Source organism: Tinamus guttatus, unplaced genomic scaffold, assembly GCF_059628265.1.
Source record: "Tinamus guttatus ecotype Peru unplaced genomic scaffold, ASM5962826v1 Tinamus_guttatus_pri_ptg000078l, whole genome shotgun sequence".
Classification (NCBI taxonomy): Eukaryota; Metazoa; Chordata; class Aves; order Tinamiformes; family Tinamidae; genus Tinamus; species Tinamus guttatus.
Window position 1 is genome coordinate 179,881 of NW_028288612.1, and position 72,089 is coordinate 251,969.

Genomic DNA, 72,089 nt, shown 5'->3' on the forward strand with positions numbered 1-72,089 from the left:
CCATGTAATATTAACGTTTAAATGCCCTCATGTGATTCTTGAGTGACTATAGTCACAGGATGGATAGTGAGAGAGAATTGCTCAAGAAGCAGCGGGGGAGGACTTGGAGAAAAATAGAGCCTAATAGAAGGTCTGGCATTGCAGAGGCTTGCTTGAGGTGAGAGACAGTTACCACTTCCAGGATGGTTGGTACATGTGGAATCTACTTCTTCACGATTCCCTAGGCAACACAATCTGTCCTCCTAGCACATACTAATAAGAGTGAATGGAGAGTGGAACGGAGTGAAGACACTGCGGCCAAACTCTCTTGTACTCCCTGCAGAGGTGGCAGCCTGGTGGTGCCACACAGCTGATGGGCCACACAGTGTGATGTCTGGAGCTGGGCCAACAATGATGGCAGATCAGTTCCATCTGTTAGGCTTTTCTCAGGCTTCTTGTCCTTCTAATCTCATTATAATACCAATACACGACCACTCCTCACTGAGCATGCTCTCTAGATTTTCGATTAACTTGGGAGCCTTTGTTTTTAAACCTATTAATAACAAAAGTAAATATGACTAGAGTCACTCAAGCTCCACCTGAATGTAAAAGAAAATATATAAAAGGCTGTGGGAGGATATCTAAATAACGGAGGCTTCCTGATGGAAGACAGATACGAAGAGCCGAACTAGGACCAAGGCGAAAAGATCGTGGGAAAGTCACCAGCTGGAAGAACAGAGAAGTAGGAGAGGAAGAAACTGTAAACAAGCTTATCAGTGCAGAATAGAGGACTGTGTGTGGGCCAATCATGTAAATGTGTGCCCCGATATCTACAACCAACCAAGTACGGTAGAAGACACGTGGACAGTAGTATGTAACCAATCGCAATGTAAGCATATGCGTGGCTAGATGACTTTGCAGAAATGTATTAGATAAATAGAGTGCTGTAATGCGGAATAAAGTAATTTCTGTTTGACTCATATTGAAGCCTTCAGGAGTCGTGTCGGACCTCCCGCAGATGGTGACCCTGATGTGATGTGATTTCAGCGCATTTGAAGAAGGACACCCCGACGGGAGCACCCGGCTGGGGAATGGCTTGGCAGGACCGAGGTCCAGGACGGATTGGGTGGCAATCCGTGAAGATTTGAAGATTCGTTGCAACGGTCACCTGGTGGAGGTGAGCAGCCGGGGCAGGAGATGGGGCAGTCAGTGACTAAGGAAGAAAGTGCAATTGTTAAGCTCCTCCTGCATATTCTCTCTAAGAGAGGAATTAAGTATGATGAACAGACCCTCTGCAAGCTTTTCACCTGGTGCAGAGAGAATGGGTTCAAAGCTGAGCCCCACCTAGCATTCGATGTGGAGACGTGGGAGGATGTAGGGCGACAGCTCTGGGATCATATCGCTGACGGGGATAAGCAGGCCAGGGACCTTGCTACTACATGGCAGCTGGTCCTAGCTACCTTATCTGATATGAAAGCAGAAAGGAAAGTGGCTGTCGGAGCCATGGCAGCCTTTGCGAGCACTTCAGGGATGGGACCGCCATGCCATCGAAAACCGCTGCTGTTTGGAGATCCATCACCAACCCCCCTGCCCGTGCCCCCGCCCGCGCCTGCCGCGTCTACGTCGTCTGTGCCCCCACTTCCAGACCCCGCCGTCGAGCCTGAGGAACGGCACGGCTGGGTCCAGGACTTGTTGGATCACCTCGAAGAATTAGAGAAGGGGGCCGAGGAAGGAAAGGCGAATGAGACCAAGGAGACTTATGTTGCTGAGGGTTTGACAAAATCTGGGGGGGTGGTGCAGGGAAAAGCAGATTGCGATCCCCAAAATCACTGGAGAGAGATAAGACTATCACTAGCGGAGCAAGGAGCGCTGTCAGCATTTCCTGTGATAGTGGGCCCCCTGGGACAGGCAAACCAGTGGGGACCTTTGCAGTTTGATTTAGTGAAAGAGGCGTGTAAATCGGTACAGCGGCACGGCTTACACGGTCCACAGACTGTTTGTGAATCCATCTTTTAAAGTGGGGGTTGGAGAACTGAAATGCTTTAAGTGAGGACAGAAACTGTTATTAGGGCTATTATTTCTATTTGCTATGTTCGTCTGTGTTATGTGTTGTATCCTTTGTATAATGATGCTGACACGAGGTATGGTTGAAACTGCTATGAAAACATTATCTGTTTGGGTCCTTCGCTACAATAGATTGACCTCTACAGTTCACAGGGTGGCATGTATTGGAGGTGGAAATTTGTATGATCTGTAGAGTCATAAAACTGTTGTGCGAAATAGAATCCAGACCTTGAGAAAGAAGATGTTTGCCCGCCTGGGCTGAGTGATAAGGAGCGCGGAGGCGGCTGCTCAGCCAGGTTCATAGTCGACCTCCTCCAAAAGCAGTTGAAGGTGGCTGCTCGACCAGGCTTGTAGCCAACTTAACTGCAAACATCCTCTAAACTAGTTTGAAGGTCACACACCCAAGAAGGAGGAAGATGAGAAAGGCAGGACCCTCAGACTGATGGCTGGGACCCCTTACTGGTATGCACACCTGTGCATCCAGGAGGGAAGGTTATGTGACTGAAGGTGGAGTTTGTCCGCCCCCCGGCCTGCCTGCTGGTACGTACTGGCCCTACCTGGCAGGATGCACCGGGCATAAAAAGACAGTGCAGAGAGAGGGGGGGCAAGGCTCCTAACATCGAGGCCTAAGTTGTCTCCGCGGGGACGCCCGCCGAGTTAGGAGCCTGTCAGCAACCCTCTAATCCGCCAACTCGAGAGGATGTTCAGTCTCAGTATCCTGCCAACAAGTATTACCTCAAGAGTAATTATTCATACTTCGCTTCTTTAATGTGCTTTCACCTGAATAGAGGCTCACCGTAGCCACCTTGTTTTGTGTGATTAATGCCGAATCCCAAGCCCATTCGCAACCTAATTGGCGACGAGGATGGACTTTGGCAATTGAAACAGTGGAACTCCCTAGTGGAGTACACAGCTATATGAGGTCGTGTCGAGGCAGGGGTCTCGGACACCACGGACATGATCAATGTGATCAAGCAGTGCCAGTTTATTCAGGGTTCCAATCACGCTTATATGCAAGACTTCCCCGTACACGCGAGCGCTTCTTTACAATGATTGGTTAAGACCCCGCGTCTATGCATCTAACTATACAGTGTGATAGGCTAACTAACAGTGTCCACATGTCCTTACATTTAATGACCGTCCCCCTCTTCCTGTTTGTCTCAACTCTTTGACTCCTTATCTGATTGTCGGCCCAATTCCTTATCTTTTATTCAACAGTCTTTTCATCCTTTTCAGCTAGGTCTGGCGCCCTGGTGCCCCTCTGTCGACGCGGGGGTCTCGGACACCGCTCACACGACCAATGTGATCAAGCAGTGCCAGTTTATTCAGGGTTCCAATCGCGCTTATATGCAAGATTTCCCCGTACACGCGAGCGCTTCTTTACAATGATTGGTCAAGACCCCACGTCCATGCGACTAACTATACAGTGTGATAGGCTAACTAACAGAGGCTAACTAACAGTGCCCACGTGTCCTCACATTTAACGACCGTCTCCCTCTACCTGTTTGTCTTCAATTCTTTGACTCCTTATCTGATTGCTCCTTATCTTTTATTCAACAGTCTTTTCATCCTTTTAGCTAGGTCCGGCACCCTGGTGCTCCTCTGGCGCCCATCTGCCCTTTTGTCTAGGCCCAACACCTATCTGCCCTTTTCTCTAGGTTTGGCGCCTACCTGGCTTGCTCACAGCATGACCACTGGCCTTCAGGAATCCCACACCCCTCTGGCGCCCATCTGCCCTTTTATCTAGGTCTGGCACCTATCTGGCTTGCTCACAGCATGACCACTGGCCTTCAGAAATCCCACAATTCCCCCTTCTTGTTTTTGAGAGAGCCAGAATTCTTGATGGTTCACTCAAAATATGTCTTTGATTGCCTTGTCCACTGTCTGTCTCAGACACTTAATCAGGCAGGGAATGACAACCAAAATGCATAAGAAAATTAGCAGAATCATCAAACCTGTTTTGATCAGTGATTGTAGCCAGCCCACAATGCCCCAACCTTTGAATCAGTTGTCCAGCCATGACAGACCCTCATCCTCTGTCAATATAGCTGCAACATTTCATTTACCAGAGTACACACTCCTCCAGCCTGTGCGGTTAGGATATCAAGGGACATTCTCCTGTGTACACTGGTATGACATATTGAGTAGGCTATACGGATTCAGGTCTGGCCAGTTGCCTAAGGGAATACCTAACAGCGGTGCATTGAATTGATCTGCTGTCCCACAAAGCCAACAACTCTTGATTTGGTTATAATTAACAATCTGCCTAAAAAGCATAACATATCCATTAGCACTAAAAGCAGCATTAACCCCTCTAATAGCGTTAAAAGCAATACTACCTCCTAAAAGCTACAATATACAGATAATAACAGGAACACTTCTTCCTCCCATGTTGTTGTTCTGCAGGCTCACACTTTCCAAGCTACAGTTGCTTGCCTGCTACGCCTGATGTATGCGAGTTTGTTTCCAGCCAAGGTCTCACCCATTTTGCTGGCACCCACCTGGTTCCAGTATCTGTAATGACACAAGCATACCCTTTTCCCCAGGTTATCAAGTCCAAAGGTCCCATCCATTTTCCCGTGTTCCAGTCTCTCAACATCACCTTACACGGACCCGACTTTGCTTCTGTCAGGACTCCCTTTAGCCCAGCCCCGTGTTTGATCATCGGAGGGACTAGGGTGTCCTGGGGTAATCTCAAAAAATTTAAAACATATACTGCTTTTGCCAATCTCTCTGCAGGCATAATTCCCAATTCTTCCCCTTTTTGTTTTTTTGTAGCTGGCATTTCAGCGTTTGGTTCATACGTTCCACTATGTCATGGTCCTCAGGATGCAATGGTATAGTGAAAAAACAATCTTTTAAATCGATTATTAAGATGTCCCAATCATTTTGGAAGCTTCTCTATTTCCATTTCTATTTATGTTTGCATAGCTTCAATTTGGTTTCCTCCCCAGAAATTGCTTGGGATTTCCATATATTAAGGAGGCTTCCGCTTCAGTAGCAATTGAGGCTTTTACAATTTTTAAGGTCTGTTGCAGGTCCTTCCGTGCCAGTCGCGCTGGAGCTTGGCAGTCACATTCTTGTTTCCCATGCTGAAGTATTTCCCTAGTCTCTTTCCAAGGATACAAGTCAGAGTACGGCTCCCAGTCCTCCACTGGTGGGGGGGGGGCGCCATAGTCTGAGTTATTCCTGGCTTTCCCACTTTCAAATTCTGCACTTTCTTGTTGTGCTTATTCAGCCCTCTCTGCTGATATATATTACACAATAAAGATCTAAAGACCACAGACACAAACAGCACAAACACAATTTCTATCCAGTGGCACGACCTCACGTAGCTGTGCACTCCACTAGTGAGTTCCACTGGTTATTGGCAGGACACTGAGACTGAACATTCTCTCGAGTTGGCAGATTAGAGGGTTGCTGACAGGCTCCCAACTCGGCGGGCGTCCCCGCGGAGACAACTTAGGCCTCGATGTTAGGAGTCTCGCCTCCCCCCTCTCTCTGCACTGTCTGTTTATTCTCAGTGCATCCTGCCAGGTAGGGCCAGTACGTGCCAGCAGGCAGAGCGGGGGGTGAACAAACTCCACCTTCAGTCACATAACCTTCCCTCCTGGGTGCGCAGGTGCATATACCAGTAAGTGGTCCCAGCCGTCAGTCTGAGGGTCTTGCCTTTCTCATCTTCCTCCCTCTCGGGTGTTTGACCTTCAAACTAGTTTAGAGGATGTTTGCAGTTAAGTTGGCTACAAGCCCGGTCGAGCGGCCACCTTCATCGCTCAGCCCAGGCAGGCAGACATCTTCTTTCTCAAGATCTGGTTATGACTCTACAGATCATACAAATTTCCACCTTTCAACCATACCTCGTGTCAGCATCAATATACAAAGGGTACAACACATAATAGAGATGAACATGGCAAATAGAAATAATAGCCCTAATAACGGTTTCTGCCCTCACTTAAAGCATCACAATTCTCCAACCTCCACTTTAAAAGACAGATCAAATCCCCCTGCACCTCCTCCCTGGCTGTTTTCAAGCCCTCAGCAACATAAGTCTCCTTGATCTCATTCGCCTTTTCTTCCCTGGCCCCCTTTTCTAATTTTTCAAGGCGATCCAGCAAGTCCTCAGGTTCGCCGGCGGGGTCCGGAAGCGGGGGCACAGACGGTGCAGGTGCTGCAGGCGCATGTGGGGGGGTTTTGGCGATGGATCTCCAAACACCAGCGGTTTTCGGTGGCATGGTGTTCCCGGTCCTGAAGTGCTCGCAAAGGCTGCCGTGGCTCCGGCGGCCACTTTCCTTTCTGCTTTCATATCGGAAGTAGGCGACTCCGGGAGAGGAGAGTACGACACAGTCGACCTCTCTTCCTCCCCCACTGGACCCAGCGCGGGGGCCACAGGACCTGTGGGTCCTACAGGTACACTGCTCGCAGGTTCGGCAGGCTCACGATCCGTCGGTGGCCCTGTGATGTCCTTTGGGCAACGGGGGGACTCAGAACTCCCTCGCTTTCGCGGCTTGTCGGATGGTAATACTGGGTCCATGAACACCTCCTGAGAGGAGGTAGCCGCTTTTGTCGGCCCTCTCTCTGAACTTGGTGACATGGTAGCCACAAGCACCGCCGTCGCAGCAGCGCATTCGGCCTTCATTTCCTTTAATACCTGTCGTACCAACTGCCACCCAGTGGCTAATTTGACAGCATCTTTTGACCCCTTACTCACTTCTTCCCACAACTCTGACCAGATCCGGTCCCACGTGGGCATCTCGAAGGCCGCATTTACCAATGGGATCAAATCCCGCTCACGGGCCCATGTCAATAGTTTCTTGAGTAAGGCCTTATCATATTTTAGTCCTCTCGTAGAAAGGATATGTTGGAGGAGCTTAACCACTGCTTCTTCCTCAGAACTTAGCGTGGACCCCATCTCCTCCCTAGCCGCTCACCTGTCCTGAGTGAGATGCCAAATTTGTCTTTACGCCGGCGATTTTCCAGGCACCGGGGCAGCGCCTGTTTCGGCTGGATCCTCCCGCACCCTCGGATACCACCGCTGGTAAGCGCTCCTGGAAGCCTTCGGTGTGAGGGTCCCTGTTCGGGCGCCACTTGTCGACGCGGGGGTCTCAGACACTACGAACACGATCAATCTGATCAAGCAGTGCCAGTTTATTCAGGGTTCCAATCGCGCTTATATGCAAGACTTCCCCATACACGCGAGCGCTTCTTTACAATGATTGGTTAAGACCCCGCGTCTATGCATCTAACTATACAGTGTGATAGGCTAACTAACAGTGTCCACGTGTCCTTACATTTAATGACCGTCCCCCTCTTCCTGTTTGTCTCAACTCTTTGACTCCTTATCTGATTGTCGGCCCAATTCCTTATCTTTTATTCAACAGTCTTTTCATCTTTTTCAGTTAGGTCTGGCACCCTGGTGCCCCTCTGGTGCCCATCTACCCTTTTATCTAGGTCTGGCACCTATCTGGCTTGCTCACAGCATGACCACTGGCCTTCAGAAATCCCACAAGGTCGTGCCACTGGATAGAAACTGTGTTTGTGCTGTTAGTGTCTGTGGTCTTTAGGTCTTTATTGTGTAATATATATCAGCAGAGAGGGCTGAATAAGCACAACAAGAAAGTGCAGAATTTGAAAGCGGGAAAGCCAGGAATAACTCAGACTATGGCGCCTCCCCACCCCCCACCACCAGTGGAGGACTGGGAGCCGTACTCTGACTTGTATCCTTGGAAAGAGACTAGGGAAATACTTCAGCATGGGAAACAAGAATGAAGCGACGGCCAAGCTCCAGTGCGACTGTCACGGAAGGACCGGCAAGGGTCCTTACAAATTGTAAAAGCCTCAAATGCTACTGGAGTGAAGGCCTCCTTAGTGTATGGAAATCCCAGGCAATTTCTGGGGAGGAAACCAAATTGAAGCTGTGCAAACATAAATAGAAATGGAAATAGAGAACCTCCCACAATGATTGGGACATCTTAATAATCGATTTAAAAGATTATTTCTTTACCATACCATTGCATCCTGAGGATCATAAAAAATTCACGTTTTCTGTACCCTCCGTTAACAAACAAGCCTCTATGCAGTGATATCATTCGGTAAGAAAAATTCGCCCACCATTCGCTTCCCCAGGATATGAAAAATTCGCCCACACTGTGCCAGCTCTATGTCTCGTGGGCATTAACTCCCATCCGTCAGATACGCCCTGAACTACTGATCTACCATTATATGGACGATATCTTAGTAGCCGGAAAGCATCTGGAGGCAGAAAGTCTGCTGGCAGAGACGGAAAAGATCCTAGGAGAGGGAGGTCTACAGATAGCGCCAGAGAAAGTACAACGGCAGCCATCTTGGTAGTACCTGGGCTGGGAGATTACCAGAACAGTTGTTAGGCCACAAAAGCTCTTTCCACAAATGGATGTCACTAGCCTAAACGATGTGCAGAAGCTCCTGGGCGATATTAATTGGGTACACTCGGTCTGCGGTATTTCCAATGCGGAAATAGAACCCCTCGTACAACTCCTTCGTGGGGGGGGGGGGGGGGGGGGGCAGGGCGTGAGCTTTGCCCTGAAGCAAAACTGACACTACAAAAGGTATCCGAAAGGATAACAACTGCATATGCCAGTCACTGGGACCCTGATAAACTGGTGGGTTTGCTCTTGATAAACCACAACCACTACCCACTGATGCTATTGATGCAATGGTTTGAGGATAGAGATCTCCTTCATACACTCTAGTGGATTTTTTTGCCTATTCAACCCAAGCATACGGTGACAATTCGTTTAGAAGCTTTTGCACAGCTGATAATGAAAGGACGATCTTGGGCAGTGGAAATAGCAGGATTTGAACCCAGTTTTATCGTTGTGCCATTAGCTGCAGAATACCTAGAGTGGGCTTTACAGAACTCTGTGCCACTTCAAGTTGCCCTCTTGGCCTATCCAGGGCAGGTTAGGGTCCACCTGTGTTCCAGATGGGCTCAGGATTCGGCAATAATCACGCCAGAATGAGGTGACTACATCAAGCATTTATTCAGGTGAAAGTACATAAAAGAAGCAAAGTATGGATAACTACTCATGAGGTGATACCTGCCGATCTGGGCCCGAAGATCCTCTCGAGCTGGCAGATCAGAGAGTTGCTGACTGGCTCCCAGGGAGACAGCGTAGGCCTCAAAGTCAGGAGTTTCTTCTCCCCCGCCCCGCTCTCTCCGCACTGTCCACTTTTATGCCCAGTGCATCCTGGCACGTAGGGTCAGTATGACCCAGAAGGCAGGCCGGGGGAGGTGGACAAACTCTGCCTCTAGTTGTGCCACTCTCCCCCCGGGGTGCGCAGGCGCTCATACCAGTCGGGGGTCCCAGCCCTCAATTCGAGGGTCCTGCCTTCCTCCTCTTCTTCCTCATTTCTGGGAGTTTGACCTCCAAAGCTAGTTTGGAGGACATCTGCGGTTAAGTTGGCTACAGGCCCAGCCGAGCAGCCGGCTTCAACAGGTTTTCGGAGGGGACTGCCTGTGAACTGGTCTGAGCAGCTGCATCCCTGCTCCTTATCGCTCAGCCTAGGCAGGCAAACATCTTCTTTCCCAAGGTCTGGCCTCTTCTTCTCACAGGAGATTTTTATGACTCTACAGATCACAGAAATTTCCATCTCCAATACAACCTGGCACCACATTGTTTTATGGCCGTGGTCAAACTTGGACAGTTCGAGGAGTGCCCTCCTCGGCGATCCCCAACGCTGGTTAAGGGAGCGACCGTGTTTACAAACGCCGGAGGGAGATCACAGAAGTCAGCATTCACCTGGAAAGAGGGAGACGTCTGAAAGGAGGTGGTGCTATCGGACTTTAGTGGTTCCACTCAATAACTAGAATTACGTGCTGTCTTCATGGCTTTTCAGCGCTGGCCGGATCAGGCCCTGAATGTGGTTTGTGACTCTGTGACTCCCTGTATGTAGTAGGTATTGTTCAACGCATGGAACGCGCAATTGTGAAAGAAGTTAGCGATGCAGCTCTGTTTGCCCTCTTTAAAACACTCTGGCTCACGCTCGACATACGAGAGGCACCATATTTTATTACACATATTCAGAGTCACACAAATTTGTCAGGTGATCTGTCCGAGGGAAACCAACGGGCAGATCGGCTGGTAGCTCCAGCATGGACAGGCTCCACGCCGGATAAGTTTCAACAGGCTCAGCATTCCCATCAATTTTTCCATCAGTCTGCCAAGGCGCTACGATGACAGTTTAACCTGACAGATGCTGCGGCATGAGGGATTATACAAACTTGCCCTGATTGTCAGCAATTCACGAGTGGCCGCCCGACTGGGGTGAATCCCAGAGGTACCGGTCCGTTGGAACTGTGGCAAATGGACGTTACCCATATACCAGAGTTCGGCAGACTAAAATATGTCCATGTGTCGGTTGACTGTTTTTCTATGGCCGTCTGGGCCACGGCACAGACGGGTGAATCCAGCAAATATATCCAACACTGCATGTGGGTGGCTATGGCAGCATTGGGGGTCCCACAAAGGGTAAAAACTCATAATGGGTCTGGCTATGTCACACGAGGGACACAAGAGTTTTTTCATCTTTGGGGCATAGAGGATGTTATGGGCATTCCACACTCCCCTACTGGGCAGGCCATAGTGGAACGTATGAACCAAATGCTGAAATGCCAGTTACAAAAAACAAAAAGGGGGAGAATTGGGAATTATGCCTGCAGAGAGATTGGCAAAAGCAGTATATGTTTTAATTTCTTTGAGATTACCCCAGGACAGCCTAGTCCCTCCGATGGTCAAACACAGGGCTGGGCTAAAGGGAGCCCTGACAGAAGTAAAATTGGGCCCGTGTAAGGTGATGCTGAGAGACTGGAACACGGGAAAATGGATGGGACCTTCGGACTTGATAACCTGGGGAAAAGGGTATGCTTGTGTCGTTACAGATACGGGAACCAGGTGGGTACCAGTGAAGTGGGCGAGACCTTGGCTGGAAGCAAACTCGGATACATCAGGTGTAGCAGGCAAGCAACCGGTACCCTAGCTGTGGAAAGTGTGAGCCTGCAGAACAACAACATGGGAGGAAGAGGTGTTACTGTTGTTATTAGCTGTATATTGTGGCTTTTAGGAGGTAATGTTGCTTTTAACGCTATTATAGGGGCTGATGCTGCTTTTAACACTAATGGATATGTTATGCTTCTTAAGCGGATTGTTAATTATACCCAAATTAAGAGTTGATGGTTTTGTGGGACAGCAGATCAATTTGATGCACTAGTGTTAGGTATTCCTTTAAGCAACTGGCCAGACCTGAATCCATATAGCTTACTCAATACGTCATATCAGTGTACACAGGAGAATGTCGCAATGGAAGGAACGCCTTGTACACTTCAATTGGTTAGTAACACGGTGCCTTATATATATTATAACTTATCAGGCCTGAACCTAGGCACCTTTCAAAACAAAACAGGCCATTGGACGACCATAAAGCTTAAATTGACCCATAGCGGGGATATAAATTCTGCAAGTAGCTATTCTGTGGGAGTAGGAGACCAACACTGGGCTGACTATTTATGGGGAAGAGCCACCACGAATACATATCTAAGAATAAATGCAACCTGCAACTTGCCAGGGGGTCACTGGTGGCTGTGCGGAGACCAAGTTGCCCGAAAACAGCTCCCAGGCAACTGGTCAGGAGAATGTACTATGGGAGTTTTAGCCCCTCCGCTAACAGTATTTAACCATTCAGACATGAGGGGAATAGTAAGGGGCCTTTGGGGAAAGTCTAGAACCAAACAAGAGATTGGTAATCCCCTAATAAGATACAATACCAGGTTCCATAGCTTTGTTAGGGCGCTTTTGCCAACCCTTGGTATTGTTCAATTAAAGAGGGCAATTCTGAATATTTCAGGTGAAATGGAAATCATTGCTAACAGAACAGCAGAAGCAATTTTTGGATTGCAAACAGAGGTGGATTTCCTGAGAAAAATAGTCTTACAAAATCGAAGGGCCCTTGACATCCTAACCGCGCTGGCTGGAGGAGTATGTACCCTGATAAATGAAACGTTGCAGCTATATTGATCAGTCTGGCAAAATACTCATGGATGTCCAAGACATTTGGGATCACGCAAAGATTTTGCATAAAGTTACAGAGGATGAGGGTCTGTCATGGTTGGACAATTTATTAAGTGGATGGGGAATTTCGGGATGGTTTCGCTCGTTAATCAGAAGTGTTGGGATGGTGTTGTTGATTCTATGTTGTATTCCACTAGTTGTGCCTTGTTTATTGAAATGTGTATCCAATATGATTGAGAATGCTGTAAAGAAGGTTTGGCTGGTTCAAGAACAAAAAGGGGGAATTGTGGGAGGATATCTAAGTAACAGAGGCTTCCTGGTGGAAGACAGATACGAAGAGCCGGACTAGGACCAAGGCGAAAAGATCATGGGAAAGTCACCACCTAGAAGAACAGAGAAGTAGGAGAGGAAGAAACTGTAAACAAGCTTATCAGTGCAGAATAGAGGACTGTGTGCGGGCCAATCATGTAAACGTGTGCCCCAATATCTACAACCAACCAAGTACGGTAGAAGACTCATGGACAGTAGTATGTAACCAATCGCAATGTAAGCATATGCGTGGCTAGATGACTTAGCAGAAATGTAGTAGATAAATAGAGTGCTGTAATGCAGAATAAAGCGATTTCTGTTTGACTCATATTGAAGCCTTCAGGAATCGTGTCCGGCCTCCCGCAAAAGGCAAACTAAGGAAGGAGGAAGGGGAGTAAGATCTAGAAAGGAAGAAGGAAGAGGAGAGAGGGAAGATTCCATCATAACTTCTGGATCAGTTGACAGGCTGAACCCCTTTCCTCCCCTTGGGTCAGGACACTGCCTGAGGAGACTCCTCAAGACTGAGAGCCCTCTCCCATCTTCTGGGTGAGTGATGATTGCACATTTGTACACTAGGCACTAGCTAAGGACCCCACGCTGTAGTAGAGAATTTCCTGTACTGACAACTGAAACCTGTTTTCCACATGTTGCATTTGAATAAATTGTGCTATTTGTGAACCCAACCACTTGTTTTGAAGGCAATCTGACCTACAGTCGACAGACTGTGGGTGAATCCTATACGGCCAGAGTCGAGCTTATAGTGGATCACACTATTGGGGAACCCGATTCGCTCCTAGGAAGGCAATGGGACCGACGGTCAGCAGGCTGTGGGTGAATCCGATACTGCCAGAGTTGGGCATGTAGCTAACACAGCATTTGATATCACTATTAAGAGATGAGTCCAGCTGCTCCCAGTCCCTCTAACCTTTGAGGATCGTCTGGAATGCAAGGGGATTCATCTCTTACCAAATTTGCCCCCCCCATCAAACTGCAACGCTTCCCTATAAAAAGTGAGAGATCTTTATTTTTGGCTAGCGAGTCATTAGGAGACCATGCAATCCTAGCACTGTTTGAAAGTTAGGAGAGTAAACATGTAATAGGGAATTTAAACACACCCCTTTATTTGAGTCATTTCTCTTTGATTTGAGCTAAGCTCAGAGATGTCTCCTTAGCACTTTTTTTTTTAACAGGACTCTACTGTAATATACCATTTTGTTAAGAAGTGTGACAAGATGAGGTAAGAAACTTTGCAGGAAGATTACTGATCCTTATATGCCCTTGAAAAGACATGAGAATTATAGGCTTACCATAAACAAATTAAATGTGAAAGCTACTTCAAAAAGAAGCTTAGCTAAATCACAAACATGAATATTGTTTCATAACAAGCAAAGAATTCCCCTACCATAGTTTCTTCACTACAGGAAACCCTGAATAGTCTAGGTATGAGCCATGCATCTCCTTATTCAGATACAAAATTGCAGCATGTAATGCAATTTGTATAGAAAGGGATTGTCTGATAGGAGACACAATTACTTTGGAATTATTCACATTAATAACCTAGGATAAGAAGAACATTATGTATCCTGGACAGATTAATGCTCAAATGTAGACAGAAATTTCTGCTAAAAGCCACAGTACTTATATACACTGTAAAGATGGAAGGTTTTCTCTGGAATGACAGCATAACTACAAATATATAAAATTTATAAGAATTTGGGTGATCTTCAGAAATGAAGTAATAGAAACGTTATAATACAAAGTGTGAAAGCATGCACATAAGGACTAAAAAAAGATGGTAGATATCAGTGATTGGAAATAAGAGGGGGAGAAAATATTTCACACTAGGTGACTAAGAAGCCATAGAAAAGTTAAATATAAACATTGAATAAACCAGGGAAGATACTTTCAAGTGAGATAAAAAAGTATGACTGTAATAAAAAGAGGCTTATGTATTCTCATGAATATTCTGAGATGGCCAAAATATCAATAGAGCTTTGGTCACTGATATGTTTGAAAAGGAAAGTGATACAGAAAATAATTAGGGGGTAGATCGGGAAAGGGACATACCATCTTTAAACTCCTCTTGACTAGAGGAAAAAGTTATTTTTAATAGCTCTAAATAACAAAATTCCTTCCACTTTCTTAGGAGACTGTTCCACAACTGACAGTATTGACAATATAATCCACAATATTTTATGGAATAGAAAATACTTCAGGAAGCATTTCTCCCCCAATATTGTTGGTTAAAATCTTCAGCTTCGGACATGATAAAATATACTAAAGCCAGCACCGAGTCACATTATTGGCCCATCTGACAAAGTATCCTGTCTCTACTGGCCACTGTTTCCAACACTGCAAAGGCAGGCACTATGGAAAGAGTATAAGAAACAGAACAACCAGCTGGTTACAGACTTAACAAATCACATTTATTTTGATGGATACCAGAGGATGATACCTGCAGTATCCTGGCCTCTCTGGATCTGCACTCAAACTAGAAGACAGCATCTGTATATACTAAAAAACCCCAAGCCTAAACCTCAAACAAACTTATCAAAAGCTCCCAATTCTTCCACTCACAAAGACATAGTTACAAATTCATATAATTTCTGAATAGTATTTCTCTTTGTCTCATAATTGTGCAGGCGTTACCAAGGATATTGAAATTTTTACATTGATTAGAACAAGTGAAATAAAGCTAAGCTATGCCAAAAAAGTTGCATATTACAACAAGCAATTAATAGTGGTGGCAAACTGCATACAAGAAGCATTCATTGTAAAATAGCTAGACAAAAATGATCAAGTCGAATAAAACAGTATATTTCAAAAACTGTCTTACAAGCACACTGATCTGTTACTTTTCTAATTCCCTTTTTACTGGCTGAACAATCTCTTCATTTACACACAAATTACAAACTGATATACATAAATATTTTAAATTATCTCTATATTCTGTCTGTATCAGTTGAATTAGCATTTATAAATCCACTCAGCCATCTTTCTAATGACATGGATGTCTTTTAAATTGCTTCAACAAAACATCTGTAGGTTGCATAATTCTGAGATCAAATTTGCACAAGATTCCAAACCAAGTACCAGAAAATAGAGAATTAATTTTAACTTCTGCTGGATACTGGAAACTTCACATGCACCCACAGAAAATCACCACCAGATCTTTAGTTCAGTCAGCAAAACTTTGTTTACACACTTCCCGAAATATGCAGTCCAATGCCTGCAAAATGCAAAAATTCATTGCCTCTGTACAGAAGTATAGGAAAAAAAAATGTAGAAAGAGCATTTTGCACATTTCATGGTGGAAAGGTAAGGAGAACTGAACGGCTTTATTTTATTCACTAAATACTATGAAATGACTTAAATGATGTCTCAGAAGTACAATATTCTGAAAATGTATGGTATACAGATATGGAAAGAGAAAACATAAGGAGTGCCTTAGTCTGACAGTGTGGTTCCTCCTATATAAATGACTAACACAGGAATTTGTGAGAGACCACAAATCTTTCTGCAAGCATAATATCATACTTGCAGTGTCTCTGTCCAATTCTGGAGAGGTGATCTGTGCAGTGTCACTCTGTGAGAGTGACACTGATCTGTCACCACAGAGCTCCCAGGACGCAGGACCAAACTGGGGAGCGTGAGGGACAGCGGGCACAGGTAATGACCAGGTGATGGAGGATGTGCTTGTCAGAAGGTCCCTTCCCTGACTCTCGCCCCTTGGGGCCGTTACCACCTTCTGCATGGTCAGCAGAAGGAGGCTGATCTGCTATTCCCCAAGAGCATCCAGACAGAAATCACCTGCTGTCTTTAACATCCCCCTCCAGAAAATCTGCTCCTGAGTATAACCAGAACATATCTGCTTGCAATTACCTCTTAAGCAATACTCAAATCCTTAAAAGAAAGCCCATGTTGAAACTTTATTCATCCAATAAGGTAAGGTTGTAAGACATAAATTGTGGGAAACTGTGGGAACGGTGAGTGTTAGGAGTGAGAAACTGTGAAAGTCAGGAATAACAGATTAGCAGATAGAGAAATCTAAAACACAGGCTGGACGCACCAATCTCTGGTTGGTTACCTGTTGTCCGTTAGCAGGATTGGACCCAGATAGCAATAGAGTCAAGGAATTGGCTGGAGGGAGTGTGTGGACAGCATGTGGACAGTGCATGCTTACATACTCGGAGAATATATGTTTGGTCTAATGCTCAATAAAATGGCTTCTGGCTTCTGGCTTCTGGTCCTAAACCTTAAGTCCCTGCTCCTTCAATGCTCCCACAAATGGTGCCCGAACAGAGACAGATAGGCGAACAGGGAAGATAGATTGTGCAATGGAGAAAACTCGACAGGACAGACGAAGGACAACATTTATGCGGCCGCAACTGATAAACGGTAACAAATCTCTGAACCACTGGGGAGTGCGAGCCTCAGAAGCTCTAGCACTCAGGAGTGCAAGCCTTGGAAGCTCTGGCATGGGGGAGTGCGAGCCTCGGAAGTTCTGGCACTGGGGAGTGTGAGCCTCGGAAGCTCTGGCACTGGGGAGTGTGAGCCTTGGAAGCTCTGGCACTGGGAAGTGGGAGCCTAGCTGTCGAGGACGATGGGGGGATCCATGACAAAGGATCAGGAAAAGTTGCTGCAGACTATGCAGCATGTTTTAGACAGGTCTGGGAGAGGTCAGGATATCCAAACCGGGGATTTGATTTGTCTTTTAAAATGGGGATTAAATAATCGTAACACTTTAAGTGAGACAACAATATGCGATCCTGGGGCTTGGGACTATTTTGGTGCAGTTTTGTGGGACTGGGCTACCCAGGGGACTTCACGGCATCATCACTGTTGCGCTCGTGGCGCATTGTATGTGAGGCATTGCGAGAATATGTGGGTACATCAGAAACCTCCCCCACTCCCTCTGAGTGATTCAAAACCTCCACCTTTGCTATCTTTGGTATCTTTGCCACCTTTGCGGAGGACTGCTATCCACCAATGTATACTTATCCGCCCCTCCCAGCCTCGGGTCTCCATACGCAGCCTCCCCTCCCCCCGGACGGGGGATTGCAGGAGGTTGTGGTGCCACCACCCGTGGAGTGGGGCAGGGATAGTAAAACGGAAAGAACTGAGAATCCGTGGGTGATGGTTAGGCGTGAGGCATTGCAGGACGGTGATTTTGATATAGGAAAGGCAGCAGGGCAGGAACTGGAAGATAACTCAAACATGCTTGCTCGGATGCTTGCCGGGGCTTATGCGTCTCTTGCCACAGCGTGGTCGGCAATGGGTTCCGGGGCTTGCTATGTGTGCGGACAGATGGGTCACTTGAAGCGAGACTGTCCGCGCGATGTAAACCACCTGCGGCACCGGGACCCATTACACACATCAATGCCGCTCTTTAACTCGTGGAGATGGGCGAATTTTGCCTAAGGCGGGAAACGGGAAGCGCAGCGTGGGGGGTGCTCGTGTGAGGAAACCCCTCATCCGAAAAGCACGGAATATATGCTCAAGTCTCGGCACCATGTCCACCCCAAAAGGTGCGTACCGGGGATCCGATAGCCCAGGTCTATTGGCTGACCCAGATACAAGTGAAACAGCGACCAATGTGGTCTGCCCAGCTGACAGCTGGGGTGGCCAAGTGCACAATCCCGGGTTTAATAGACAGTGGGGCTGATGCAACTATTATTGCGCAGAAAGATTGGCCGCCAACATGGCCGACCCAAGCTACGCCCCTGGAAGTCACGGGGGTGGCAGGCGCGGTAGCTCCGCGCATCAGCTCCCGCTCGAGTTTGATTGAAGGTCCCGAGGGGCAGGTAGCAACTCCCCCCTATATCCTGCCTGTTCCTGTAACCCTCTGGGGTCAGGATGTTCTCGGCTAATGGGGAGCGGCACTGCGTTTTCCCTAGGGGCCGCTGAGCGCAGCTGACTCCCGCCGTCATGTGGCTCACGGACAAGCCAGTGTGGGTGGATCAGTGGCCCCTCCCTGCGGAGAAGCTGCACCACCTTCGCGAACTTGTCGCGGACCAACTGCGTCAAGGCCACCTTTGGCCGTCCACCAGCCCATGGAACACACCAGTGTTTGTCATCAAAAAGAAAAGTGGGAAATGGCGATTATTACAAGATTTATGTAAAATTAATGAAGCCATGGAAGATATGGGAGCCCTACAGCCAGGGTTGTCATCCCCAACCATGATTCCAGCAGATTGGTGAATAAAAATAATGGATCTGAAAGACTGTTTTTACACAATCCCATTGAATCCTAATGACTCAGACAAATTTGCTTTTTCCGTACCAAGTGTAAATGTAGTGGAACCTCACCAACGGTATCAGTGGACAGTACTGCCGCAGGGCATGAAGAATAGTCCCACCCTGTGTCAGTGGTTCGTGGCAAAAGCATTGAGCCCTGTGTGGGTACAGTACAAGGTTGTGATTATTTATCACTACATGGATGACATTCTAATTGCCTGCAGCACAGCTACGGAGCTAGAGACTGCTATGAACACAATGATGAAGGAAGTGACTCAAGCAGGCCTAGTGGTTGCTCCTGAAAAGGTTCAAGACGCAGCACCATGGCAATATCTGGGGTGGACAATTACCAATTGAGAAGTGTGGCCTCAGAAATTGCACATATTTCAAAAAATCAGAAACCTCAATGACTTACAAAAAGTGCTTGGGGCCATCAATTGGGCCCGCCCCACCATTGGAGTGACAACCAAACAACTGAGTCCATTATTCAAACTGCTAAAAGGAAACTCAGATCCAGCCTCCCCACGAGAATTAACAGCAGAAGTGGAGAAGAGTTTATGAATAGTCAAAGAGGCGTTGCAACAATGACAAGCTCATAGAGTCTGCCCAGAATTAGGTGTGGACTTAATGATCCTGCAGGGACTCAGACAACCCATTGGCTTGATTGGACAGCAAGGGAAGCAGCCAACAAAACATGTAAGAATGCTGGAATGGGTGTTCCTGCCACACTCTGCACCAAGGACCATCGTCACCCATGCCGAAATGCTAGCTCAAGTCATTGGAAAAGGGCATTTGAGAACCATTCAGTTTACGGGTGCGGAGACGAGGCAAATGCTTATTCCATCTACACTGGAAATATTAAACTGGCTGATACAGCACAGTCTGGTATTCCAAGCTGTCCTAGCCGACTATCCAGGCAAGCTTGACATCCACTTGCCTCATCACTCGTTTTTTGCCTTAATCAATGTCACAGACTTGATAGAAAAAAACGTTGTTCAGTCTGATCCCAATAGCGGATGCCCTGACCGTGTTCTCAGATGGGTCAGGATCCACTGGAAAGGCAGTTGCAGTCTGGAAAACGACAGACGGAGATTGGAAAGAACACGTGGATGTCGAGGGTCACTCTTGCGCCAAGTGCCAGGGCCCTCTCCACAAGCCAGAGCAAACAACACCTCCACACAAAGTGAGGTCAACTCCCCTCTGCTGTTGTCTGTAGCAGGGCTTTATACCGGTGCAGGTGGGCATGCGCTGAGGAGCAGCACTCATTGGCTACAGGCTCCCAGCTGATTGGTTCTCCTCCAGGTGTTCGGTTGCTAGGCGTCGGTCCAGTTCCCCACAAACTCCACTTTCCTATATATTCTTACTAAGGCCCCAACACGTGGAAGTAGTGGAAGGATCTCCACAGGTAGTAGTAACGTGAGCATTCAAGAACTTCAAGAAAGAACTGAATGTGGTAACTGACTTGGCCTACGTAGCAGGGATGGTAGCTCGAACAGAACAAGCCTGCCTGAAGGAGGTTGCAAATCCTCACCTCTTCTCCCTCTTGCGACGATTACAGAGGGCACTCGAGGAGCAAGTGAAATTGTATTTCATCACTCATATCCGGTCGCACACGACGCTGCCTGGTCCTATGGGAGAAGGTAATCGTGTAGCTGACCGACTGACGGCTGCTGCGGTCCTGCCCGACTTAATGAAACAAGCAGAACTGTCACACCAGTTCTTCCACCAGAATGCTTGCGTATTGAAGCGCGTTTGGACTAACCATGAATCAGGCACGGGACCTCATATCAGCCTGTCCGGACTGCCAAATGAAGCGGATCCCGCCTGTGGTGGGGACAAACGCACAAGGGTGGCAATCGGGCCAGCTGTGGCAGATGGACGTAACACACATACCGGAGTTTTGGAGGTTAAAGTATGTCCATGTGTCTGTGGATACTTTTTCGGGTGCGGTAGTCGCTATTGCTCACTGCGGAGAAGGCGTGAAAGATGTAAAGAGACATTTGTTAAGTGCTTTTGCCATGCTTGGGGTGCCAACTCAGATAAAAAACAATAATGGGCCAGCGTTGGTCTCACACATTAGCAATGTTTTTCTAGACATGGGCGGTCTGGCACATAACGGGAATTCCACAGTCCCCCACAGGCCAGGCTATAGTAGAACATGCTCATGGCGCGCTGAAAAAAATGCTAGAAAAGCAAAAAAGGAGGAGTGAAGGGTACATCCCCCCAGGGCCGTTTAAATAAGGCAATGTATGTATTAAATTTTCTAAATCGGGAAGAACATGGGTTGATCCCAATTGAACGTCATCATCAGGCAAGAAAAGGGCCACAAAGTGAGGGACAGGCAAAAGTAATGTATAAAGACTTACACACACAAAAATGGAAAGGCCCAGTACCTCTAATAACCTGGGGGTGAGGGTATGCTTGTGTGTTGAAAATGTTGCAGTTTGAAAGCCGCAGTGGTAGTGGTGGTGCGGGGGGAAGGAGATATCAAAAAAAAGTATCGGATTCACAAACAGTCTGTGGACTGTAGGTCCGATCGCCTTCCTAGGAGCGAATCGAGTTCCCAAATAGCGTGATCCACTATAAGCTCGACCCTGGCAGTATCGGATTCACGAACAGTCCGTGGACCGTAGGTCCGATCGCCTTCCTAGGAGCGAATCGAGTTCCCAAATAGTGTGATCCACTATAAGCTCGACCCTGGCAGTATCGGATTCACGAACAGTCCGTGGACCGTAGGTCCGATCGCCTTCCTAAGAGCGAATCGAGTTCCCAAATAGTGTCACCAACTATAAGCTCGACTCTGGCAGTATCGGATTCACGAACAGTCTGTCAACTGTAGGTCCGATCGCCTCCCCCCAAACAAGTAGTCGAGTTCACAAACAGTATGATTTATTCAAATGCAACATTTACAAAGCAGGTTTCGGATGTCAGTACAGGAAATTCTCTACTAGAGCGTGGGATTTTTAGCTAGCTCTGATGTACAAATGTGCAATCATCACTCACCCCAGAAGATGGGAGAGGGCTCTCAGTCTCGAGTCTCCTCAGGCAGCGTCCCAGCGCGAGGGGAGGAAAGGGGGATCAGCCTGTCGACTGACCCAGGAGTTACGATGGTTTCTTCCCCCTCGCTTCTTAGTCTCCTCAGGCAGCGTCCCGACCTGAGGGGAGGGAAGGGGGCTCAGCCTGTTGACTGACCCAAGAGTTACGATGGTTTCTTCCCCCCCAGACTTTTCATCCTTAGTTCACCTTTTATACTTTTCTTTACATTCAGGTGGAGCTTGAGTGACTAGAGTCATACTTAATATTGTTATTGATTGGTGAAAAAGTTTCTCGCTTTCATTTAAAGGTACAGTCAACCGAAAATCTAGAGCGCATGCTCAGTGAGGGGTGGTCGTACCTCGGAGGCGGGTAACTTTTGGGATGGAGGTATGGTTTTCACATTATAACGAGCAAAGTTCAAGCAAAGTTCATCATTTGCCACTTTTGCTGGCTCAGCACCGGACTTGTTATCGTATATCTCTCATTAGACAGCCACTGTGCGGCTTATCAGCAGCCCAGCACAGGGAGTGCAACAGAGTTTGGCCGCAGAGCCTTCACCCCGCTCCATCCTCCGTTACTCCCTTTTGCAGCTGCGAGGAGGGCGGATTGCGTTGCCCAGGGAACCGTGGAGGAGCAGAGTCCGTGCGTACCAACCTGGAAGTGGCAACTGTGTAGCACCCCAAGCAGGCCTCTGTAATGCCAGAGCTGTGTTAGGCCCTAGCTTTCCTCTCAGTTCCTGCTTTCAAACAATTCTTCCACAAACACTTCTTCCACACTATCCACCCCGTGACTATAGTCACTCAAGCTTCACATGAAGTTGTTTAGGTGTTAATATTACATGCCCTAAACATGATGCAGTTAAGCGAGTGATTGCACATTGGTACATTAGATGGGGGAAGTTACAGAAAAGCCAGGGAGTCTAGTTCTACAAATATATATATATACAGAAAATATTGCAGTTACAATAGTAAGTAATGCTTATAACAAACTTTGTATCCACCCCGTGACTCCAGTTACCATTGTATATTGAAATTTAGTCTCAAATTAGAGTCTTAGTACTTGGGACATCAATTGGGTCATCCACCTGTAAAGGGGTATAAGCGGTGAACTGAATCATCTTTACGTTAATAGCTTTCATTATAGTAGATTTTACACAGGATATTGTTATACTTAGGATAATTATCATCACAATGAACATCACCACATATTCTATCAAACTTTGGATCCAACGAGTGACACCAAAGCCAAACCAACTAAACACCTTCGCCAGCCAGGTAGTGTTCATTGATTCCCGGAGTTCATGGGTGTCTTTCGCCACCTGTCGTATCTTCTCTAATTGGATATCAAGGTCCTGTGTAACATTAGGGATATAAATGCAGCAGTCGGTACTGGAGAGGTTTAGGTAGCCATTTTGGTGTAACAGCATCAAGTCCAGTGCCATCCGGTTCTGAAGAGTCTTGTTTTTTGATGTGGCTTGTAATTGACGATTGACTAGTATCAGTGGCATTAGCTAATTTTTCTACTTGATAGGCTAGCTTACTTAACCATAATCACATTTGCAAGACCAAATCCAAAAAAAAAAAAAAAAAAAAGTCCTTCCATCTAAGACAGATCCTGGGAAGAGCCTGAAAACTAAACTTTGGTTTCTTCTTTCTTATGTTCCACAGAGCCCTTTTTTTTTTTTTTTTTTTTTTTCTCTTTGATGCCAATACATCTCCTCCCCAAACATCTTTTAACATGCACATACCTTCTCCAACATTCTGTAACACATCTAACCATACCTGTGCTAAATATTTAGCCCTCCTTTATTATTTACTGTGTGCAGACTGGAGCTCCCAGGACCCAGGTCATGATGGGAAGACTCTGGTTTCTTCTCAGTCCTGCCATCCCTCTACATGTCCTGACAGTTCTATTTTTACTGGTTTTGCTTGAGCCATTCAGTGGGGTCAGAGAAGAGCCCTGCTCCACATGGGGCACAATGTTGGGAGGCCCAAGATACACTGGCGTTCAGGTAATCCAGCCCATAAGGTGGTATACATATTGCCATCACTGCAGGCCCAGATCAAACCAGCCGGAGCGTCACCAGAAGCTATATGGCAATCATTACGAAGCACAAAGTCTTCACTTACTGATTTATATTTTATGCTGTGATTATGGCACAGACAGCCCATTTTTAGGGAAATGTAAACTGGCCAATAGTGTCTCACCCAATCGTGTTGTTCCCAATTGGAGCAATTTATCACATTTTGGCAATACCACAATGCTGGCTTGTTTGATACTGAGCCAAAAGAAAATCCTGGGCCAAATGGTACTACAGATTTGGGCAGAGGCAAGCAAGCGGTAATACTAGATTCATTGAGAGCAGTTGCAAACCCCTTTATTAAAGTTTAGGGCTAAGTTATCCTTCAAACCATGGGTGGCAGAGTCAGGGGCGGATAAGGTTTGTGCGTTGTCACTATGAGTATCTCCTTGATTCCAGTGCACTAAACATACCAAGCCAAAGCATATCTTCCCAACGCAAGTTGGAAATATCATATTTGCTAATCCTAACTACAGCTCTATAACCCTATTACAAATATCTGATTTACAAATATCAAAACAACACTATGCATGAAACTAACAATCCTGATGGATACTCAAGATAGGAGAGTCCTTGGTTCCAGATACAATTGTCCAGCATTCCGGGTTTTTCACATCCTGGAAAACAAAAGGAAGAATGCCCGGTCTCTGCCTTGACCGGCATAAATTGGATTGTTATTGATTTTGCAAGCATAAACAAGCAATTATATTTGGTCAGAAGTCGGGAATGATCCACCGACTGCTTATGCGGTGTGTCTTCCCACTAGCATCAGTGGCTTCCCAGGCACATAGTCCTCGAGGTTTAGCCAAAATTAAAGGAACAACACCAATAGAGGGCAATTTTGCCATCACGGGCTGTCCCACCTGCATTTGAATAGGTGTATGCTTTTGTGACTCTGAGGGCTCTGATAAGGTGGGAGCAGGTGGTCCTGTGGGACAGAAAGCTTGTATTTTGGGGCTTCCATAAGTTCCCCATCTGTTATTTACTGTGTAGACTGCTTGGGATAGCCGCAGATCCCAGTTAGGCTGTGACACTTTTGCATGTTTCTTAATCATGCCATTGACTCTTTCCACTATACCATTAGCTTGGGGATAATAGGGAGTGTGAAACACCCATTTTATTCCTTCTTGTTTTGCCCAATCTTGCACTACAGTAGCAGTGAAGTGACTGCCATTATCACTTTGTAGGCACTCTGGTGCTGGGAGGCTACTAAACCAGTCCTGCAGGATTTTCACAGTATTCTCACCAGTGGCTGCACTTACTGCCGTGGCCATGGTTAGTCTGGATACTACTTCCACGCCTACCAGGATGTATTTTCGACCACGAGCAGGTCTTAATGGTCCTACATAATCGATTTGCCAGGTGCTCCATAAGACTTTGTTTCTTTGAATGTGCTGAGGGGGAGCTTGATTAGGATGATTCATTTTCAGTCGGAGTTGGCATTGAGGGCAAGCTGATATGATTTCACTAACTAATGCTACTGACACAGGCCATCCCCATGCCACACATTCGTGATATAGATCATTTTTCCCCGAATGTCCCCTTTTTACATGCAACCATTCGATTAGCCTTTGCCACTCATCTCCTTCAGCAGCTACTGTTTGCACTTGCGCTAACCTATCGACTTCCTCATTCCACTTAGTTGCGGGTGCACTAGTTTTTGCATGTGCCTTTACCCATCCTATTTCTAAAGGTCGGTGTCTGCTTACTTCCAAAAGTCTCTGCCAGTCACTTGTCCTCCACACTGGTACACGATTTACCTCCCAATTATTTGCTTCCCATTGACATATCCATTCTGTTGCTCCCTTAAATGTGGCATAGGAATCAGTATAAATTACCTCAGCTCCATTTTCCACAGCTAACAGCAGGGCTCGGAGTTCCCCGACCTGGGCACTACCGTCACCCTCCTCAGTTACTGACCGTCCTGAGCTTATTTCCAGGGCTGCTGCCTTATAATTCCACCCCGTGCTTGTTCTTCGGGCAGAGGCATCAGTAAACCACACTCCATCCTTTTTAGAGGATACAGTGAATTCTGGAGCTACCTTAATAGGTGAAGGCTTATAAGGAAGACATAATGTTGTAATGTCTGAGCTTACTGGCTGTTGCAATTTGGAGGTCTTAGTTGGTCCTTCTTTTAGTGCTAGCAAGTGGCTTATTCCTTCTAGATAAGCATACCATTTGCGGATCGTTCCCTTCTGTGCGACACCTTCAGGAGGGGGGGCGCCTTTAAGAATAGGGCTTAACAATGGAAAAGGCCCCTGAACGATGATATCCTGTGAGGTTCGTAGTTTTTCTGCCTCTTTCACTGCACGAACTAAGGAGAGAAGTCCCTTTTCCCACTCAGAATAACGCTGCTCTGTCTCTTTAAAGGAGGTAGACGAGAAAAGCAGGGGTCTTGAAGGACCTGAAGCTCCTTTTTGAAAGATGCCGCAATAGGAGGCATGTTCAGAGAAACCCCCTTCGGCCCGAAAAGGGTCCACTGGATTTAGGGGGCCTAACCTCTGATTGATAACTAATTCATCCTTTAGGGTTTTAACAGCTTCTGCATGAATCGGAGTCCAATCCCACGGTTTGTTCTTTCTCAGCAAATCATACAGAGGACGGGCAATTACAGAGAACCCAGGAACATGTTTCCTCCAATATCCTAGTGTTCCCATTAGTTGTTGTAGTTCCTTCTTGTTTTGGGGTAGGCGTCCCTTTTCGATCTCTGTTAATCATAGAATCATAGAATCATAGAATGCTTAGGGTTGGAAGGGACCTCTAGAGATCATCTAGTCCAACCCCCCTGCATACGCAGGGACACCTAAAGCACGTGGCGCAGGACTGCATCCAAGCGGGTTTTGAAGATCTCCAGAGAAGGAGACTCCACAACCTCTCTGGGCAGCCTGTTCCAGTGCTCTGGCACCCTCACTGTTAAGAAATTTTTCCTTAAGTTCCTATGGAATTTTTGATGTTTCAGTTTCCGGCCATTTCCTCTAGTCCTATCAGTGGCCACCACTGAAAAGAGACCATCCCCGTCCTCTGCACTCCCTCCCTTGAGGTATTTATATACACTGATTAGATCCCCTCTCAGCCTTCTCTTCTCCAGGCTGAACAGGCCCAGCTCCCTCAGCCTCTCCTCATAGGGCAGATGTTCCAGGCCCCTGATCATCCTTGTAGCCCTGCGCTGGACTCTCTCCAGCAGATCCACATCCCTCTTGTACTGTGGAGCCCAGAACTGGACACAGTACTCCAGATGCGGCCTCACCAGGGCTGAGTAGAGGGGCAGGATCACCTCCCTCGACCTGCTGGAGACGCTCTTCTTAATGCACCCCAGGATCCCATTGGCCTTTTTGGCCACGAGGGCACACTGCTGCCTCATGGTCAACTTGTCGTCCACGATGACACCCAGGTCTTTCTCCGCAGAGCTGCTCTCCAGGAGGTCAGTCCCCAGCCTGTACTGGTGTCTGGGGTTATTCCTCCCCAGGTGCAGGACCTTGCACTTGGCCTTGTTGAATTGCATGAGGTTTTTCACCGCCCAGTTGTCCAGTCTGTCCAGGTCCCTCTGGATGGCAGCGCAGCCCTCTGGGGTATCGGCTACTCCTCCCAGTTTGGTATCATCAGCAAACTTGCTGAGGGAGCACTCTGTGCCTTCATCCAGGTCATTGATGAATAAATTGAACAGGACTGGACCAAGGACTGACCCCTGGGGGACCCCACTAGCCACAGGCCTCCAACTAGACTCTGCACCGCTGATCACCACTCTCTGGGCCCTGCCATCCAGCCAGTTCCTAATCCATCTCACTGTGCACTCATCTATCCCACACTTCCGGAGCTTGCCCAGGAGGATGTTGTGAGGGACGGTGTCAAAAGCCTTGGTGAAGTCGAGATAGACGACATTCACCGCTCTCCCCTCGTCTATCCAGCCGGTCATTTCATCATAGAAGGCTATCAGGTTAGTCAGGCAAGATTTTCCCTTGGTGAATCCATGCTGACTACTCTTGAGCACCTTCTTGTCCTCCATGTGCCTGGAGACAACAGCCAGTATGAGCCGTTCCATCACTTTTCCGGGGACGGAGGTGAGGCTGACTGGCCTGTAGTTGCCTGGGTCCTCCTTCTTGCCTTTTTTGAAGACTGGCGTGACATTGGCCTTCTTCCAGTCTTCCGGCACCTCCCCCGTTCTCCAGGATCTTTCAAAGATGATGGAGAGCGGCTTAGCTATGGCATCTGCCAGCTCCCGCAGCACTCTGGGGTGCATCCCATCAGGGCCCATGGATTTGTGGGTATCGAGGTTCCTTAGGTGCTCTCTGACCCAATCTTCCTCTACCCAGGGCAAGTCTTCCTCTCCACCCGCTTCTTCTCTTGCCTCTAGGGCCTGGGGCTCTAAAGGGCTGCCCTTGGTAAACACCGAAGCAAAGAAGGCATTGAGCAACTCTGCTTTTTCTGTGTTATTTGTAACCAAGGTGCCCATCCCGTCCGCCAGCGGACCCACGTTCTCCCTGATCTTCCTTTTGCTGTTAATGTATTTGAAGAATTTTTTTTTGTTATTTTTAACGTCCCTTGCCAGCTTGCCTTCCAGACGTGCCTTAGCTTTCCTTGTCGCATCTCTGCATTCCCTGACTATGTTCCTGTATTTCTCCCAGGGGGCCTGTCCTTTTTTCCACATTCTGTATACCGCTGCCTTCTGCTTGAGCATTGCCACAAGCTCCCGGCTCATCCACGCAGGTCGCCTGCCCCCTCTGCCTCCCTTCCTACACACAGGGATGCACTGCTGCTGGGCGTGGAGGAAGTGCCGCTTGAAAACTAACCAGCTCTCTTGGGCCCCCCTGCCTTCTAGAGCACTAGCCCATGGGATTCTACCGAGGAGGTCTCTGAAGAGGCTAAAGTTGGCCCTCCTGAAGTCCATCGTCGCAAGGCTACTTACAGCCCTGCCTCCTCCTCGTTGAATCCTGAACTCCACCAACTCATGGTCACTGCAGCCGAGGCTACCCCCCACCTTAACATCTCCTACTAGGCCCTCCCTATTTGATAGCACGAGGTCCAGTAGCCCACCTCTCCTCGTCGGCTCCTCCACAACCTGCGTCAAAAAGTTATCGTCGACGCTCTGCAGGAACCTCCAGGACTGCTTATGCCTGGCTGTGTTGTCCTCCCAGTTGATGTCGGCGTAGTTGAAGTCCCCCATGAGAACCAGGGCCTGTGACCGTGAGGCAACATCCAGCTGCCTATAGAAGGCCTCATCAACCTCCTCGTCCTGGTCAGGTGGCCGGTAGCAGACACCCACCACAGTGTCTCCCACATTAGCCTGCCCTCTAATCCTTACCCACAAGCTCTCAACTCGCTCATCCTCGACTCCCAGGTTGAGCTCCATGCATTCCAGTTGCTCTCTCACATAAAGAGCAACTCCACCACCTCGCCTTCCCAGCCTGTCCTTCCTAAAGAGCACATAGCCTTCCATGGCAGCGCTCCAGTCATGCGAGCTATCCCACCACGTCTCTGTGATTCCGATGAGATCATGACGCTGGGACCGCACACAGATCTCCAGTTCATCCTGCTTATTCCCCATGCTTCGCGCATTGGTATACAGGCATTTCAGGGAAGCAACAGAGGCCACAGGTTTCCCAGGAGGGGTGAAAGAGGACCCTCTGTGATCATTTCCTATCCTCGCTTCCCCACTACCATACTCCCGCTGGACGCCATCTGACCTGGGCTGTGCGGTACTGCTTGCCGCGTCAGTGTGCCACTCCCCTTCCCCCTTCTTGCCTAGTTTAAAGCCCTCCTAACCAGGTTGGCCAGCCTTTTTGCAAAGAGACGTGTGCCCCTCTTGCTAAGATGAGTACCATCGTTCCCCACTAGCTGTTGGTCATCAAACAGAGACCCATGGTCGTAGAAGCCGAAACCCTGTTGCCAGGTCCAGCGGCGCAGCCAGTTGTTAAGCTGCCATATTCGCCTTCTCCTCCTTGAGTCCATTCCCCTCGTTGGCAGAATGGAGGAGAACACCACCTGGGCACCTGTACCTTTGATGGCCATCCCTAGGGCTCTGAAGTCTTGCTTGACGTCCCTCATTTTCCCCATGGCATCATTAGCACCCACATGAATCAATAGTAGAGGATAATAGTCCGACTCCTGAACTATTCTTGGGAGCCTTTCTGTGATATCCTTTATTTTGGCCCCAGGCAAGCAGCAGACCTCTCTGGATGAGGGGTCCGGTCTACATATCGGTGCCTCCGTGCCCTGCAGCGTGGAGTCACCCACGACGATCACCCGCCGCTTCTTCCGGGTGCTCCTTTTCACTTTAGGGGGAGCAGCCTTGCTGCTTGGATTAGACTGCCCCTCTGTAGAGATCCCCTTAGACGGGCCTTGGTTCAAGGCCTCCTCTATCTGATTCACATGTTCCAGGGCCTCGTACCTGTTGAACGTGGTCACCGGTGGAGATGAGGTGGGCTGTGGAGGGGATCTTCTGCCACCAGAATGTATCGTCGGGCACAGCTACAGCTCCTGATACCCACAAAGCCCCCAGGAATTTAACTTCTTGTGCTGGACCTTGACATTTGGATGGTGGTACCTCCATCTCATGGTCTGTTAATAGTTGCCAAACAGTTTGAGCAGTTTCTCGTACACATTCTTTGTTGTTTCCACCTATTAGTATATCATCTATATATTGATAAATGCATATTTCAGGGGGTTTCTTTACTGTGGCTAGAAGCTTTGCGAGCGCATTATGTGCAATAGTGGGTGAGTGTTTATATCCCTGTGGCAATCGATTAAAGGTGTATTGTACACCATCCCATGTAAATGCAAACTGTGGCTTGTCTTTATCATCTAAGGGTACCATAAAGAACATATCTTTGATATCTAGGGTGGCCATCCAGGGGTGTGCAGCTGATCGTATAGCCGTGACAATCTCAGCTATGCTAGGGACTGCCGCTGTTAGTGGGCCGGTGTTATGATTAAGTTTTCGGTAATCAATTGTCATTCTCCACTTGCCATCTGGCTTCTTGACAGGCCACACCGGGGAGTTATATGGAGAATGGGTTCGGCCAATTATGCCTCGCTTTTCTAAGTCCACAATTACTTCAGTTATTCCCTTCTTTGCAGCTGCAGGCAAAGGGTACTGGGGAACATTGGTCACATGAGATGGGGGCAGGGCATGGGTTACTTCCAGCACTCCTACCGTTAGGCTTTCCTGCTCGTTTCCTCCAAAATTCCAAACACTACCATTAGGCAGGTACCATCGTTTTCCTCTAAGTACATCGTATCCTAGAATGTTCCCAGGGTGTGAACTTAGTACCACATCCACAGCTGTCATCCTCTTTTCCCCAGGCAACCATAATTGGGTCCTAGCAAGTGGGCATTTTTCTTTAGCACCTGTTACTCCACTAATCACAATAAATTTTTGAGAGGGTTTAATTCCTAATGATTCTGCTTGCAACTTGTTCAGAACACTAATCTGTGCTCCAGTATCAATCAAAAATTCTAGACTAAGTTTTTTTGGACCAACAGGAATTGATATATAGGGTTCTTTGTTTTTGGACCATTGAAAAATATGTATCATGCGGGTTGGGCGGCCCGAATCCCAATCCGCATTGCTTAGTTTTTTTGATCTCCTAAACTCTTCACTTAGAGGCGCAAAGGGATTGTTTGTTCTGTCAGAGGCGGGGGGAGAGGGGGAGTTCTTGTCTTGTCTGCTTGGAGGAGGAGATTCAGTTGCTCTGCGTTCCAGGATTTCAACCAATTTTCTGATGCAGCTAGTGGATTGCCCCTGCAGCATAGCGCGGGGCACTCCTAAAGCTAATGCTTGTCGCCATAAATCATTGCGCAGAGTGCTGTTAATTTGATTTACTGATGCTGGCAGACCCTGAAAGGGTTCCAGTTCATGTTTCGGGTATGGTCGACCCTCCAATTTTCTTGTGTGAAATACCTTCCTAGCTCTCCCTGATTGTTCTGATAGAGGCTCAGGGTCTGACCATGCCATCTCTCGTCCATAACTCACCATGTCATGTAACAGCTCTGCCCAAGTAGGGACGTGTGCAGGGGGGGCGTGAAGGTTCTGATCATTATGCTGTTGAGCCCGTATGACCCTTTCCTTTAAATTTTGCATATATATCTTTGCTGTGTCAGGCAGACCCTTAATAAGGGGCCTTAGGTGGACTGGGTCTACCGGAGCCATTAACGGAACATCAAAGCGTCCTCGGTCATACATTGCCTGAATACAAGCAGCTTTCTGCATTGCCTCTGATAAGCCAGACAGCCCCCTAACTTTGATTATTAGTGGCTCGTCTCTTTCTCTGGGGTCTATTCCCCCTGCCCAGTAAGCAACTCGAGCAGTAATAGATCGATTATCATCTGGGAACCCCTCATCTAGAAACACTCCTGGTCCCCAGAAGCCTAAAGATTCTTCTCTGTCTAACAATATTCTGTCGCCACCTGAAAGGGAAACTCTCCACAAGTATTCAGTTTCGGTTTCCCCAGGCTTTCTTGAAAATTTAGTCTGCAGTTCTCCTAATTCTGAACCTGAATAAGGAGTAGTCCGAACTGTGGTGCGGGGATTCCGACCTCGGGGACCTTCAGATGTTTCGGTCTTTATCAGCGGCCGAACAGCCACTAATTCTGAGGATTCTTCTTGTATCTCTTTATCTGGATCTCCCCATATGTCCCCGTCCCAGTCCTCAGGCTCAGTGTTAGTAATTAACTTTCTGATTTGCCGCATATTAGGGGGTCGGGGTGCCTGCATCAGCATTGTTTCAATTCGCTGCTCCAGTAACTGGGTACGTCTCTTTTCCTTCTCTAATTCATACTGCAAATGTTGAATTTCTGAATTCTTACTTTGATAATCTAATTTCAATTTCTGAAATATTTTATAATCCTTCTGTGCCTGAATTAAGCAACCGCCCAGAATAGCACAAATAACACCCTTGCCTCTGCCGTCCTTAAACTTAGCATGGCATTCCTCCATTCTTTGCAAAACCTTTTCAGGATCTGACCAATTATCTCTGGCCCAATCTTCCCCACCTTCTGAGGGACCACATTTCTGTCTCCGTAGGAATTCCTTTATCGACATCCTGCCGACTACGCCAATTTTGTGTTGAAAATGTTGCAGTTTGAAAGCCGCAGTGGTAGTGGCGGTGGGGGGGGAAGGAGATATCAAAAAAAAGTATCGGATTCACAAACAGTCTGTGGACTGTAGGTCCGATCGCCTTCCTAGGAGCGAATCGAGTTCCCAAATAGTGTGATCCACTATAAGCTCGACCCTGGCAGTATCGGATTCACGAACAGTCCGTGGACCGTAGGTCCGATCGCCTTCCTAGGAGCGAATCGAGTTCCCAAATAGTGTGATCCACTATAAGCTCGACCCTGGCAGTATCGGATTCACGAACAGTCCGTGGACCGTAGGTCCGATCGCCTTCCTAAGAGCGAATCGAGTTCCCAAATAGTGTGATCCACTATAAGCTCGACCCTGGCAGTATCGGATTCACGAACAGTCCGTGGACCGTAGGTCCGATCGCCTTCCTAAGAGCGAATCGAGTTCCCAAATAGTGTCACCAACTATAAGCTCGACTCTGGCAGTATCGGATTCACGAACAGTCTGTCAACTGTAGGTCCGATCGCCTCCCCCCAAACAAGTAGTCGAGTTCACAAACAGTATGATTTATTCAAATGCAACATTTACAAAGCAGGTTTCGGATGTCAGTACAGGAAATTCTCTACTAGAGCGTGGGATTTTTAGCTAGCTCTGATGTACAAATGTGCAATCATCACTCACCCCAGAAGATGGGAGAGGGCTCTCAGTCTCGAGTCTCCTCAGGCAGCGTCCCAGCGCGAGGGGAGGAAAGGGGGATCAGCCTGTCGACTGACCCAGGAGTTACGATGGTTTCTTCCCCCTCGCTTCTTAGTCTCCTCAGGCAGCGTCCCGACCTGAGGGGAGGGAAGGGGGCTCAGCCTGTTGACTGACCCAAGAGTTACGATGGTTTCTTCCCCCCCAGACTTTTCATCCTTAGTTCACCTTTTATACTTTTCTTTACATTCAGGTGGAGCTTGAGTGACTAGAGTCATACTTAATATTGTTATTGATTGGTGAAAAAGTTTCTCGCTTTCATTTAAAGGTACAGTCAACCGAAAATCTAGAGCGCATGCTCAGTGAGGGGTGGTCGTACCTCGGAGGCGGGTAACTTTTGGGATGGAGGTATGGTTTTCACATTATAACGAGCAAAGTTCAAGCAAAGTTCATCATTTGCCACTTTTGCTGGCTCAGCACCGGACTTGTTATCGTATATCTCTCATTAGACAGCCACTGTGCGGCTTATCAGCAGCCCAGCACAGGGAGTGCAACAGAGTTTGGCCGCGGAGCCTTCACCCCGCTCCATCCTCCGTTACTCCCTTTTGCAGCTGCGAGGAGGGCGGATTGCGTTGCCCAGGGAACCGTGGAGGAGCAGAGTCCGTGCGTACCAACCTGGAAGTGGCAACTGTGTAGCACCCCAAGCAGGCCTCTGTAATGCCAGAGCTGTGTTAGGCCCTAGCTTTCCTCTCAGTTCCTGCTTTCAAACAATTCTTCCACAAACACTTCTTCCACAGCTTGTATTCATGTTGCAGGACAAAACCGTTGGGTGCCAGTGCAATGGATAAAGCCGGCATTATCAACACCGATGCCTGCGGAGAGAGGAGAAGATCCAGAGGAAGAGTTCCAACAATAGAGGACTAATCCTCTATGGACTCGCTGCTACCGAAGTGATCACTGCAATGCCAGCACCACCACTTCAACCTCGAAAGAATGTGTGGGTAACCTTGGCACACCTGGGCAACCAGACTCAAATGAATATTTGTAATGGGATGTATAGTGCTAACTGTAATCATAATCCCTTGTATGTATTTGCCATGTCTCATACAATTGATATGTGCCTTAGTGGAAAGAATGACAACGGCCGCTCTAAAGAAGAGTGCAAACTTAGTCACCATCATTGAAGGAAAGAAGAACTTGCTGAACTGTTGGGAGGTTTTACAGCATTGCCAAAGCCAACTCCTTGGCTATTGTGTTGTGGGTCCTTAACTATGCCTGTCTGGTGCTAGAAAACAAAAAAGGGGGAGATGTGGGAAACTGAGAAACCGTGAGACACTGTGGGAAGGGTGAAAGTTAGGAGTGAGAAACTATGAAAGTTAGGAATAACAGATTAGCAGATAGAGACAAAAACACAGGCTGGCCGTGCCGGTCTCTGGTTGGTTACCTCTTATCCGGTAGCAGGATTGGACCCAGATAGCAATAGAGTCAAGGAATTGGCTGGAGGCAGGGGGAGGGAGCGCATGGACAGTGCATGCTCACATACTCGGAGAATATATATGTTTGGTCTGATGCTCAATAAAAATGGCTTCTGGCCCTAAACCTTAAGCCCCTGCTCCTTCAATGCTCACACAATAAATAATTAGGGGTTTACTTTCTAACAGATGTTTTCTCTTGTGACAGCAATAGCTTTGTGCCAGTTGGATGTGTTGCATATAGTTGTGACTCTCTATTAGGGGCTACATTTTCTGTTTTCAGAACAATTTATCCACATTTAAGGTAGAGTAGAATTCAGCTATAGCTTGCAAGCTTTATATTTGCATCCCAGGCATAATTTGGTCTTTAGATGATTATTTAAACAACTCATTTATAAAAGCGACATATAGGATTTGTTAGGTTATTTTTAGTGGTAGAGTTTTACTTTTGTACACTTAAAAAGAGCTACAGAACTCTGAATTGTATGAGGAAAGTAGATGAATAAGTGATGGCAAACAGAGGCATCATAGCTATAAACCCTTATTTAGTTAATATATTATTTCTCTTTGTTTTGCTCATTTAAAAAAGGTAGGGATTTACCCTGCATTAACCTTACTGCCTTCACTATTCTAATGTAATATTAAATATGTATGTATCATTTCTTATTTAGATTTAAAGATACTCAGTAATAAAATCTTCAGTTTAGGCTGTGCTTTCAGCTATGGGAAATCATAGATAAGCTCCTTACAGGATAAATTTCAATATTTCTTAAGTGGAAATACTTCTAGAATGAATATAGTGCTGCTTTCATAAGAACTCTATTTAATAGTTTAGTATAAAAAATAGGTAAGACTATTGTACCCTTTGAAACTGCCACCAAATTGATAAATAGGATGTAAATACTCCATGTGTAATTCATTCAAGTCCCTGTCAAGTATTACAAATTTGTCCATGGAAGATCACAGTCAGAGTAACATGTTCTGGTGTGTTTAGTTGCATAATTTAATAGTAACCTGACCTTAAAATTGCTGAATCTTCAGTACCACAAGTGTTAAGGAGCATGCATTAAGCTACCATCTGAAAAACAGTGAATCACATACTGCTCTCTGTTATAAGCTGGTGAATATAGATAGGTTTTGTGTTCCTTCTCCAAGGAAGAGATACCACCTGATACAGCACGGGTTCCTGCAACTGATGCCTTTCTATTCAAGTACTATTTCAGCTGGCCTACATCTGTCTTGCCAACATCACCAAGCGCACATCCTTAGTAATACTGTTATTCATATATGTATATTTACAAAACCATACATCAACTTTAGGAAATGGTATAGTGCTAGGATGGCCTTCGGCAAGCTTGGACTTTTAGGGACCTCAACACCTAACAGCACCCATCTCTCCTACCAAAACTAGAGGGCTCTGCAACTGCAAGCCATAATCCCTGTGTCCTGTAGGGTCTGCTCTGATAAAGGCTCTTCCCCTTTCTTCAGTCACAGTAGCATTTACCTGTTTAGTAACACACGTCACCTATAATTCAGAAAGTGTTACGTTCAGAGAATTAGTTCAGCAGACATGCAGAAGGAGCACAGCATTAGATCAACAGGGACTGCTGTACAAATATAGATATAAAAAGTTGCTCTTAATCCTCAGGCCTCTAAAGAATCAAATGTGAATAACTTATTTTCCAAGTTTTGTAGTTTATTTTTTTATTATAGTGTTTATGGGTTTGTGTTGGAACCAGGCGCAGGACAACTGCACAGGCCTTTACGGGAGCCGAGCCGGATTACAAGACACGATCCCAATATGAGTTTAGATCTTGCTCCGTTTATTAGCGGAAGTGCGCATATATTTATACCTACAAGCATCTGAGGGATATCCAGGTTAGCTACGATTGGTTGCTAGGGAGGTTGCTATGTCCCGGCCGCATAGGCTCTTTCCCAGCTCTGCAAAGTTGTTTACCCGAAACGGCTAACTACTCTTTCCCACATAGCTCCCCCTTCCCAGCCGGCCAAGGACAACTCACTAACACTCCCCAGTACATTATCAGCAAGGCGCAGGTGGTGCAGATTCTCAGCACAGTGCAGATTCTCAGCACAGCATTTCTCTACAATTCCCCCTTTTTTCTTTTGCACTTGTTGCACCTTGCGAAAGAACGGACTCAGTCTGGGATGCAGAGTGAGACAACTTTATTCTCAAACCAACTTCTTTTATACCCTTTTAACACAAGTGTTGCAAAGATTACAACCAATCAGCATCTTGCCAGCCGTGCAGTTGTGGTTATCTTCTTCTCCTTGCTTTGTTCCTCATCTGCTGACAAGACATTCCACATGCGATTGTAGTCCTCCTCCTTTTCCTGCTTTGCTCTTTGCTGATAAGACATTAGTCCTTGCGGATCAGCCCATCAACCGTGCACTACTAAGGCATTCTTGTGATTAACTATTAACAAGGCATCTATTATCTACTGACAAGGTACTATGCCTCCACATCTCCCCCTTCTTTATTTGTTTTTAGTTGAACAGCCATGACTTAGTTAAATGATCAAGCAATCAATCACTGAACACATAATAAGAAACAAAGCAGACAGATACACTAACAATAAGCAAAATACAGTTAGTACAAAATGCAGGCAGTACAACAGTTAGAAACTTTGCGTTAACATAGCTAAGCAAAAGATTGTTTAGTTTGTTGCATTTACTCCCATGGTTTGATTCCAACAAGCATAATAGTGTCCTTTTCCCAAGGTCTCTCCACCAACACTCTCGAGTTTGTCCTTGAGATCCCCAGATCTCCCCCTTCTTTATTTATGAAGAATGCTTGTTTCAAGGCACGGTCTATTAAACACTGAATTGTTTTTAACAAACATGGGATACAAATTAAAAGGCAAAGAAAGATTATCAAGCACATCAAACCTATTTGCAACGATCCCTTAATCCACGCAGCTAATCCTAAATTCCCCAAAAGATTTCCAAAAATATTGAAACCATCGTCTTGACGTAACTTCTGCACTCCTTTTTGTAAATTTTCAATGCTTTTATGGATGGATTCCGAATGGTCAGATAAATTCATGCAACAGAGTCCATCAAAATCCTGACACCCATGGCCTTGCGCTAATAACAAAAAGTCTATAGCAGCTCTATTTTGAAGTGAAGCATGCCTAACAGAATTAACATCTAGCAATAGCCCACTTAGTGCCAGGGAAGTAGCATTAGTCTGTTTTGCCAGCCAGCAACCAAGCCTATTTAAGGTTACTAGCGCTTTCCCTGATGCCACCCCGGGTGTAAATATAGATGCTGATACGATTTCTGCAGTGTTCCAAAATGTTACTTGGTCATCACACTCAGATTGAAAAGCGTGTATGGCTCACTTGGGGCGTTTTCTATGGTTATTAATCATTGAAATGTTGGGTGTCAATAGAGTCAGCCTTCCAATGCTGCATGGTCCTCCGCATGCACGAGAGGGGATACCAGGCCAGGCACGATCTCCACAAATTAGAAATAGGCCCTTTGGTAATTTGAGTGGGTATCTACCAGATAAGGTTAATTTTGCGGCAGCATAGTTGCACCATGCAGTGGCATTTCTATACTCCGGTAGGGTAGCATTCAGCCATTGTATTTTATGTGGCTCCGGATCCTTTAGATCTCGTCTTTTGTATCCTGGGAGAGGAGGGGACACTTCTTTCCAGTTGGCCCATCCATCTGTATAGTTAAGATACACACAATAATCCATTTTTACTGATCCTAACAAATCTAGCTCTTGTGGCTCTATATTCATTTTTGGAAACCATGGGATCCAATTATTCCACTTATCAACTATGTCAGCTGGTTTATCACTTATGTATGAACGCCTTTCGAGGGGAACCTGCCAATCATCAACAGGTTGTCCTACCAGACAGGTTGCAAAAGGATTTCCTGGACTAGATAATGACAAACATAACGTATCTTGTCCCGTTTGATTGGCCAGAGTTACCCATATGTTAGTTTTAGGCTGGGGTGGCATCCACTGCGGTGTGGGTGATGTCACGGTGCAGATGATGATGATGACTGTGATAAGAAAGGCTTGATCCATCGAGCAGGTACCCATCTTGGCCCTGTGCCTGTAGAAACACAAGCATATCCTCTACCCCAGGTTATTAAAGGAAAAGGCCCTTCCCACTGATTCGTCTGTGGGTTTTTGGCTACAACCTGGGCTTTTTCCTGAACTTTGTGTTGTTTGTGTGAATCAAGATGTCAGTATATAGGGGGTCCCTCTTCTGTCCAGTGATTTAAAAAATTCAACACATAGCAAGTTTTTGCTATGCGTTCCTGTGGGGATAACCCTACGCTCCCCTTTTTTTGTTTTTGTAGCATATTCTTAAGGGTACCATGTGTACGCTCAATAATCGCTTGGCCTGTGGGTGAATGGGGGATACCTGTGATGTGTTGGATTCCCCATTGTTGAAAGAATATTTGCGTTTTTTGTGCTATATAAGCTGGACCATTGTCAGTTTTTATAGTTTTAGGCACTCCCAACATTGCAAAGGCCATCATAAAGTGTCGACATACATCTTTGGCCTTCTCACCTGTATGTACAGAAGCATAGATACAGGATGAGAAGGTATCAACAGAAACATGCACATATTTGAATCTGTCAAATTCAGAGATATGCATTACATCTGATTGCCAAATTTCAAGCGCAGAAAGACCGCGAGGGTTTACTCCGATGGATGGTACTGGTAAAATGCGCTGGCAGTCTGGGCATGACTGTATGATTTGTCTAGCTTGTTCCTGAGTCAATTGAAACGACTTCCGTAACGCTTTTGCATTTTGGTGATAAAAGTCATGCGACAAACGTGCTTGTGCAAAGCGATCCGGCAGAGCTACAGCTCCTGCAAGGCTATCTGTTTGAGTGTTACCTTCGCTAATAGGTCCAGGCAGTGAGGTGTGCGAGCGTACATGTTGGATAAAGTACGGATAAATCCTTCTGTTTAATAGCCATCTGAGCTTCCAGAGAAGCGCAAAGAGGGTCTCGTTTGAAACCTCTTTTAAAAAGGAGTGTTCTAATCTAGAGACTAATCCTGCAACATAGGCAGAGTCTGTTATAATGTTAACTGCAGAGGGCCATCGCGTAAAAACGCGGACGACCGCTGATAATTCCACTATTTGTGGTGAGCCTGTGACAACATGTACGTCGCTCTCCCAATGCCCTTCATCATTTTTCCACAATACAACTGCACGCCTGTCGCAGTTGCTGCGCTCCTCCATGCTGGCTGCGCTGCAGGTCTTCTCCTGCGCTTCCTCGCGCTGCAGCTTCTGATCTCGGCCAGAACCCTCAGGGCCACGTCCACCAGGTCTGCCTCGGTCATGCAGTAAATGGTTGCTGCCCTAGCCAGCACCTGCCCCTGCCTCCGCCACCGGCGCAGCCGGGCTGCCTTGGGGGGAGGCCCGGCCGGTGCTGCAGGCTGTTCTGCCGCTGCCATCCAGGCGGGCCGCAGCCGCCGGCTGCCTGCCGCCATCTTGTGCCCCGGGCCGGAGGAGGGGCCGTCTGCGCAGGGCTCTGGGCATGCGCTCCGCCCCGCAGAGGTCATGGCCGCCTCCGGGGGCGCCGGCCCCCGAGCCCACCGGCTGACCAGCCGCAATCCCCGACACACGCCCTGTCCTACCTGAGCTGTCAGTAAATACTGTAAGAGCATCAGGTATTGGCGTAAGGCTCAAATGGGAAACAGGTAATAGAGAAAGAGAGTTAAAAGACTGTATGATTTTATGTCCTGGAAAGTGGATACTTATTTGTCCTGGATAATCTGCCAAGGCACACTGAAAAACAAAAGACTGGTGAGTCAGAAAGGTTAATTGTTTTGTACTGAGCGGTAAATAGATAATATCAGGCTCTGTGCCATCTAGAAACATCAAACGCTCTCTTCCTTTTTGAATAACCATTGCAATCATATCAATAGCAGTGGTGACAGTTTTGCCAAAATTATGAGGTAGAAACACCCATTCTAGGATTATTAACGGACATGCGTCCTGTGGTATCCATTGTGCTAATAGGCCATAAGGTCGGAAGCTAGAATAAAAAACAAGAAGACTGACAGGATAGTTCTGCTTTCATCTGTGAACGGTCTGAGTGGTTAATTTGTTCACAACTTTGTCAAGTGCAGCTTGCGCGGGAGGGGTAAGCTTCCTTGGGGATGTTAAACTCGTATCTCCTTCTAAAAGCTTAAATAGAGGATGTAATTCCTCCGTGGAAATCCCTAGGGAGGGACGGATCCAGTTAATAGTTCCCAAAAGTTTTTGAAGACCATTTAAAGTCTTTATGTCTGTCTTTAGAGTCAATGATTGTGGTCGAATTTGATGATCAGAAATTCTCCATCCTAAATATCGCCAAGGCGGAGTTTCCTGCACTTTATCCTCTGCAATTTTTAATCCTGCAGCCGATGCTGCTCGTGTAATCTGACGCAGAGCCTCTTGTTCCATTTCCTTTTGTTCTGCAGCAATCAATATGTCATCCATATAGTGATAGATGAGGACGTTGTCGAAATACTTGCGTACTGGACTTAAGACTGCTGCCACAAATTGTTGACATAATGTAGGACTATTTTTCATGCCTTGTGGCAAAACTTTCCAATGATATCTGTTATGGGGTTCCATAGCATTGATGGAAGGTACAGAAAATGCAAACCGAGGTGCATCCTGTGGTGCAAGTGGAATGGTAAAGAAACAGTCTTTCAAATCTATTACGATCAAAGTCCATGTTTGAGGTAACATCGCTGGAGAAGGGAGTCCAGGCTGTAAGGCTCCCATATCTTCAATGACCTCATTGATTTTTCTAAGGTCATGTAACAATCTCCAGGAATTATTTTTCTTTTGAATTACAAAAACTGGTGTATTCCAGGGGCTTGTAGTAGGAACTATATGTCCAGCGTGCAATTGTTTCTCTACTAACTTGTGTAACTGCAGCAGTTTATTTCGTGGAAGGGGCCACTGATCCACCCATACCGGCTTGTCTGTTTTCCAGATCAAGGGTTGGACCTGCTGCTGGATAGTAGCCCCTAAGAAAAATCCGTACTTAACTGCATGCCCCATTGACTCAAACAGTCTCTCCCCCACAGGGTAACAGATCCAGGCAATATAAATGGTCTAATGGTTGCGGTTCTCCCTTCCGGACCAATAATATTTATCAGGCTTTCGCTTTGCATTGGGGTACTCTGCCCACCAATTCCCGAAAGCGATGTATGCGCATTCACTAGGGGTAAACTGTTTGGCCATTGCGAGGCAGCGATGACTGTAACGTCCGCTCCGCTATCTAAAATTCCTTGTGCATTAAACTTTATCACTCCTGATTGTAGCGTACAGGATATCTGTGGGCGATTCATAGTTATCTGTTGAGTCCAGAAAATCTCAGGTTGTCCTGTGGACCCAAAAGAGCCTATGCCGCGTTTAGTTTTTGCAGCATTTGGTGTCTGTGGTAAAAAGTATACTAATTGTGCTATTCGGCTCCCCGCTGGCACAGTACAGGGTGGTATCGGAGTCCATACCATTATCTTAATTTCTCCTTTGAAATCTGCATTGATAACTGCAGGTAACACAAACAGCCCTTGTCTCGTTGTTGAAGATCGCCCAATCAATAGTGCTGCCATTCCTCGCCCCAGGGGGCCACGGATGCTAGTTGGAATTAGCACAACTGATGTATCAGTAATTAGCACTTCTATTGTGGTGGCCAGGTCCACACGGGTGCTGCCGCCTGTGCTGGCGCCGCTGCTTCCCGGTGAGGCGGCTCTGAGGGGTGATTTGCTGTCATGGCGCGACCCCTTGCCGCGCTGCGCTTGAAGTTTCCCGAAGGGGCTAGCGGTCGACCTTCCTTATCAAATTTTGATCGACACTGATTGACATAGTGTCGTCCTTTGTGACAGCGCGGACATATTCCAGGCGCTCCTCTGTTTGCTTGCGTTTTTGGACAGTATTTACAGATATGACCAAATTGGCCACAAACAAAGCATGGATTTTTCATAGACATTGTAGCAAATGCCTCGGCCATCAGAGAGCATTCATACAGTTTAGAGCCAATGTTAATGCACGCCTTCAGCATGTCATCAATAGTAGGATCCTTTAGTGTTCGCAAAACTCTCTGGCAATCAGGGTTAGCATTCTCAATTGCTAGTTGTTTAAAAATGTAGCTTTGTGCTTGTTCATTATCAATTTGTTTCTCCAGAGCCTCATTAAGCCAATCCAAAAACTTCATGTAAGGCTCATTCGCATCTTGTCTTATGGTAGCAAAAGGCTGTCGTTGTTTACCAGCCTCTGGAACGGCCTTAAGGGCGCGGAGAGCAAGTGCCTTATGTGGGATTCCTGAAGGCCAGTGGTCATGCTGTGAGCAAGCCAGATAAGGGCAGAAGGGCGCCAGACCTAGATGAAAGGGCAGAAGGGCGCCAGGCCTAGCTGAAAGGGTGGAAGGACTGCTGACTAAGAGATAAGGAGATCTTGCGGAGAGTCAGATAAGGAGGCAAAGAGTTGAGACAAACAAGTAGAGGGGGACGGTCGTTAAATGTGAGGACACGTGGGCACTGTTAGTCAGCCTCTGTTAGTTAGCCTATCACACTGTATAGTTAGACGCATGGACGCGGGGTCTTGACCAATCATTGTAAAGAAGCGCTCGCATGTACGGGGAAATCTTGCATAGAATTTCGTTGACGCAAATAAGAGCTAACCTATCCTGAGCTCAAGCTTTGCAATATGCATGAACCTAATTAAGCTATGTATAAAAGTGCACACTGAGTGTTCAATAAACGAGTCTTGTCGATGACCATATGGTGTCGCAGTCTCCCTTTCTCCTACAGCCTTAACTTGCTGCAGGCCCTCAGGGGGAATTCCTGCTTGTGCTGTTGTGGCACTGTGGTCACCCTCCCCCATTAACATGTCCACAGTAACAGCCCGTAATGGACCTCTTTTTGACTGGCGCTGGTTTTCCTCCCCCTGTGCTCGAGCAAGCTGTCTCATTTTTGACTCCTACATCGTATATTGCATATCAGTCATAATCAGGCGAAACAGAGTTTTAAAATCGTGAGGAGTAAAAACCGAAGAATCACAAAGAGATTGTATAAGGTGGGTGGTATATGGTGCGCCAAGGCCATGATCTGTCACCGTGCGCCGCACATCCTTAATAACATTGTATGACAATCCTTCCCAGCGCGGATTCTGGTCTGGTGCATAGATAACGGGGAAGGCTTTCAGCATGCCCACATCCCCCGCCTGTTTTGCTCCTCGTTTTACTGAAGCCCATTTATCATGCAGATCCAGGGAGTATAGGTCTGGTTCCTTCTCAGGGTTAATAGGACCCGGGTCAAAAGGATCATCATCCTGGTCATCAGGTGGCTGTACCGTGAAGGCTTTTGCAGCGCATTTTGTTTCCTGATTCTCATCAGGACATGATTGAGGTAATGGAGGCGCGGAGGGGATGGCAGGAGCCCCGACTCCATTATTTGTGTTCAGCTGCGGCCCACTGTGAGATTTCAGCGTTTCGAATACAACTCGCCATTGTGGTAACAGGCCAGCAGCAGCCTTATCACCGCGAGTGGCACAGTCCCATAATCGGACCCCAATTTGGTCCCACTTCTCCTTATCAAATATGTTCTTACTGTTCACCGAGGGATCGTTTTTAGAAGCCCATGCAAGAACCTTTTGTAGGTCTTCTTCATCTAATTTCTTGCCCTGTTGTTTTAAGATCTTAGAAAAGACTTCTAAAACATCTTTTTGTTCCTTCGTTAAGTGTAGCCCCATAGTCCCCAGCTGCTTACCTCTTTCCTTTCAAGAGGTGTTGGTGTGTGCACAAAGGACGCTTCCTTTCAGCATGAATCCAGGGAGTTCAGCTGGGCGGTGCAACCGGAGAGACAGCTAGTCTTCGAGCCCCACGTTGGGCGCCATTTGTTGCACCTTGCGAAAGAACAGACTCAGTCTGGGATGCAGAGTGAGACAACTTTATTCTCAAACCAACTTCTTTTATACCCTTTTAACACAAGTGTTGCAAAGATTACAACCAATCAGCATCTTGCCAGCCGTGCAGTTGTGGTTATCTTCTTCTCCTTGCTTTGTTCCTCATCTGCTGACAAAACATTCCACATGCGATTGTAGTCCTCCTCCTTTTCCTGCTTTGCTCTTTGCTGATAAGACATTAGTCCTTGCGGATCAGCCCATCAACCGTGCACTACTAAGGCATTCTTGTGATTAACTATTAACAAGGCATCTATTATCTACTGACAAGGTACTATGCCTCCACAGCACTAATCAAGCCTTGCTGGTAAGTGAGAATACCTTATGTCTAATACATGCAAAAGCACAATACCTTATGTCTGATACATGCAAAAGCACAGCCAAAAACTACAAGGCATAAACAATAAAACAACTAGTAATATTAGCTGTGATTAACTAATACATGCACCCATCCCCAAGTCCGTGTTGGTCTGCAAGGTTTTTCCAGTCAAAGAGTCCGACGTCCTGCTGAGCAGCGCCCGTTGTCTATTGATCTGCTGATGGGCAGTTCAAGGACTCTCGATCATTTCATCGCCGAGGTTTTACCAACCGCCTGGAGCTGTAAGGTGTCCTCGATCTCCAAGCCATTCCTCTATAAGTCCTCCTTTTTTTCTTTTGCATTAACCAGGCGTTATGAGTAAGGGAGGATAGCTTTCTTCTTTTCTTCTTCTTTTGACCCTGGTGCTGTTAGGATGGACCCAGGGCAAAGCCATACTTACTTGGCCTACTGTACATGGACCCCCTATGGGCTTTGATGGAATTCCGGACCAAGCCTGGTTGCCGCATATGAGAAAATATCCTGCAGGCAACGTCCAAGGGATTACAGGGCTGGATCCCGGATGTGAGGAATTGTGGGACATCTTACCACACCATTTATTCCAGCGACTCCCGTTGCCGATTGGGTACAACCAGGTGGGCGCCTGAGAGCTACTGCGACAATTATTACTATAACCCGAAGCGCAACCCTTTTGCGATGCATTAATATAAAGGCAAATAGAAGCATTAAGAGAATCTATTAACTCTATCTCCTGTGTTTCAGGCCCTGCAGGCAGGTTGTGGCTCCAAAGATCGAAACTGTTGATTCCCGTTGCCAAGTTCTCGAGTGCTGTCAATCTTTTCAAAGTTTGGGGATTCCCCAACGACGGCATTGCCTTTACTGCATTCCAGAAATACTTCCACGTGGTCTCGTTTACAGGTACCCCAACTAGACATGTTACAAAGGGGATACTAGGGGTGGCCAGACTAGCGCAGAAGCGCGTGGTATTTAGCTCTCGAGCTAAGGTCACCCAGATGTTCTGTCGAGGATCAAACAACCGTGGATGGTACCCTGGAGCCCCTTCCGTCCCAGAGCCCAGTACCCAGAACATCAGCAACGCTGCTGCCCACCACTGTCCTGCACGTCCCTTTTGACAGGATGCTCCCTCGCGTCCGCGACTCCTTTTGCTGGATGAGTCCATCTGCTGGGAACCCATAGCGGACCTGTGGGCATAGAAACACACATATGCCCTCGACCATTGAATATGACAGTGGCGAGGCCCTCCCATATCCTCGTTCTAGGGTTACAATAATTAACCTTCATTTCTTTAGTGGGAGTGCCTGCATTGACACAGGTGGCACGGATTACAACAGGCGGATCAACATTGTCCCTGAAGACACAGAGATGATTTAATACAAATAGAACCTTAACCAAACACTCTCTTGGGTCCACTATTGAATTGAACTTTTGCAAATAGTCCTTGAGTGTCCTGTTTGTGCCTGACCAGTTGGAGAGTTTGGGAGCCCGGTGGTATGCCTTACTCCCCAGCTCATCAAAAAGCGTCGGACAAACTCACTGACACAGGCTGGACCGTTATCCGTCTTGATGTGCTCGGGCGAGCCCATGACCGCAAAACATGTGGTTAGATGCCTGCAGACATGTAGGGCCCTTTCGCTGGTCTGCGCTGTGGCCCACACAAACTTAGAGTAGGTGTCTATCGACACGTGGACATACTTGAGGTGCCCAAATTCAGGTACATGTGTGATGTCCATTTGCCACATCTCTAATGCCTTCAGGCCCCTGGGGTTCACACCAATGCCCAGACCTGGCCCATGATGACTACACTGGGGACAGGCCTGCACAATTCCACAGGCATCGGATACAGTTATATCATACATCCAGGTCAGGCCTTTGGCATTAGTATGGAACTGTTCATGAGCAATTCGGGCGATTTCAAAATGATTCAGTGGCCCATGTTCACGCGTGTCAAGCTCACTAACTGCTCAGCCCGATCGTTACTCTCCCCCAAACCTAGTGTCCATTGATGACTCCGGACGTGGATGACACAGAATGCTGTCGAACGCCACCTCACCGCTCTTTTGATTTGTAGAAACAGCTGGAACAATCGCTGGTTAGAAGTTTCTTTCAAAAGAGCATCCTCAATTCGCTGTACTACTCCAACGACGTACAGGGAGTCCGATACAATATTCAACGGGGTGTCCTTCCAGTGCATCAGCACCCATGCGACAGCTGCCAATTCTAAAGTCTGCAACGAGTCACCTTCTACCGCTTGTAGGGTGTGGGCCTTCCATAGGTCTTTCTCCTTTCCAGGTGATGGTCGCCCTTCTGGAGGATTTTCCTGCATCCGTGAATACCGTGAGGCCATCACGCAGAGGTCTTTCTACACACTTTGGTCTTTCTACCCACGAATAGCTGGTAAGGAAGTGGCCAAGCTTTCCTGCAGGCCTTTCCGAAGTCACCTCCCCAGGGAACTCCAAGAGCGCTAGCTGCAGCGCAGTGGAGTGCCACAGGGCCCATTCCAAATCTGCCGCCTGCAGGGGAGGGTGGATCGCCGCCGGCTCACCCCCGAGATTGCCAGCACCCGAATTCTCCCACGGCGGATCATGTGAGCCACCGCTTCCAACCGAGGGGTCACGCTCTTGCACGGTTGAACTGAGGAGAAAATCCATTCTAAAACTGCAAGGTAGTCTTCTCCCCCTTTTTTCTTTTGCCACTGCATGACTACCACCGTGAGGGAATTCTCCCGTGAAAGAATGAGAAGACGCAAAGGCAATCCTGGAAGATACCGTGGGCATAAGCGCGTAGCTACTAACTCCCCTAATCGTTCAACACAGGCTTGCTGCGCTGGCGTGAGCGAAATCGGCTTCCCAGCGTCTGTACCTTTGAGCAAGGACGTAGTGGCTCAAGGTCCTCATTAGAAATACCCAGCAATGAATGCACCCATTGTAGATCTCCCATTAGGGTCTGCACATCAGTTAATGTACGTAGATTCACATGTAAGGTAACCTTTTGAGGAGCGACTGTGGATTCTGTAATAACCCAGCCAAGGTATTTCCATGGGCTGGTATGCTGTACCTTTTCCGGAGCGATGACCAGACCGGAGCTGCTGAGTGTGTTGGCGATCGCTTCCTCATCCTCTGTCGTGAATCGAGTCTTTCGGGCAAACAGGATGTCGCCCATATAGTGGTAGATGATGGTATCAGGCCATCGTTGTCGGAGAGGCTGTAAGGTAGCAGCGACAAATATCTGACACGTTTCGCATACCTTGAGGCAGGACGACCCACTGGAAACGCTGTGCCGGTTCTGCACGGTTCACCGAAGGTAGCATGAAGGTGATCCTCGAGGAATCCTCCGGATGTAAAGGAATGGTATAGAAACAGTCTTTTAAATCCACAATCAATAGATCCCACCCCTGAGGTAACATGGCAGGGGATGGAATCCCCGGCTGTAGCGCACCCATAGGTTCCAGTATCCGTAATGACACAAGCATACCCTTTCCCCCAGATTATCAACTCCAAGGCTCCCGTCCATTTTCCCGTGTTCCAGGCTCTCAGCATCACCTTACACGGACCCGTTTTTACTTCTGTCAGGACCCCCTTTAGCCCAGCCCTATGCTTGACCATCCGAGGGACCAGGCTACCGTGGTGCAATCTCAAAAATTTAAAACATATACTGCTCTTGCCAATTTTTCATTTTTCATAGCTGGCATTTCAGCGTTTGGTTCATATGTTCCACTATGTCATGGTCCTCAGGATGCGATGGTATGGTGAAAAAACAATCTTTTAAATCAATTATTAAGTATTCCCCTAAGCTCTGTCCAAGGATATAAGTCAGAGTACGGCTCCCAGTCCTCCATCGGTGGGCGGGGGAGGTGGGGGGGGACGCCGTAGTCTGAGTTATTCCTGGCTTTCCCGCTTTCAAATTCTTCACTTTCTTGTTGTGCTTATTTAGCCCTCTCTGCTGATATATATTACACAATAAAGATCTAAAGACCAAACACACAAACACAATTTCCATCCAGTGGCACGACCTCACGTAGCTGTGCACTCCACTAGTGAGTTCCACTGGTTATCGGCAGGACACTGAGATTGAACAATCTCTCGAGTTGGCAGATTAGAGGGTTGCTGTCAGGCTCCCAACTCGGCGGGCGTCCCCGCAGAGACAACGTGGGTCTCAGTGTTAGGAGTCTCACCCCCCCTTTCTCTCTGCACTGCCTGTTTATGCCCGATGCATCCTGCCACGTAGGGCCAGTACGTGCCAGCAGGCAGACCAGGGGGCGGACAAACTCCGCCTTCAGTCACATAACCTTCCCTCCTGGTTGCGCAGGTGCGCATATCAGTAAGTGGTCCCAGCCGTCAGTCTGAGGGTCCTGCCTTTCTCATCTCCCTCCCTCTCGGGTGTTTGACCTTCAAATTAATTTAGAGGATGTTTGCAGTTAAGTTGGCTACAAGCCCGGTTGAGCAGCCGCCTTCAACTGCTTTTCTGAGGAGGTCGGCTGTGAACCTGGCTGAGCAGCCGCCTCCGCACTCCTTATCGCTCAGCCTGGGCAGGCAAGTATCTTCTTTCTTAAGATCTTGGATTCTATTTCGCACAACAGTTTTATGACTCTACAGATCATACAAATTTCCAGCTTTCAACCATACCTCGTGTCAGCATCAATATACAAAGGACACAACACATAATAGAGATGAACATAGCAAATAGAAACAATAGCCCTAATAACGGTTTCCGTCCTCACTTAAAGCATTACAGTTCTACAACCCTCACTTCTAAAAGATGAATCAAATTCCTCTGCACCTCCCTCCTGGCTTTCATCAAGCCCTCAGCTTCATAAGTCTCCTTGATCTCATTCGCCTTTTATTTGCCCCTTTTTTTTTTTTTTTTTGAGTTTATCTAACAAGTCCTGGACCCAGCCAGGCCGTTCTTCAGGCACGACGCGGGGGGGGTCCGGAAGCGGGGGCACAGACAGTGTAGGCGCCGCAGGTGCAGGCACCGGGGCAAGCACGGGCAGGGGGCTTGGCGATGGATCTCCAAACACCAGCGGTTTTCGGTGGCGTGGCGGTCCCGGTCCTGAAGTGCTCGCAAAGGCGGACATGACTCCGGCGGCCACTTTGCTTTTGGCTTTCACATCGGATTTGAATACTAGGTGGGGCTCGGCTTTGAACCCATTCTCTCTGCAGCAGATCAAAAGCTTGCAGAGGGTCTATTCTTCAGTAGCTTGCTCCAGGGATTGTACGAGCCTATTCACCAAATTTCCGTAGGACTTCCGCAATCCCTGCTTCACCATCGTAAATGATGGGGCCTTTCGTTCTGACGGCACTAAAAACAGCGCCTGCTTCCGCGAAGCATTATACATGGGCATCGAGTAGGTTAGCTGAGCCGCGGGGTCACCATAGAGATCCCGTCCCATAAGCATCTGCCCAGTCACACCACATAACAGATCTCCCGAGATGTTATGTGCGTTCACCACCTTTTGGATTTGTTTCTCCCACTCCCGTTCCCATAACAGATATTGCACGGGAGTGAGGAGGACCTTCGCTATCATTATTTCTCTCCATGTACAACCCAAGTCCTTAGCCGTTTTACTACCCCCAATGGTGGCATCGCAGAGAGAGTCCCCTATCTCCTGCCACTCAGTGGCACTATACATAAGTTCCAGAGTTTGCAGATGTCCCATCTCTTGTGCCCATCGTAACAACTCATAGAGTTTCTTCGTACTCACAGCTGCATCTCGCTTGGCGAGAATATACAATAGCAGCTGTGTTGCCGCCCCCCAGTCCATGGTTAAGGCGGTCTTCGCGGAGGGGCCCCGACGGCTCAACCGCCCCCGCCCCTAGACCCTGTGCCCAGCACTGTCCCGGCGGTGTGGGTACCTCACACCGGACGCCGCTTCCCAGCTCCTCAATCCTCCGTCACGCTGTGGTGACCCTGGATTTTCCGCGATCCTCCGTCAAGCCACGGTGACCCCGGATCTTCCGCCCGCGGATCTTCCCCTGTCAGCCGTGGCTATCCAGGATCTCCGACCTGCCACAGCACCTTCCTGCCGCCAGGTCCCGACGACCCTGCCGTTGGGTCCCTGTTCGGGCGCCAGATGTTGGAACCAGGCGCAGGACAACTGCACAGGCCTTTAGGGGAGCCGAGCCGGATTACAAGACACGATCCCAATATGAGTTTAGATCTTGCTCCGTTTATTAGCGGAAGTGCGCATATATTTATACCTACAAGCATCTGAGGGATATCCAGGTTAGCTACGATTGGTTGCTAGGGAGGTTGCTATGTCCCGGCCGCATAGGCTCTTTCCCAGCTCTGCAAAGTTGTTTACCAGAGACGGCTAACTACTCTTTCCCACATAGCTCCCCATTCCCAGCCGGCCAAGGACAACTCACTAACACTCCCCAGTACATTATCAGCAAGGTGCAGGTGGTGCAGATTCCCAGCACAGTGCAGATTCTCAGCACAGCATTTCTCTACAGGTTTGTAAATCATGCTTGCTTCGCTGCTGTTTTCCTGCGTCACACTGTGTGTCAGCTGACTCTTAACTCCACTTTTGTTCTTTAAGTGACTATAAATGAGCTGGGTGAAATCTGGTTTCATTTGTTCAAACCCATTGGCTCTGTGAAGATTACATATTCAATGTTTGCCCATTTCCAATTAAACTACCACCCACAAGAAATTCTTTTTTGTGAGTAAACTCAAGAGGGTTTTGGCCAGTACTAGAGACATGATCTTTATCACTCTTTTCCCAGTCACATCCTTTATGCCCTGTACATTCTAAAACAAAGTGAAAGGCACTGTACCCAAGATCAAAGTGTACAGTAAGTCTTCATTATCTCCAATGTTAATTCATTCTTCCAATTCTCTCCAGAAAAAAAAAAAGGAAAAAAGAAAAAAAAAAAAAAAAAGAGGAAACTATCTGTAGTCATTTTATGCTGTGCTGCTACAGGCTTTATATTATTGCTAAATCATGAACACTGGTCTCATTATTTGTAATAATTCTATATTCAGTGTGTATACGAAAGACTTGCCTGTTTTTCTTCTCATTGGAATGGTTTCCAGTGCTAACTTTTCTTAGGGTACTTCATAGGACTCACAATAAGTTTCTTCATGTAACTTTATATGTTACACACCCTATTTTTAATTTTATCTTTCCTGATTGGTATATATGCTCAACTGTGTTTTAAACACCAGCTTTCCTTTTAAGTAGATTTGAGGTATCTTTACAAAATATAAAATACAGTTAATAGTCTTTCTACAAATATTTTCTTTTAGATCTGTTACTTTCAGAAGTTGTCTAGAAACAACTGCATGGATCTTAAGTATGTTACATAGAAGTATTTAATCTTGGAAACCATTTAATATATTTTATAAATAGAGGAAATTGCTATGACTCAGACACTTAGGTACAAGCAAATGAGTTATGAGTTGGTTGTATAGTGATCATTTCCATGACCTTCCTAGCCCATAAGGTGAATGCAAGAGTGGCAGATAAGTTTCTGTGGAAGGCATACTATACAGAGGATACCCTTTTGATTGTGATCTGACCCCAATTTCTCCTGTTCCTAGACACTGCTAGAGTTTTTATTTCTGTTTTGTTTTGAGGTGCTTTTTTGCAGGGGGGAGGGGGGTGGAGATAACAACCAGACTCAGACGCTTCAGGGAAAGGTGTGAGAGACTTCACAACTCTCTTTTTTTAAGGCTATATCTTATATTCCTTCCAAAATGTGTATACATTTGACCCTGACCTTTCTGACATTTTGATCAAAACTGGATAGTCTTTGATTAAAATCTAACTGCACCTGCTCTGAGCAGGAAAGGAGACTAGAAGGCCTCCAGAGGTCCCTTTCTATCTACATGATCCTATGATTTTACCCTGTGGCTGGCTATACAAGAAAATGTGAATTATTTTGTGATAGCGAGAGCCATTGATCCATTTACAGTTTTGCTATTCTCAGGCTAATCAGAGTAATTATGAGCTTGATTGCAACAGTCTTACTCCTATTAAATAGCCAATGAAACTACCTGAACAGAATACCATTACACTAATTGTATAGCTTTTTTGATTCATATGATTTTTCAATGAACTCGTAAATGGTATTTCACTGCCACAGCAACCTTTTCCTATTGTTTAATTTGTTTCGGTTTGTTCACAGCTAAAAAATCCCCTACATCTTGACGGGCTGAATTTCGGCACTCTGATCTTCAGTAGGGCACTGTGTCTCTCTGGGAAGGGCACCTAGGCCAAATGGATCCTACAAAGGGGAATAGAACACATCTTTTCCAGAAAACAACAAAGCAGAAGAAGAGGAGCAATAGTATCAACAGAAAACTCAGAACCTGAAGCTCATGAGACCCCACAGATTCTGAGCAGGATGCAGAAGCAGCTTCCTAGAAACAGAGAAAATGGTACAGAACTTGGACAAAGACAGAAAACTCCCGAGTTGTTTGAAACCTTGTCTGAAAGCAAGAACTTGCCCTGAAAGGACATAGTGGGCAGAAGGAAAGTTATTTATAACCTCTTTTGATTTCTGTTCTCATTTACTCACTTTGAATTTTTCCTTATTCAGTCTCTATAACAAAAGCTAAGGAATTTAATCTATGATCTAATAAAAACTGGCTTTGAGTTTATAAGCTCTTTCATTTTCTTTCAGGAGGTTATGAGAAGAACAGAGAGGCAGAATCACCTCAAAGCTCTGCACAATGTGGGAGTTTGCACACAATCTGCAAATACATTTAGGCTAGATTTTTCAGATGTAGTTATCTGAGCTCAAGCACCTGGCAATTTCTAGAAAAACAAACAAACAAACAACTAGCCAGTCAAAAACTAAACTAAACTAAACTACTAAACAACTAAAGCCAGTCACATGAGGATCTAAAGGGATTCTTGTGGGAAATTACAGATAATTTTTAAAAAGTAGGGTTTTTTTGCTTTTTAATTTTCAAAAGAGGAATACAATAGAAATGGGACTTCTCAAAACATTTGAAGCTGTTGATGGAAGACTCTGCATTAATTTATCAGATCTGTACTAGAAGAGGTAATAAATTAGGCATTGATTTAGCAGATTTAGATTTGTCTGTTAATTCCCAGAAATGTATTCTGTGACACGATCATGGACAATTCATTTTATTCCTTGGTTCTTCTTTTATAACATGGAAATAAATGATATTACCCAATCATTCAGACAGATTAGGAGGAAAAATCCTTCTTCAAAGAAAAGCAATTATTTACTATGCAATTTGGAAGATGCAAAATAATTAAGACCTGAAGCAAACAATGAAATATTGACCAGTTACCTCATTCAGTGAGTACAGCTGCTGTTTGCAGTATCATGAATTAGGATTTCTTTAAAAAATAACTCTTGCCAAAAATAATTGAATATTTTCAATACACACAAGCACAATGGGGAAAAGTTACAGATAAAAATATTCAAATGAAAAAGAGCATAAAAATCCTTCACCTATTAGGATGAATCATAGGGCAGAAGTATATTTGCACATGATAAGAAAGATGCCATCAATAGCTGACTGTAGACTCAGGATCCCACATTGGATTTCTCCAACACATAAACACCAAAATAAGTTTACAGATGAAGGTGGCAATAAAGTTTTGACACTATCTGTGTGTCTCACACCGCAAGACCAACTTTTCAAGCTGGTACATGTGTTCCTTCACTCCCAACCACACTGAACTTGTAAAGGAGTACTGGGTAGAAACACCTCTTCTTACCTGTGACCAAATCATCTTCTATGAGACCTTTATCTTAAGGAACAACTTTAATTACAGAAAGTACAGAATGAAGGTTCAATTTATGTCATTATATTTACTATTTAATATACAGCTTTGGGGAAAATGCTGTTCTTTAATGATGCATTAATGCTAGCCTTCATAAACATGGTACATAAAAATTTCCATGCATCAACCATCTAGAAATAGCAAGTAATTAATGCTCATTCTATTTGCATAGTCTACAGGGTATGGTTTTTTCCTCATTATAAGCATACTATGATAGAAAATCTGAGAAGAAAATACTGTTTGTTTTCCTGGTTGTATTAATTCTTTGAATATTACATTCAATATTTCACTGCTTTTTAATGATTACATGCAAAACATTTACAGTGAACATATGTTATTGTAAATAAACAGATTAAATTCCACAGAAAGTTTACTTATGTACATATCCAGATAAATAGGCTTTTTTATTGTGTTTGACATTTGTGAAGCTTGACACTACAATAAAAATGATTATAAATTTCCAAAGCAAGTACAGTTATCATAATTAATGCTAAAATTTAATAAGAAACTTCTGCATATACTTTTTTAATCATATGATTGCTCAGAGTAACATTAAATTGTTTTGATACTGTCTTCCAGTAACCCATACATTATGTATTTGCTGTTTTGGAAATATTTTTTTTAAATGGATGAGGTTAGCTGAGGCAAGAGGTAAAGGTCCACACAGACTGAAATTAGTCCAGTACTGCAGTTGAAAAGCAGGACTAGATCCCAACTTCTGTAGCTCCAGGCAATACATATTCAATCATAACATTAACAGAACATAAACCTCAGCTTATATCTGAGCATATTTGCACCAAATAATTGTTTCAAAATTGAGGTTTTATAAAAATTTACATCATTACTACTAATTGCCAGGAAGATATTTGCTGAGCTTTTCCCACAGACCACCACCATTCCTCCATGACCCTCTCCTGTTCTCTGAATGGTTCAGCAGAGCTTCTGCTCTTAAATGAGTCCCCGGTAAGAGGACAGAATGAGGATACTCTATAAATACTACTAAAAGCAATACTGTATTGGCAACATATTCAACCCATGTACTTGACTTGTTAACATAAAAGTCTTACAAACACATAATAACTTAGCTCTAAAAAGTCACTGTCTCTCCCTTTCGTCACTAGCTTTGAAGTTGATTGGGAAAAACCTACACATCTCATTTTCAAGGTCTTCAATTTAGTAATAAAGTTAAACAAACAAAAAGGCTCAGTTTTAAAATATAACCTTTGAAAAGCCTATTCCAGCTCTGCCTTATATATTCAAATCCTCCTTTGAGTACTTCTAACACTCAAGAAAACCTCTGATGCACCTTTTTGCCCTAACTATATAAGTTATTAATACCTGGTGTGACAGATATGCTCCTTCCCCAGCTCATCCTGACTTCTCACAAGTAGCCCTATTCAGGTGTTAACTACCACATTATCTGATCCTGGTAGTTGCCTCCCTGATTTCTTCCCCCACCCAGACATTAACCATCAATAACAGTCCTGATGGCTGCATCCTGATGGGGGAGATAAGGCTAACTGTGAGTACACCAGCCAACAGTCATTTCTGAATTGAAAGAAAGACTACCAGTCAATCATCTTATCCCATAAATATGGGGACAGCCCAAGAGCCCATTGAGCTCTCCTTGCATGGCAGTGGGCTGTATGCCAGGATCCCCCCCTTGAACAGGGATGCCTCTCAAGGATACTCCTCGAGGTTAAGAGATCCTTCCCCCTACAGATTCGTGGTAAGTGACTATAGCACACCTTTCTCTTTCTGAATTTGTAAACTTTACTGATGTAACTGTGCACAAATCCCTTAGACATAAACCGTTGACCAGGTCTGGGACTAGGACTGGATCCAGCTGCACCCAGACTCCTCTCAGAAGGAGTTTGGAAAGCAAAGGGATCCAATCTGAACCTCGTGACCTAAAGGGAGGGTGTCCTTGATAATTCTGTGTGTATCTTGAACCTCCATACAGTAACTAATAAGTGACCTTGCCATAGAATCTTGTGAAACCATCGTCATTACCAATAAAACCTATTCCTATTTCTTTCCCATGAGTGCAGTGCATTGTGTCACTCACCCCCACCACCACTTGTTCTGTGACACCTAGTTCTGGCATACAAATGTCATTTTTATGTACAATACAGAATGATAGCTCATATAGATAGACAAATATTAACATGGATTTCATGTCTGTGAGAACAATTTTGTCTAAATTACATATATTAATGACATTTTTCCCTTGAAGTCAAGAAAAAGGAACAGTATTGCCTCTTTACATTTTACACTCAAAGGATGGAATTTGGAATAGTTTTTCTCCTCCCCTCCCCAATTCTCAATAGAGAGGAGTCTTAAATTTCCATTGCTCCTGAAGAAGGCTTTTATTTTGATCTATTTCTTTCTAGAAGATTGTTGTATTTTTTGAATATCAATAAAGTTTTGAGAGAGAAACCCTCTTTAAATCTTGCAGTTTGATACTTAGTAGCAGCACACACACCTACACATCATAGGTCCCCCAGCTGCAAAAAATCAGAGTTCCTTCCTTAGTACTGGCTGGGTCTTTCCCCTTCCAACCCCAGATTTTCAAACTGACCTCCTCACCATCTTTCTACAGAAGCCATTTTCCTTTTTGCTGATGCAGTCTAGGATTTCTAGGCATTATTCTTGAATACAAGAGAACAAAGCTATTTCTGGAGTTTTTTTATCTGTAACCTCTCTATTGAAAAAGCAAGCTTAGCTAAAAGCTACTTCTCACTACATGTCCCTTCACAACAATACCTTGAATCAGTGGATTGATGTAAATGCCCTTGGTATTTTGAGTAGTTTCTATTTTATATTCTGATCTTCAGCAGTAATATCTTATTGCTTATCTATAATTATGGCCCATAGGAACAGAATATGAGACTGGCTTCTGTTAGGAATAGCTTTATGCTTTTCTTCTTGCTCTGTACTTGCAGTGGTGCTGCAAGTAGTTTGTGTCCTTCAATTTGGTCACATCCATATTTAGAGAAAAAAAAAAAAAAAAAACTAATATTCAATTAATGCTTGTGATTCAATAAGAACTATTTTTTTTTAATTGTTTGATAACACTGCAGTCTGAAATCGGTTCTTTGACCTCAACTCAGTATCAACTGACCACCTTAGGAGCTATTGCTTAACTGTGCAAAACTGAATGTGAAAATCCATCACGTGTTCATCTGCCATCTATAAAACAAGTTCAGAGACACTTCTGTGAAAAGAATAATCACATCCTGTAAGTTATATTTGTTTTGGCAGGGAAAATGCAGTTTCATACTCTAATCTGTGTTCTCTGTAGTTATTTAAGTTTTACGCTTTTATTTCTATGAAGACTCCACTTCCTCCGCTCTGTTGTCAATAAACTGAGCTTGCAAAGCTGGCTGGATGGCAGAGCTCAAAGGGTGGTGATCAGCGGTGCAGAGTCTAGTTGGAGGCCTGTAGCTAGCGGGGTCCCCCAGGGGTCAGTCCTTGGTCCAGTCCTGGTCAATTTATTCATCAATGACCTGGATGAAGGCACAGAGTGCTCCCTCAGCAAGTTTGCTGATGATACCAAACTGGGAGGAGTAGCTGATACCCCAGAGGGCTGCACTGCCATCCAGAGGGACCTGGACAGACTGGACAACTGGGCAGTGGAAAACCTCATGAAATTCAACAAGGCCAAGTGCAAGGTCCTGCACCTGGGGAGGAATAACCCCAGACACCAGTACAGGCTGGGGACTGACCTCCTGGAGAGCAGCTCTGCGGAGAAAGACCTGGGTGCCATGGTGGATGACAAGTTGACCATGAGGCAGCAGTGTGCTCTTGTGGCCAAGAAGGCCAATGGGATCCTGGGGTGCATTAAGAAGAGCGTCTCCAGCAGGTCGAGGGAGGTGATCCTGCCCCTCTACTCAGCCCTGGTGAGGCCGCATCTGGAGTATTGTGTCCAGTTCTGGGCTCCACAGGACAAGAGGGATGTGGAGCTGCTGGAGAGAGTCCAGCGCAGGGCTACAAGGATGATCAGGGGCCTGGAACATCTGCCCTATGAGGAGAGGCTGAGGGAGCTGGGCCTGTTCAGCCTGGAGAAGAGAAGGCTAAGAGGGGATCTGATCAGTGTCTATAAGTACCTCAAGGGAGACAGTGAGGAGGATGGTGCTGGCCTCTTTTCACTGGTGGCCACTGACAGAACTAGAGGGAATGGCCACAAACTGAAACACCAAAAGTTCCACAGGAACTTAAGGAAAAAATTATTGACAGTGAGGGTGACAGAGCGCTGGAACAGGCTGCCCAGAGAGGTTGTGGAGTCTCCTTCTCTGGAGATCTTCAAAACCCACTTGGACACAGTCCTGTGCCACATGCTCTAGGTAACCCTGCGTGTGCAGGGGAGTTGGACTAGATGACCTCTAGAGGTACCTTCCAACCTTAAGCATTCTATGATTCTATGATATTTGATTAAAGCCTATATGTTTTTTCCTTCCAGTACTTTTAATGCAACAAGTACAAAGAGAGTCAGAGACATTTCACTGACTGCTTGAATAATTTTCTTACCACCACATAAATGTATTTTTTGCCCTGTCTCTCACAGCTTCTCTGGCATCTTCTGATACAGCCTACCATGACGGTCAAAGAGATAACAGCATTGAAATGGGGTCTTGGCTGACAGGCTCACTAATTGTTACTGATCCAAAGCAGAAAGAGTTAAACTAAAATTTTGAACTAAACATCAAAGAAATATCACAACTTTCACAAGCCCCTAAGGTACTGGACCCTTTTAGAAGGCACCAAACATTTCAGCAGCAAGCACAGGCCCAGTCTAACGTGAGGGCCTCATGAGAATTTAGGTTTCTATTAGACCTTTGGGAAATATATTCTAGCATTCCTTGGTGAATATTGCATTACCTTGCAACACAAATATATGAGGAAAGAGGCCATCTACTCCCCATTTCACAGAGATACCAGAGGATATGAATGATGTTAATTTATATCTGAGTACTGAACCTGAATAATAAATAGTTGTTGAAATCTTTGTTGTTTGTGAAGTGACAGATCATTGCCAGGACAAGATTTACATTAAATTAAAACGGTTAATAACATAGATGAAATCTTTTTAAAATATTAAAGTTGCTGGTGTGGACATTTATTTGCATTACCTTGTATTTTGTATTTGTATTATTTGTTCACCCGGGGGGGGGGAAAAAAAAAAAAATGATTTAAAGCTTTCATGCTTTCTGCATGAGAAAAAATCCTTGAAAACAGTCAAGACAGACAACATAAACAAAAGACAGTAAACTTAACCATTCCTGAGAGTAAAAACAGTTCAAGAGAAAGCTGACAGTTAGAAAGCAGAAACTCATTCAGGTGTGTCAGGTCAAATATGGAAGAGTGTAATGGCTGGGGAATAGGTTATTTGCACACAAATAAATGTGAGCAACTGCTGTCATATCTTTTCATGGTATTTTATCAACACTTCAGTTCTATCCAAGATGAACAGGATGATAGTTATTAATTGGGAAAAGAAGAAATAAGTTAGGTGTCAAAGCCTAAGAAATTAAAATCAGAAATCAAATTTTTTTTCAGATCTATGGTTCCTGATGTATACTCCCCTTTCAAGCACACATTGGAGGTAGATTCAAATGCAGTCTTAAAACTAGGAAGATTATATTCACTTGCAAACTTATACTAAAGAAATCCATTGCTCTGTGAATTCAGAGTATTACTCAGAGCTCTTTCACTTGGAAAAAAACACTATCTCTTTGCACAGACTTTGCAAGACTGTTTTTATAATTGCACTGCTGTAGATCCAGAAATGATTCTCCCAGAACTACAGAATCAGCAGAGTATCAAAACAACCTGGTATATTTTCTGTTTAAACTGAAGGTCTGCAATCTGATAACAAAATGAGTCATTTATCCTCTTGCTAGGAAGGCCTGCAAGCCCCTTTTTAGCTGGTTCAAAGCGATCACTGTAACATCCTAGATAAGTTTACTGTTAAGTACATTATTGCTTCAGATGGCAGAGAACGCACCAGAAAGTCTAATAAAGAGGAACAAGACAGTGGCTGATTCCTCCTTCTGAAACTTGTTGACTTTCTGGAATACTTCAGAACCATCAGGGATATATTCAGAAGGAGATAGAGCGATTTAGTTATGCAAAATTTCCTGCAAAAATACTGCTGATGTCCAGATACATGGTCTCCTAGAGCCTCTTTCATTTTATTAGCAATATTTTCTCTCAACATTTTGAAGGCTGAAAATAGAATGAGAGAGACATTTCAGCATTATTTTAAGACTACTTCTCCAGTTCTTTTGGGCAATTATAAAAAAAAAAAAAAAAAAAAGAGAGAAGTATAGAGCAAAATCACTTATATTGAAGTGCTCTGCTAATTACATCATGCCAATTGCAAATAAATTTTTAGTTTGGGATTCCTGCCAGCAGCAGTTTTTGGGGCCCAAAATAATATCTTGTTGAATTATATTTCAAGTTCAATTTTTCCACATTTAAAGCTACAAGGACATCTTCAGCCATTTTTTGACAGTCAAAAAAAAAAAAAAAAGACAAACCTCAAAAAAAAAAAAAACCTAAAAAAAAAAAAAAGCCACTATTGCTTCAGATTAACAATTCAAATAAGCCTGTAGCACATGCTTTAAATAACAGAACTAATGCAAATCAAACTGGAATCAGTCTGGTATGTAGATAAGGTCCAATTCTACCCACTGCTTTATCCCCTTGGTTTTCATTACCCAGGAGTGTTGTAATATTTACCCAGGGCTATTTAGTCTTCTACTCTGCTTTCTGGAAGCACGGAAAAAAAAAAATCTATGGGAATGTGTGCCAGTGATGCCATCATAACCTTTGAAAACTGACAAAGATCAGCCACAGCTGATGATAAAAAAAAAAAAAAAAAAAATGAAGTCACAAAGTCTGTGGAAACCACTCTTCTCATGCTTCCACTGCCAAAAAAAAAAAACTGCTCAACTCACCTGCTGTGTAACACCAGAGAAGCCACCTGAGAGGAAAAGCTTATGTGTGCCCCAGCCATAAGCTCACAGCTGTAACCTGTTAACCTTTGATACATACAAAACAAGGATTACTTCAAATTGGTAGTTATGGCATGATTTTATTGCTTTTCCTTTCTGTAAACAATGGAAGGAAGCTTTATTTACTTACTTACCAAAGAACAAGAGAGTAGTGAAGCCTGCTTCAAACATTAATTGTGCAGTTCTTTGCATATTTACCCTCCCACATTGACAATCAAGGGCTTCCCACATTGCTGTAACTGTCAAGTTCTCAGGTATTTGACCCTTTGGTTGAAAGGTTCACAATTATCTTGGGCAATTTTTTATTCACTGCCTGTATTTTTTTTTAATTTTCTAAAGATACCTTTGTCACAGTCCTTGATATTAGAGATTTTTCTCATATGTTAGAAATTTTTTTCTTCTTATGTGAACATCAGACCATTCAGCCACTGGAAGTGTTGCACAACATATCCATCCATTTGACAGTGCTCATCAAGCCTATTTACATTTATTACAGACAGTTGTATTTTCACCTCAGAGTGATTTGGGGTGCTTTTCCCCTCAAAATTAAATAATTTCTCTTGCAGTCACCGAAGGCTTGAAAAAATGTGCACTTAAATCAGTGCCATAACTATACACCGCACCGTTTTTCTTTTTTTCTTAAGGGCGGAAGTTCATATGGGAGTTGCTGTTTGGTTAGCAAACTCTCCTATTTTAGGATTTTCTCAGGTGCTCCATATAATCTCTTATTTGATACTGCTACTGATAACCTTAACTTCAATGGGAGAGATGAAGCTACACAGTGTTTAAGAGTAGTTTCTATAATCCTTTTCTCTGTGATGGGGATTTTTGCTTTCTGCCAGAGAAGGTCTTCCTTCTTACATACCAGGACTTCAGTGATTTTCAAAATAGTTCAAAAACTCAGATTAATTTACCTGATCTTCCCAGAGAACACGTTCAATGTTGTGGGGCTTTTCTTTCCTCTCAGTTCTGTTAACTCTTTTCATTTTATCTTTTTTATGTTCATATTTTCATAATGGAGTAATCGTATCTCTGTTAAACTTGCAAGCTTAACTAGATTTCCCAATAAATTACAGGAATACCAGCCTCAGGTTCAGCAAACTCACATTACAAAGCTGCTTTTGTTCAAAGTAAAAGAGTTCAGATCTTTCACCTTCTCATTTTTTTAAGAAGACTACTGAAAGGAAGGTGATCTATTCAGATATCTCCAAGAAAATACACAGAAATAACCTTTACACAGAAAAAAAGTCCTTACTAATTAGAACAAAAATCACTTTCAGTCTACCTTCGGTAAAGAGCATATCTTTGAGCATAACTTGGTTAAGCATATCTTTGCTCTGTAAAAGAAAAGGAAGGAGGATAATGAAGGACCTGCTATGTTCTACTTAACTCTTCACTCATGTCTTACCCTCCAGAGGTTCCTAAATTTTCAGCTCATTAGTCAGCCTCTAACCTCTCCCACCTTGGGCTTTGCAGATGAGGAGCACGTACCGACTGTAACGCTTAGCTTCATCATATAATGATTTGGGCTATTACCATTACTATTGCTCAGTTACAGATGAACAATTATTTGCATATATAAGCACGCAGAGAGAAACTCACTCATATGACATCCTTAACTCATTCATATACATCCCACCAGCATAACATACAGGATTCATTCATACGCACCCCACCAACAGAATGTACTGGAATACTAAAAAGGATCTGTTCCAGATGGCTCGGGATTCGGCAATAATCATGCAGAACGAGGTGAATACATTGAGCATTTATTCAGGTGAAAGCACATAAAAGAAGCAAAGTATGGATAACTATTCACGAGGTGATACCTGCCGGTGGGATACTGGACCCGAACATCCTCTCGAGATGGCAGATCAGAGAGAGAGAGTTGCTGACCGGCTCCCGTGGAGACAGCGTAGGCCTCACACTTAGGAATTTCTCCTCTCCCCTCTCTCCACACTGTCCTCTCTATGCCCTGGTGCATCCTGGCATGTAGGGTCAGTACCACCCAGGAGGCAGGCCGGGGGGCGGATAAACTCTGCCTCTAGTTGCGCAATTCTCCCCCCTGGGTGCACAGGCACTCATACCAGTCAGAGGTCCCAGCCCTCAATTCGAGGGTCCTGTCTTCCTCCTCTTCTTCCTCATTTCCGGGTGTTTGGCCTCCAAAGCTAGTTTGGAGGATGTCTGCGATTAAGTTGGCTACAAGCCTGGCCGAGCCGCCGCCTTCAACTGGATTTTGGAGGGAGCTGGCTGTGAACCTGGCTGAGCAGCTGCATCCATGCTCCTTATCGCTCAGCCCAGGCAGGGAAACATCTTCTTTCTCAAGGTCTGGCCTCTGCTTCCCACAGGAGATTTTTATGTCTCTACAGATCATAGAAATTTCCACCTCCTATACAGGATCACACAAGCAAAAAATGTTGCCAAATTGCACCAAGTTTAAAAGAGCTGAAGGCTGTAAATGCTAAAAGTAAAATCTATATGTGGTAGCAAATTGGAGCCATTGCTGTATATGAAAATTGATTTTTAATCAATTGACCAGGTTATCCAAAGAGTTGAAAAGCTAGGTTATAAAACTTACTTAAGAAAGGGAAAAAGTGCTGAAATCAACTCCTCATGCTGCCACACAGCTCAATACCGTACTATGGTACTCTGATCCATATCCTCCATTCTTTGTGATCAAAGGAAAAGAAAACTCTTCAAGTGTCATTGTCTATTTGAAAATTTCTAGTGTTTTATACATTACCTAATTTTAAAATTCAGACTCTGACAAAATAAAATTATTAACAAAAATATTTCTCAAATATATCTGAAAGGTTGTGACAAATAATTGTCTTCAGAGAGCTGGGTGATTAAACTATATTTGTTTTTTTCCTGCTAAGCTGTACTAAGACAGCTATAAATATAGCCTTTGCTTTTTCACATAGGCAACTGCTGGATTTTTCAGTGATGTCAAGCACAGGCAAAGAGAGCCTATGTAATCATAAGCAGGACAGGAAATTGATCTATAGGCTGTTTTAACCATTAAGACGGGAACAGTACAATGAAGAACATTTAAAAACCATTTCCTACCAATATTTCAACACATCACTGCAAACAGCAGTATCAGTGACCTGAGAAACCTCAAGAAAAGCAAGTAGAAAGGCTATCATGTGACGGAGAACCCCTGTTTATGCCAAGAGATACAAGAAACATAAAGTTCTTCCCAAAGTGGCTTTCCAAAAGATAAAATAAGACTTTTGTAAAATCCAGGGTGTAGTTTTGTGTAAGCCAGGGACCCTGTCTATTTGGAATGACTTTGCATCAACTCTTTCCCAATAAGTAAAAATGCTAACAAAAGAGTAGTATTCCATTGGCTTGTATCAGAAAAGTACGTATTCAAAACTTCTGACTTGGTCTTATTATGGTAAGTCATATTTATTTCTGCTCTTCTTATTTATTTGTTCAGGCAGAGAGAAAACACAAAATGCTTATAGAGAAAGAAAGAATATTCCCCCACCTCCCCTTTTTTTATATAGCTTTACAGCTGCAAGGGTTTGGAAATAAGATTTACGTTCATACTTTTTTCATACAGCCCAGCACTAAGAATGAGGCATTTTAGGAAAAAAAAAGTCTCAAATCACAGAGAAGAATAGCATCAGTAGTTCTTTTTCTGCTAAAAATAGGTGATTTAGTCAATGTCTGGAGAATATTATTTAGGCTGGGCAAGTTAAAACTTCTTTCTGCATCAGCATCATTTTCCTTCCAGACAGTTTTGTCAAATGCTCTAACGCAGGCAGAATCTGGGTAGCATCCACCTTGCTATAACAAAAGGAATTGCAGCACAAAGTGGCACATTCTTCTATTTCAGTTTTGTTAGAGAAAGTAACAGCATTTTGTAGTCTGAGACGTGGTGGGGCTGTTCAGACCTTCAGAGGAAACCTACATACATACAGTGTGATCCTACAGAGTCCATATTTAATATATCAGACTTGTTTTGTGCTAGACTCATTATATCTGTGCAATAAGGAAATCAGCTCCCAATTGATTTCTAAGATTAGGAAAGTTAACAGATTTACTCAAAAGGTAGAACTTTTAATTAAAGATTAGATCCAGTCTTCGAAGTTGTCCAAAGAGCATGGATGATGCATTAGAAAGCTAAGCATAAGTGTAACACTGCTGATGCTGTTTGCGGTAGGATCAAACCAACTTCCAACAAATATGCAAACTTTAATGATTTCAGATGATATTGCTGGTAGGACATACCCTTAGCACACCAGTCTAACTTACATGAACACTGGGGAAACTCACAAATCACAAAACCTGAAATAATAGACTGTAACTGTGTATCTAATTTGCACATGGATTTGATACGATTGAATAAGGATAGGGGCCTGTAGAGAAATGCTGTGCTGAGAATCTGCACTGTGCTGGGAATCTGCACTGTGCTGGGAATCTACACCACCTGCACCTTGCTGATAATGTACTGGGGAGTGTTAGTGAGTTGTCCTTGGCTGGCTGGGAAGGGGGAGCTATGTGGGAAAGAGTAGTTAGCCGTTTCGGGTAAACAACTTTGCAGAGCTGGGAAAGAGCCTATGCGGCCGGGACATAGCAACCTCCCTAGCAACCAATCGTAGCTAACCTGGATATCCCTCAGATGCTTGTAGGTATAAATATATGCGCACTTCCGCTAATAAACGGAGCAAGATCTAAACTCATATTGGGATCGTGTCTTGTAATCCGGCTCGGCTCCCGTAAAGGCCTGTGCAGTTGTCCTGCGCCTGGTTCCAACATCTGGCGCCCGAACAGGGACCCAACGGCAGGGTCGTCGGGACCTGGCGGCAGGAAGGTGCTGTGGCAGGTCGGAGATCCTGGATAGCCACGGCTGACAGGGGAAGATCCGCGGGCGGAAGATCCGGGGTCGCCACGGCTTGACGGAGGATCGCGGAAAATCCAGGGTCACTACGGCGTGACGGAGGATTGAGGAGCTGGGAAGTGGTGTCCGGTGTGAAGTACCCACACCGCCGGGACAGGGTGCTGGGCACAGGGTCTAGGGGCGGGGGCGGTTGAGCCGTCGGGGCCCCTCCGCGAAGACCGCCTTAACCATGGACTGGGGGGCGGCAACACAGCTGCTATTGTATATTCTCGGCAAGCGAGAGGCAGCTGTGAGTACGAAGAAACTCTATGAGTTGTTACGATGGGCACAAGAGATGGGACATCTGCAAAATCTGGAACTTATGTATAGTGCCACTGAGTGGCAGGAGATAGGGGAATCTCTCTGCGATGCCACCATTGGGGGTAGTAAAACGGCTAAGGACTTGGGTTGTACGTGGCGAGAAGTAATGATAGCGAAGGTCCTCCTCACTCCCATGCAATATCTGTTATGGGAACGGGAGTGGGAGAAACAAATCCAAAAGGTGGTGAACGCACATAACATCTCGGGAGATCCGTTGTGTGGTGTGACTGGGCAGATGCTTATGGGACGGGATCTCTATGGTGACCCTGCGACTCAGCTAACCTACTCGATGCCCATGTATAATGCTTCGCGGAAGCAGGCGCTGTTTTTAGTGCCGTCAGAACGAAAGGCCCCATCATTTACCATGGTGAAGCAGGGATTGTGGAAGTCCTACGGAAATTTGGTGAATAGGCTCGTGCAATCCCTGGAGCAAGCTACTGAAGAACAGACCCTCTGCAAGCTTTTGATCTGGTGCAGAGAGAATGGGTTCAAAGCCGAGCCCCACCTAGTATTCAAATCCGATGTGAAAGCCAAAAGCAAAGTGGCCGCCGGAGTCATGTCCGCCTTTGCGAGCACTTCAGGACCAGGACCGCCACGCCACCGAAAACCGCTGGTGTTTGGAGATCCATCGCCAACCCCCCCGCCCGTGCCTGCCCCAGTGCCTGCACCTGCGGTGCCTACACTGTCTGTGCCCCGGCTTCCGGACCCCGCCCTGTCGTGCCTGAAGAACGGCCTGGCTGGGTCCAGGACTTGTTAGATCGCCTTGAAAAAAAAAAAAAAAAGAAGGGGCGAATAAAGCGCGAATGAGATCAAGGAGACTGATGTTGCTGAGGGCTTGATGAAAGCCAGGAGGGAGGTGCAGAGAAATTTGATTCATCTTTCAAAAGTGGGGGTTGTAGAACTGTAATGCTTTAAGTGAGGACGGAAACCGTTATTAGGGCTATTGTTTCTATTTGCTATGTTCATCTCTATTATGTGTTGTATCCTTTGTATATTGATGCTGACACGAGGTATGGTCGAAAACTGGAAATTTGTATGATCCGTAGAGTCATAAAACTGTTGTGCGAAATAGAATCCAAGATCTTGAGAAAGAAGATGTTTGCCTGCCCAGGCTGAGAGATAAGGAGTGCGGAGGCGGCTGCTCAGCCAGGTTCACAGCCGACCTCCTCAGAAAAGCAGTTGAAGGCGGCTGCTCAACCGGGCTTGTAGCCAACTTAACTGCAAACATCCTCTAAATTAATTTGAAGGTCAAACACCCGAGAGGGAGGGAGATGAGAAAGGCAGGACCCTCAGACTGACAGCTGGGACCACTTACTGGTATGCGCACCTGCGCAACCAGGAGGGAAGGTTATGTGACTGAAGGCGGAGTTTGTCCGCCCCCTGGTCTGCCTGCTGGCACGTACTGGCCCTACGTGGCAGGATGCACCGGGCTTAAACAGACAGTGCAGAGAGAGGGGGGGTGAGACTCCTAACACTGAGACCCACGTTGTCTCTGCGGGGACGCCCGCCGAGTTAGGAGCCTGACAGCAACCCTCTAATCTGCCAACTCGAGAGAATGTTCAATCTCAGTATCCTGCCGATAACCAGTGGAACTCACTAGTGGAGTGCACAGCTACGTGAGGTCGTGCCACTGGACAGAAATTGTGTTTGTGCTGTTTGTGTCTGTGGTCTTTAGATCTTTATTGTGTAATATATATCAGCAGAGAGGGCTAAATAAGCACAACAAGAAAGTCCAGAATTTGAAAAGGGGAAAGCCAGGAATAACTCAGACTACGGTGTCCCCCCCACCTCCCCCGCCCACCCCCCCCACCGATGGAGGACTGGGAGCCGTACTCTGACTTATATCCTTGGACAGAGCTTAGGGGAATACTTAATAATTGATTTAAAAGATTGTTTTTTCACCATACCATCGCATCCTGAGGACCATGACATAGTGGAACATATGAACCAAACGCTGAAACGCCAGCTACAAAAGACGAAAAATTGGCAAGAGCAGTATATGTTTTAAAATTTGAGATTACCCCAGGATGGCGTAGTCCCTCTGATGGTCAAACACAGGGCTGGGCTAAAGGGAGCCCTGACAGAAGTACAGTCGGGTCCGTGTAAGGTGATGCTGAGAGACTGGAACACGGGAAAATGGACGGGACCCTTGGGCTTAATAACCTGGGGAAAAGGGTATGCTTGTGTCGTTACAGATACTGGAACCAGATGGGTGCCAGCAAAAATGGGTGAGACCTTGGCTGGAAGCAAACTCGCATACATCAAACGTAGCAGGCAGGCAGCTGGTACCCTAGCTGTGGAAAGTGTGAGCCTGCAGAAGAACAACATGGGAGGAAGAAGTGTTACTGTTGTTATTAGCTGTATATTGTGGCTTTTAGGAGGTAATGTTGCTTTTAACGCTGTTATAGAAGCTGATGCTACTTTTAACACTAATGGATATGTTATGCTTCTTAGGCGTATTGTTAATTATACCCAAATTAAGAGTTGTTGGCTTTGTGGGACAGCGGATCAATTGATGCACTGGTGTTAGGTATTCCTCAAAGCAACTGGACAGACCTGGACAGACCTGAATCCATATAGCCTACTCAATACATCATATCAGTGCACACAGGAGAATGTCGCAATGGAAGGAATGCTCTGAACTCCCGATGCACCTCATGGTCGTCTCCAACCCAATCTCGGTGTTTGCCCTCATCATGCAGTGGCAAAAGAAAAAAGGGGGAGAAGACTACCTTGCAGTTTTAGAATGGATTTTCTCCTCAGTTCAACCGCGCAAGAGCGTGACCCCCTCGGTTGGAAGCGGTGGCTCACATGGTCTGCTGTGGGAGAACTCGGGTGCTGGCAGTCTCGGGGGGTGAGCCAGCGGCGATCCACCTTCCCCTGCAGGCAGCGGATTTGGAATGGGCCCTGTGGCACTCCACTGCGCTGCAGCTAGCGCTCTTGGAGTTCCCTGGGGAGGTGACTTCGGAAAGGCCTGCAGGAAAGCTTGGCCACTTCCTCACCAGCTATTCGTGGGTAGGAAGACCAAAGTGTGTAGAAAGACCTCCATGCGATGGCCTCACGGTATTCACAGATGCAGAGAAATCCTCCAGAAGGGCGGCCATCACCTGGAAAGGAGAAGGACTTATGGAAGGCCCACACCCTACAAGCGGTAGAAGGTGACTCGTTGCAGACTTTAGAATTGGCAGCTGTCGCATGGGTGCTGATGCACTGGAAGGACACCCCGTTGAATATTGTATCGGACTCCCTGTACGTCGTTGGAGTAGTACAGCGAATTGAGGATGCTCTTTTGAAAGAAACTCGTAACCAGCGATTGTTCCAGCTGTTTCTACAAATCAAAAGAGCTGTGAGGTGGCGCTCGACGGCGTTCTGCGTCATCCACGTCCGGAGTCATCAATGGACACTAGGTTTGGGAGAGGGTAACAATCGGGCTGACCAGTTAGTGAGCTTGGTGCGTGAACATGGGCCACTGAATCATTTTGAAATCGCCCAAATTGCTCATGAACAGTTCCACACTAATGCCAAAGGCCTGACCTGGATGTATGATATAACTGTATCCGATGCCTGTGGAATTGTGCAGGCCTGTCCCCAGTGTAGTCATCATGGGCCAGGTCTGGGCATTGGTGTGAACCCCAGGGGCCTGAAGGCATTAGAGATGTGGCAAATGGACATCACACACGTACCTGAATTTGGGCACCTCAAGTATGTCCACGTGCCCATAGACACCTACTCTAAGTTTGTGTGGGCCACAGCGCAGACCGGCGAAAGGGCCCTACATGTCTGCAGGCATCTAACCACATGTTTTGCGGTCATGGGCTCGCCCGAGCACATCAAGACGGATAACGGTCCAGCCTGTGTCAGTGAGTTTGTCCGACGCTTTTTGATGAGCTGGGGAGTAAGGCATACCACCGGGCTCCCAAACTCTCCAACTGGTCAGGCACAAACAGGACACTCAAGGACTATTTGCAAAAGTTCAATTCAATAGTGGACCCAAGAGAGTGTTTGGTTAAGGTTCTATTTGTATTAAATCATCTCTGTGTCTTCAGGGACAATGTTGATCCGCCTGTTGTAATCCGTGCCACCTGTGTCAATGCAGGCACTCCCACTAAAGAAATGAAGGTTAATTATTGTAACCCTAGAACGAGGATATGGGAGGGCCTCGCCACTGTCATATTCAATGGTTGAGGGCATATGTGTGTTTCTATGCCCACAGGTCCGCTATGGGTTCCCAGCAGATGGACTCATCCAGCAAAAGGAGTCGCGGACGCGAGGGAGCATCCTGTCAAAAGGGACGTGCAGGACAGTGGTGGGCAGCAGCGTTGCTGATGTTCTGGGTACTGGGCTCTGGGACGGAAGGGGCTCCAGGGTACCATCCACGGTTGTTTGATCCTCGACAGAACATCTGGGTGACCTTAGCTCGAGAGCTAAATACCACGCGCTTCTGCGCTAGTCTGGCCACCCCTAGTATCCCCTTTGTAACATGTCTAGTTGGGGTACCTGTAAACGAGACCACGTGGAAGTATTTCTGGAATGCAGTAAAGGCAATGCCGTCGTTGGGGAATCCCCAAACTTTGAAAAGATTGACAGCACTCGAGAACTTGGCAACGGGAATCAACAGTTTCGATCTTTGGAGCCACAACCTGCCTGCAGGGCCTGAAACACAGGAGATAGAGTTAATAGATTCTCTTAATGCTTCTATTTGCCTTTATATTAATGCATCGCAAAAGGGTTGCGCTTCGGGTTATAGTAATAATTGTCGCAGTAGCTCTCAGGCGCCCACCTGGTTGTACCCAATCGGCAACGGGAGTCGTTGGAATAAATGGT

At 45.8% G+C, this 72,089-nt stretch overlaps 1 pseudogene; it reads right to left on the reverse strand.

The window, feature by feature from the left end:
- Positions 1 to 20,539: 20,539 nt before the first annotated feature.
- LOC148595660 (syncytin-2-like) lies at positions 20,540 to 38,695 on the reverse strand (annotated as a pseudogene).
- Between the last annotated feature and the right edge of the window lie 33,394 nt (positions 38,696 to 72,089).